Source organism: Pseudophryne corroboree, unplaced genomic scaffold, assembly GCF_028390025.1.
Source record: "Pseudophryne corroboree isolate aPseCor3 unplaced genomic scaffold, aPseCor3.hap2 scaffold_345, whole genome shotgun sequence".
NCBI classification, from domain to species: domain Eukaryota; kingdom Metazoa; phylum Chordata; class Amphibia; order Anura; family Myobatrachidae; genus Pseudophryne; species Pseudophryne corroboree.
Genome location: NW_026970008.1, coordinates 193,024 through 265,112, shown reverse-complemented (window position 1 = coordinate 265,112; position 72,089 = coordinate 193,024). Strand labels below are relative to the sequence as shown.

At 37.4% G+C, this 72,089-nt stretch overlaps 5 non-coding genes across 5 annotated transcripts; all 5 read left to right on the top strand.

The window, feature by feature from the left end:
• Positions 1-18,326: 18,326 nt before the first annotated feature.
• On the top strand, positions 18,327-18,400 carry TRNAN-AUU (transfer RNA asparagine (anticodon AUU)). The gene has a single exon. It is a non-coding gene; the product is annotated as a tRNA-Asn (tRNA).
• A 3,428-nt stretch (positions 18,401-21,828) lies between these two features.
• On the top strand, positions 21,829-21,902 carry TRNAN-AUU (transfer RNA asparagine (anticodon AUU)). Its single transcript has one exon. It is a non-coding gene; the product is annotated as a tRNA-Asn (tRNA).
• Positions 21,903-28,829: 6,927 nt separating this feature from the next.
• TRNAN-AUU (transfer RNA asparagine (anticodon AUU)) lies at positions 28,830-28,903 on the top strand. Its single transcript has one exon. It is a non-coding gene; the product is annotated as a tRNA-Asn (tRNA).
• Positions 28,904-31,172: 2,269 nt separating this feature from the next.
• Positions 31,173-31,246, top strand: TRNAN-AUU (transfer RNA asparagine (anticodon AUU)). The gene has a single exon. It is a non-coding gene; the product is annotated as a tRNA-Asn (tRNA).
• A 3,431-nt stretch (positions 31,247-34,677) lies between these two features.
• Positions 34,678-34,751, top strand: TRNAN-AUU (transfer RNA asparagine (anticodon AUU)). The gene has a single exon. It is a non-coding gene; the product is annotated as a tRNA-Asn (tRNA).
• Positions 34,752-72,089: the final 37,338 nt, after the last annotated feature.

Below are 72,089 nucleotides of genomic sequence, written 5' to 3'. Positions count from 1 at the left end.
GAATTAAGAAAATCTTTATTTAAGGGTGAAGATGTTTCTCACAAAATCGTTGCCCCAATGCATCATTGAAATTCAAGCTTGAAAGATGATTTTAATATATCACTTGTACATTTTGTATTGCTCTTCTGGTGACAATGTAGTTTGTTTTTGTCAATTACCATTTTAATAATAGGGTAAAGAAAATTAAGTGGATTTTTGAAAGAAAACAATACTGTCAATATACTATTAAAACAAATTAAAATGGTAAAAGTTATTGTACTTTAAGTAAAAATAAAAGAGCAAAAATATCAATCCCAGTTTTGGATTACTTTAATTAACAAAAAAAATGCATATAGCAAAGGATAGTTTCAATCTGCCTATCTCTGGGTTATGAGCCCAGCATGCTTCCATTGCAGTACTCTGCTGCACATGTAAGTGCAAGAGATCCTGAAGCACTCACTCATCATGGGAAAGTACCAATGTGTTTCTTCGTTGGTTGATGGAAGAAACATCTTACAAAAACTCTCCAGATTATTGACTTTTTAAAGTTTTTCTAGGAAACGTTTTAGATGAATGCTTATTAGCCTTTGTCAGTACGCACTTTCACAAAGTGTCTCTGTGGCGCAATCAGTTAGTGTGTACGGCTATTAACTAAAAGGTTGGTGGTTCAATCCTACCCAGGGATGTAATTGACCTTGTTATCAGATTTTGGTGATCTTTAAGTAGACAAGTCAAAATTTCAAACCCCTTCTTATGGTGTAGGGTACCTGGCCTTATCTGATGTAATCAGAGTTAGATTTGATTCATTGATTTTATAAAAACAGCTAGGAAGCACAATTTAGCAGTGGTTTGCAGATAAAAAAAATATGCTGGCAGAAAAATCCAATTGAGTGATTAAACAGCTCTTCATTTTCTGGCTTTATTTTTATGCTAACAAATTTGTTCTCTGAAAAGTGTCCACAAAGCCAAGTCTCTGATTAACACCTTTGTAAGGATGGTTTTTCACCTATTACTAAATTAAACTTGCTTCATTGGAAAGGCAGCAAGATGCATCCTCATTTCAATGTCTACTGAAATAATACAAGTTGACACCAGGAAACATTAACGCCACTGCATCCTTGCTGCTTTCTCATGTGGAAGTCTGTTTAATGCGAAAACAAGGTGATATCTAATTATCACACAGGTAAGGAATTAAGAAAATCTTTATTTAAGGGTGAAGATGTTTCTCACAAAATCGTTGCCCCAATGCATCATTGAAATTCAAGCTGGAAAGATGATTTTAATATATCACTTGTACATTTTGTATTGCTCTTCTGGTGACAATGTAGTTTGTTTTTGTCAATTACCATTTTAATAATAGGGTAAAGAAAATTAAGTGGATTTTTGAAAGAAAACAATACTGTCAATATACTATTAAAACAAATTAAAATGGTAAAAGTTATTGTACTTTAAGTAAAAATAAAAGAGCCAAAATATCAATCCCAGTTTTGGATTACTTTAATTAACAAAAAAAAAGCATATAGCAGAGGATAGTTTCAATCTGCCTACCTCTGGGTTATGGGCCCAGCATGCTTCCATTGCTGTACTCTGCTGCACATGTAAGTGCAAGAGATCCTGAAGCACTCAGTCATCATGGGAAAGTAGCAATGTGTTTCTTCGTTGGTTGATGGAAGAAACATCTTACAAAAACTCTCCAGATTATTGACTTTTTAAAGTTTTTCTAGGAAACGTTTTAGATGAATGCTTATTAGCCCTTGTCAGTATACACTTTTGCATTGTGTCTCTGTGGCGCAATCAGTTAGTGTGTACGGCTATTAACCAAAAGGTTGGTGGTTCAATCCCACCCAGGTACGTAATTGACCTTGTTATCAGATTTTGGTGATCTTTAAGTAGACAAGTCAAAATTTCAAACCCCCTGTTATGGTGTAGGGTACCTGGCCTTCTCTGATGTAATCAGAGTTAGATTTGATTCAGTGATTTTATAAAAACAGCTAGGAAGCACAATTTAGCAGTGGGTTGCAGAGAAAAAGAAATATGCTGGCAAAAAAATCCAATTGAGTGATTAAACAGCTCTTCATTTTCTGGCTTTATTTTTATGCTAACAAATTTGTTCTCTGAAAAGTGTCCACAAAGCAAAGTCTCTGATTAACACCTTTGTAGGGATGGTTTTTCACCTATTACTAAATTAAACTTGCTTCATTGGAAAGGCAGCAAGATGCATCCTCATTTCAATGTCTACTGAAATAATACAGGTTGACACCAGGAAACATTAACTCCACTGCATCTTTGCTGCTTTCTCATGTGGAAGTCTGTTTAATGTGAAAACAAGGTGATATCTAATTAGCACACAGGTAAGGAATTAAGAAAATCTTTATTTAAGGGTGAAGATGTTTCTCACAAAATCGTTGCCCCAATGCATCATTAAAATTCAAGCTGGAAAGATGATTTTAATATATCACTTGTACATTTTGTATTGCTCTTCTGGTGACAATGTAGTTTGTTTTTGTCAATTACCATTTTAATAATAGGGTAAAGAAAATGAAGTGGATTTTTGAAAGAAAACAATACTGTCAATATACTATTAAAACAAATTAAAATGGTAAAAGTTATTGTACTTTAAGTAAAAATAAAAGAGCCAAAATATCAATCCCAGTTTTGGATTACTTTAATTAACAAAAAAAAATGCATATAGCAGAGGATAGTTTCAATCTGCCTACCTCTGGGTTATGGGCCCAGCATGCTTCCATTGCTGTACTCTGCTGCACATGTAAGTGCAAGAGATCCTGAAGCACTCACTCATCATGGGAAAGTACCAATGTGTTTCTTCGTTGGTTGATAGAAGAAACATCTTACAAAAACTCTTCAGATTATTGACTTTTTTAAGTTTTTCTAGGAAACGTTTTAGATGAATGCTTATTAGCATTTGTCAGTATGTACTTTTGCAAAGTGTCTCTGTGGCGCAATCAGTTAGTGTGTACGGCTATTAACCAAAAGGTTGGTGGTTCAATCCCACCCAGGGATGTAATTGACCTTGTTATCAGATTTTGGTGATCTTTAAGTAGACAAGTCAAATTTCATACCCCCTGTTATTGTGTAGGGTACCTGGCCTTCTCTGATGTAATCAGAGTTAGATTTGATTCAGTGATTTTATAAAAACATCTAGGAAGCACAATTTAGCAGTGGGTTGCAGAGAAAAAGAAATATGCCTGCAAAAAATCAAATTGCGTGATTAAACAGCTCTTCATTTTCTGGCTTTATTTTTATGCTAACAAATTTGTTCTCTGAAAAGTGTCCACAAAGCCAAGTCTCTGATTAACACCTTTGTAGGGATGGTTTTTCACCTATTACTAAATTAAACTTGCTCCATTGGAAAGGCAGCAAGATGCATCCTCATTTCAATGTCTACTGAAATAATACAGGTTGAAACCAGGAAACATTAACGCCACTGCACCCTTGCTGCTTTCTCATGTGGAAGTCTGTTTAATGTGAAAACAAGGTGTTATCTAATTAGCACACAGGTAAGGAATTACGAAAATCTTTATTTAAGGGTGAAGATGTTTCTCACAAAATTGTTGCCCCAATGCATCATTGAAATTCAAGCTGGAAAGATGATTTTAATATATCACTTGTACATTTTGTATTTCTCTTCTGGTGACAATGTAGTTTTTTTTGTCAATTACCATTTTAATAATAGGGTAAAGAAAATTAAGTGGATTTTTGAAAGAAAACTATACTGTCAATATACTATTAAAACAAATTAAAATGGTAAAAGTTATTGTACTTTAAGTAAAAATAAAAGAGCCAAAATATCAATCCCAGTTTTGGATTACTTTAATTAACAAACAAAAAAATGCATATAGCAGAGGATAGTTTCAATCTGCCTACCTCTGGGTTATGGGCCCAGCATGCTTCCATTGCTGTACTCTGCTGCACATGTAAGTGCAAGAGATCCTGAAGCACTCACTCATCATGGGAAAGTACCAATGTGTTTATTCGTTGGTTGATGGAAGAAACATCTTACAAAAACTCTCCAGATTATTGATTTTTTAATGTTTTTCTAGGAAACGTTCTAGATGTATGCTTATTAGCCTTTGTCAGTATGCACTTTTTGCAAAGTGTCTCTGTGGCGCAATCGGTTAGTGTGTTCGGCTATTAACCAAAAGGTTGGTGGTTCAATCCCACCCAGGGTCGTAATTAAACTTGTGATCAGATTTTGGTGATATTTAAGTAGACAAGTCAAAATTTCAAACCCCCTCTTATGGTGTAGGGTACATGGCCTTCTCTGATGTAATCAGAGTTAGATTTGATTCAGTGATTTTATAAAAAACAGCTAGGAAGCACAATTTAGCAGTGGGTTGCAGAGAAAAAAAATATGCTGGCAGAAAAATCCAATCGAGTGATTAAACAGCTCTTCATTTTCTGGCTTTATTTTTATGCTAACAAATTTGTTCTCTGAAAAGTGTCCACAAAGCCAAGTGTCTGATTAACACCTTTGTAAGGATGGTTTTTCACCTATTACTAAATTAAACTTGCTTCATTGGAAAGGCAGCAAGATGCATCCTCATTTCAATGTCTACTGAAATAATACAGGTTGACACCAGGAAACATTAACGCCACTGCATCCTTGCTGCTTTCTCATGTGGAAGTCTGTTTAATGTGAAAACAAGGTGATATCTAATTAACACACAGGTAAGGAATTAAGAAAATCTTTATTTAAGGGTGAAGATGTTTCTCACAAAATCGTTGCCCCAATGCATCATTGAAATTCAAGCTGGAAAGATGATTTTAATATATCACTTGTACATTTTGTATTGCTCTTCTGGTGACAATGTAGTTTGTTTTTGTCAATTACCATTTTAATAATAGGGTAAAGAAAATTAAGTGGATTTTTGAAAGAAAACAATACTGTCAATATACTATTAAAACAAATTAAAATGGTAAAAGTTATTGTACTTTAAGTAAAAATAAAAGAGCCAAAATATCAATCCCAGTTTTGGATTACTTTAATTAACAAACAAAAAAATGCATTTAGCAGAGGATAGTTTCAATCTGCCTACCTCTGGGTTATGGGCCCAGCATGCTTCCATTGCAGTACTCTGCTGCACATGTAAGTGCAAGAGATCCTGAAGCACTCACTCATCATGGGAAAGTACCAATGTGTTTCTTCGTTGGTTGATAGAAGAAACATCTTACAAAAACTCTCCAGATTATTGACTTTTTAAAGTTTTTCTAGGAAACGTTTTAGATGAATGCTTATTAGCCTTTGTCAGTATGTACTTTTGCAAAGTGTCTCTGTGGCGCAATCAGTTAGTGTGTACGGCTATTAACCAAAAGGTTGGTGGTTCAATCCCACCCAGGGACGTAATTGACCTTGTTATCAGATTTTGGTGATCTTTAAGTAGACAAGTCAAATTTCATACCCCCTGTTATGGTGTAGGGTACCTGGCCTTCTCTGATGTAATCAGAGTTAGATTTGATTCAGTGATTTTATAAAAACATCTAGGAAGCACAATTTAGCAGTGGGTTGCAGAGAAAAAGAAATATGCTGGCAAAAAAATCAAATTGCGTGATTAAACAGCTCTTAATTTTCTTGCTTTATTTTTATGCTAACAAATTTGTTCTCTGAAAAGTGTCCACAAAGCCAAGTCTCTGATTAACACCTTTGTAGGGATGGTTTTTCACCTATTACTAAATTAAACTTGCTTCATTGGAAAGGCAGCAAGATGCATCCTCATTTCAATGTCTACTGAAATAATACAGGTTGACACCAGGAAACATTAACGCCACTGCATCCTTGCTGCTTTCTCATGTGGAAGTCTGTTTAATGTGAAAACAAGGTGATATCTAATTAGCACACAGGTAAGGAATTAAGAAAATCTTTATTTAAGGGTGAAGATGTTTCTCACAAATTTGTTGACCCAATGCATCATTGAAATTCAAGCTGGAAAGATGATTTTAATATATCACTTGTACATTTTGTATTGCTCTTCTGGTGACAATGTAGTTTGTTTTTGTCAATTACCATTTTAATTATAGGGTAAAGAAAATGAAGTGGATTTTTGAAAGAAAACAATACTGTCAATATACTATTAAAACAAATTAAAATGGTAAAAGTTATTGTACTTTAAGTAAAAATAAAAGAGACAAAATATCAATCCCAGTTTTGGATTACTTTAATTAACAAAAAAAAATGCATATAGCAGAGGATAGTTTCAATCTGCCTACCTCTGGGTTATGGGCCCAGCATGCTTCCATTGCAGTACTCTGCTGCACATGTAAGTGCAAGAGATCCTGAAGCACTCACTCATCATGGGAAAGTACCAATGTGTTTCTTCGTTGGTTGATGGAAGAAACATCTTACAAAAACTCTCCAGATTATTGACTTTTTAATGTTTTTCTAGGAAACGTTCTAGATGTATGCTTATTAGCCTTTGTCAGTATGCACTTTTTGCAAAGTGTCTCTGTGGCGCAATAGGTTAGTGTGTTCGGCTATTAACCAAAAGGTTGGTGGTTCAATCCCACCCAGGGACGTAATTAAACTTGTGATCAGATTTTGGTGATATTTAAGTAGACAAGTCAAAATTTCAAACCCCCTCTTATGGTGTAGGGTACATGGCCTTCTCTGATGTAATCAGAGTTAGATTTGATTCAGTGATTTTATAAAAAAACAGCTAGGAAGCACAATTTAGCAGTGGGTTGCAGAGAAAAAAAATATGCTGGCAGAAAAATCCAATCGAGTGATTAAACAGCTCTTCATTTTCTGGCTTTATTTTTATGCTAACAAATTTGTTCTCTGAAAAGTGTCCACAAAGCCAAGTCTCTGATTAACACCTTTGTAAGGATGGTTTTTCACCTATTACTAAATTAAACTTGCTTCATTGGAAAGGCAGCAAGATGCATCCTCATTTCAATGTCTACTGAAATAATACAAGTTGACACCAGGAAACATTAACGCCACTGCTTCCTTGCTGCTTTCTCATGTGGAAGTCTGTTTAATGTGAAAACAAGGTGATATCTAATTAGCACACAGGTAAGGAATTAAGAAAATCTTTATTTAAGGGTGAAGATGTTTCTCACAAATTTGTTGACCCAATGCATCATTGAAATTCAAGCTGGAAAGATGATTTTAATATATCACTTGTACATTTTGTATTGCTCTTCTGGTGACAATGTAGTTTGTTTTTGTCAATTACCATTTTAATAATAGGGTAAAGAAAATGAAGTGGATTTTTGAAAGAAAACAATACTGTCAATATACTATTAAAACAAATTAAAATGGTAAAAGTTATTGTACTTTAAGTAAAAGTAAAAGAGACAAAATATCAATCCCAGTTTTGGATTACTTTAATTAACAAAAAAAAATGCATATAGCAGAGGATAGTTTCAATCTGCCTACCTCTGGGTTATGGGCCCAGCATGCTTCCATTGCAGTACTCTGCTGCACATGTAAGTGCAAGAGATCCTGAAGCACTCACTCATCATGGGAAAGTACCAATGTGTTTCTTCGTTGGTTGATGGAAGAAACATCTTACAAAAACTCTCCAGATTATTGACTTTTTAAAGTTTTTCTAGGAAACGTTTTAGATGAATGCTTATTAGCCTTTGTCAGTACGGACTTTTGCAAAGTGTCTCTGTGGCGCAATCAGTTAGTATGTACGGCTATTAACCAAAAGGTTGGTGGTTCAATCCTACCCAGGGACCTAATTGACCTTGTTATCAGATTTTGGTGATCTTTAAGTAGACAAGTCAAAATTTCAAACCCCCTGTTATGGTGTAGGGTACCTGCCCTTCTCTGATGTAATCAGATTTGATTCAGTGATTTTATAAAAACAGCTAGGAAGCACAATTTAGCAGTGGGTTGCAGAGAAAAAAAATATGCTGGCAGAAAAATCCAATTGAGTGATTAAACAGCTCTTTATTTTCTGGCTTTATTTTTATGCTAACAAATTTGTTCTCTGAAAAGTGTCCACAAAGCCAAGTCTCTGATTAACACCTTTGTAGGGATGGTTTTTCACCTATTACTAAATTAAACTTGCTTCATTGGAAAGGCAGCAAGATGCATCCTCATTTCAATGTCTACTGAAATAATACAGGTTGACACCAGGAAACATTAACGCCACTGCATCCTTGCTGCTTTCTCATGTGGAAGTCTGTTTAATGTGAAAACAAGGTGATATCTAATTAACACACAGGTAAGGAATTAAGAAAATCTTTTTTTAAGGGTGAAGATGTTTCTCACAAAATCGTTGCCCCAATGCATCATTGAAATTCAAGCTGGAAAGATGATTTTAATATATCACTTGTACATTTTGTATTGCTCTTCTGGTGACAATGTAGTTTGTTTTTGTCAATTACCATTTTAATAATAGGGTAAAGAAAATTAAGTGGATTTTTGAAAGAAAACAATACTGTCAATATACTATTAAAACAAATTAAAATGGTAAAAGTTATTGTACTTTAAGTAAAAATAAAAGAGCCAAAATATCAATCCCAGTTTTGGATTACTTTAATTAACAAACAAAAAAATGCATATAGCAGAGGATAGTTTCAATCTGCCTACCTCTGGGTTATGGGCCCAGCATGCTTCCATTGCTGTACTCTGCTGCACATGTAAGTGCAAGAGATCCTGAAGCACTCACTCATCATGGGAAAGTACCAATGTGTTTATTCGTTGGTTGATTGAAGAAACATCTTACAAAAACTCTCCAGATTATTGATTTTTTAATGTTTTTCTAGGAAACATTCTAGATGTATGCTTATTAGCATTTGTCAGTATGCACTTTTTGCAAAGTGTCTCTGTGGCGCAATCGGTTAGTGTGTTCGGCTATTAACCAAAAGGTTGGTGGTTCAATCCCACCCAGGGACGTAATTAAACTTGTGATTAGATTTTGGTGATATTTAAGTATACAAGTCAAAATTTCAATCCCCCTCAAATGGTGTAGGGTACATGGCCTTCTCTGATGTAATCAGAGTTAGATTTGATTCAGTGATTTTATAAAAAACAGCTAGGAAGCACAATTTAGCAGTGGGTTGCAGAGAAAAAAAATATGCTGGCAGAAAAATCCAATCGAATGATTAAACAGCTCTTCATTTTCTGGCTTTATTTTTATGCTAACAAATTTGTTCTCTGAAAAGTGTCCACAAAGCCAAGTCTGATTAACACCTTTGTAAGGATGGTTTTTCACCTATTACTAAATTAAACTTGCCTCATTGGAAAGGCAGCAAGATGCATCCTCATTTCAATGTCTACTGAAATAATACAAGTTGACACCAGGAAACATTAACGCCACTGCTTCCTTGCTGCTTTCTCATGTGGAAGTCTGTTTAATGTGAAAACAAGGTGATATCTAATTAACACACAGGTAAGGAATTAAGAAAATCTTTATTTAAGGGTGAAGATGTTTCTCACAAATTTGTTGACCCAATGCATCATTGAAATTCAAGCTGGAAAGATGATTTTAATATATCACTTGTACATTTTGTATTGCTCTTCTGGTGACAATGTAGTTTGTTTTTGTCAATTACCATTTTAATAATAGGGTAAAGAAAATGAAGTGGATTTTTGAAAGAAAACAATACTGTCAATATACTATTAAAACAAATTAAAATGGTAAAAGTTATTGTACTTTAAGTAAAAATAAAAGAGACAAAATATCAATCCCAGTTTTTGATTACTTTAATTAACAAAAAAAAATGTATATAGCAGAGGATAGTTTCAATCTGCCTACCTCTGGGTTATGGGCCCAGCATGCTTCCATTGCAGTACTCTGCTGCACATGTAAGTGCAAGAGATCCTGAAGCACTCACTCATCATGGGAAAGTACCAATGTGTTTATTCGTTGGTTGATGGAAGAAACATCTTACAAAAACTCTCCAGATTATTGATTTTTTAATGTTTTTCTAGGAAACGTTCTAGATGTATGCTTATTAGCCTTTGTCAGTATGCACTTTTTGCAAAGTGTCTCTGTGGCGCAATCGGTTAGTGTGTTCGGCTATTAACCAAAAGGTTGGTGGTTCAATCCCACCCAGGGACGTAATTAAACTTGTGATCATATTTTGGTGATATTTAAGTAGACAAGTCAAAATTTCAAACCCCCTCTTATGGTGTAGGGTACATGGCCTTCTCTGATGTAATCAGAGTTAGATTTGATTCAGTGATTTTATAAAAAAACAGCTAGGAAGCACAATTTAGCAGTGGGTTGCAGAGAAAAAAAATATGCTGGCAGAAAAATCCAATCGAGTGATTAAACAGCTCTTCATTTTCTGGCTTTATTTTTATGCTAACAAATTTGTTCTCTGAAAAGTGTCCACAAAGCCAAGTCTCTGATTAACACCTTTGTAAGGATGGTTTTTCACCTATTACTAAATTAAACTTGCTTCATTGGAAAGGCAGCAAGATGCATCCTCATTTCAATGTCTACTGAAATAATACAAGTTGACACCAGGAAACATTAACGCCACTGCTTCCTTGCTGCTTTCTCATGTGGAAGTCTGTTTAATGTGAAAACAAGGTGATATCTAATTAGCACACAGGTAAGGAATTAAGAAAATCTTTATTTAAGGGTGAAGATGTTTCTCACAAATTTGTTGACCCAATGCATCATTGAAATTCAAGCTGGAAAGATGATTTTAATATATCACTTGTACATTTTGTATTGCTCTTCTGGTGACAATGTAGTTTGTTTTTGTCAATTACCATTTTAATAATAGGGTAAAGAAAATGAAGTGGATTTTTGAAAGAAAACAATACTGTCAATATACTATTAAAACAAATTAAAATGGTAAAAGTTATTGTACTTTAAGTAAAAGTAAAAGAGACAAAATATCAATCCCAGTTTTGGATTACTTTAATTAACAAAAAAAAAATGCATATAGCAGAGGATAGTTTCAATCTGCCTACCTCTGGGTTATGGGCCCAGCATGCTTCCATTGCAGTACTCTGCTGCACATGTAAGTGCAAGAGATCCTGAAGCACTCACTCATCATGGGAAACTACCAATGTGTTTCTTCGTTGGTTGATGGAAGAAACATCTTACAAAAACTCTCCAGATTATTGACTTTTTAAAGTTTTTCTAGGAAACGTTTTAGATGAATGCTTATTAGCCTTTGTCAGTACTGACTTTTGCAAAGTGTCTCTGTGGCGCAATCAGTTAGTATGTACGGCTATTAACCAAAAGGTTGGTGGTTCAATTCCACCCAGGGACCTAATTGACCTTGTTATCAGATTTTGGTGATCTTTAAGTAGACAAGTCAAAATTTCAAACCCCCTGTTATGGTGTAGGGTACCTGGCCTTCTCTGATGTAATCAGATTTGATTCAGTGATTTTATAAAAACAGCTAGGAAGCACAATTTAGCAGTGGGTTGCAGAGAAAAAAAATATGCTGGCAGAAAAATCCAATTGAGTGATTAAACAGCTCTTTATTTTCTGGCTTTATTTTTATGCTAACAAATTTGTTCTCTGAAAAGTGTCCACAAAGCCAAGTCTCTGATTAACACCTTTGTAGGGATGGTTTTTCACCTATTACTAAATTAAACTTGCTTCATTGGAAAGGCAGCAAGATGCATCCTCATTTCAATGTCTACTGAAATAATACAGGTTGACACCAGGAAACATTAACGCCACTGCATCCTTGCTGCTTTCTCATGTGGAAGTCTGTTTAATGTGAAAACAAGGTGATATCTAATTAGCACACAGGTAAGGAATTAAGAAAATCTTTTTTTTAAGGGTGAAGATGTTTCTCACAAAATCGTTGCCCCTATGCATCATTGAAATTCAAGCTGGAAAGATGATTTTAATATATCACTTGTACATTTTGTATTGCTCTTCTGGTGACAATGTAGTTTGTTTTTGTCAATTACCATTTTAATAATAGGGTAAAGAAAATTAAGTGGATTTTTGAAAGAAAACAATACTGTCAATATACTATTAAAACAAATTAAAATGGTAAAAGTTATTGTACTTTAAGTAAAAATAAAAGAGCCAAAATATCAATCCCAGTTTTGGATTACTTTAATTAACAAACAAAAAAATGCATATAGCAGAGGATAGTTTCAATCTGCCTACCTCTGGGTTATGGGCCCAGCATGCTTCCATTGCTGTACTCTGCTGCACATGTAAGTGCAAGAGATCCTGAAGCACTCACTCATCATGGGAAAGTACCAATGTGTTTATTCGTTGGTTGATGGAAGAAACATCTTACAAAAACTCTCCAGATTATTGATTTTTTAATGTTTTTCTAGGAAACGTTCTAGATGTATGCTTATTAGCATTTGTCAGTATGCACTTTTTGCAAAGTGTCTCTGTGGCGCAATCGGTTAGTGTGTTCGGCTATTAACCAAAAGGTTGGTGGTTCAATCCCACCCAGGGACGTAATTAAACTTGTGATCAGATTTTGGTGATATTTAAGTAGACAAGTCAAAATTTCAAACCCCCTCTTATGGTGTAGGGTACATGGCCTTCTCTGATGTAATCAGAGTTAGATTTGATTCAGTGATTTTATAAAAAACAGCTAGGAAGCACAATTTAGCAGTGGGTTGCAGAGAAAAAAAATATGCTGGCAGAAAAATCCAATCGAGTGATTAAACAGCTCTTCATTATCTGGCTTTATTTTTATGCTAACAAATTTGTTCTCTGAAAAGTGTCCACAAAGCCAAGTCTGATTAACACCTTTGTAAGGATGGTTTTTCACCTATTACTAAATTAAACTTGCCTCATTGGAAAGGCAGCAAGATGCATCCTCATTTCAATGTCTACTGAAATAATACAGGTTGACACCAGGAAACATTAACGCCACTGCTTCCTTGCTGCTTTCTCATGTGGAAGTCTGTTTAATGTGAAAACAAGGTGATATCTAATTAGCACACAGGTAAGGAATTAAGAAAATCTTTATTTAAGGGTGAAGATGTTTCTCACAAATTTGTTGACCCAATGCATCATTGAAATTCAAGCTGGAAAGATGATTTTAATATATCACTTGTACATTTTGTATTGCTCTTCTGGTGACAATGTAGTTTGTTTTTGTCAATTACCATTTTAATAATAGGGTAAAGAAAATGAAGTGGATTTTTGAAAGAAAACAATACTGTCAATATACTATTAAACAAATTAAAATGGTAAAAGTTATTGTACTTTAAGTAAAAATAAAAGAGACAAAATATCAATCCCAGTTTTGGATTACTTTAATTAACAAAAAAAAAATGCATATAGCAGAGGATAGTTTCAATCTGCCTACCTCTGGGTTATGGGCCCAGCATGCTTCCATTGCAGTACTCTGCTGCACATGTAAGTGCAAGAGATCCTGAAGCATTCACTCATCATGGGAAACTACCAATGTGTTTCTTCGTTGGTTGATGGAAGAAACATCTTACAAAAACTCTCCAGATTATTGACTTTTTAAAGTTTTTCTAGGAAACGTTTTAGATGAATGCTTATTAGCCTTTGTCAGTATGGACTTTTGCAAAGTGTCTCTGTGGCGCAATCAGTTAGTATGTACGGCTGTTAACCAAAAGGTTGGTGGTTCAATCCCACCCAGGGACCTAATTGACCTTGTTATCAGATTTTGGTGATCTTTAAGTAGACAAGTCAAAATTTCAAACCCCCTGTTATGGTGTAGGGTACCTGGCCTTCTCTGATGTAATCAGAGTTAGATTTGATTCAGTGATTTTATAAAAACAGCTAGGAAGCACAATTTAGCAGTGGGTTGCAGAGAAAACAAATATGCTGGCAGAAAAATCCAATTGAGTGATTAAACAGCTCTTTATTTTCTGGCTTTATTTTTATGCTAACAAATTTGTTCTCTGAAAAGTGTCCACAAAGCCAAGTCTCTGATTAACACCTTTGTAAGGATGGTTTTTCACCTATTACTAAATTAAACTTGCTTCATTGGAAAGGCAGCAAGATGCATCCTCATTTCAATGTCTACTGAAATAATACAGGTTGACACCAGGAAACATTAACGCCACTGCATCCTTGCTGCTTTCTCATGTGGAAGTCTGTTTAATGTGAAAACAAGGTGATATCTAATTAACACACAGGTAAGGAATTAAGAAAATCTTTATTTAAGGGTGAAGATGTTTCTCACAAAATCGTTGCCCCAATGCATCATTGAAATTCAAGCTGGAAAGATGATTTTAATATATCACTTGTACATTTTGTATTGCTCTTCTGGTGACAATGTAGTTTGTTTTTGTCAATTACCATTTTAATAATAGGGTAAAGAAAATTAAGTGGATTTTTGAAAGAAAACAATACTGTCAATATACTATTAAAACAAATTAAAATGGTAAAAGTTATTGTACTTTAAGTAAAAATAAAAGAGCCAAAATATCAATCCCAGTTTTGGATTACTTTAATTAACAAACAAAAAAATGCATATAGCAGAGGATAGTTTCAATCTGCCTACCTCTGGGTTATGGGCCCAGCATGCTTCCATTGCAGTACTCCAGTGGTTCTCAAACTCGGTCCTCAGGACCCCACACAGTGCATGTTTTGCAGGTAACCCAGCAGGAGCACAGGTGTATTAATTACTCACTGACACATTTTAAAAGGTCCACAGGTGGAGCTAATTATTTCACTTGTGATTCTGTGAGGAGACCTGCAAAACATGCACTGTGTGGGGTCCTGAGGACCGAGTTTGAGATCCTGTGCAGTACTCTGCTGCACATGTAAGTGCAAGAGATCCTGAAGCACTCACTCATCATGGGAAAGTACCAATGTGTTTCTTCGTTGGTTGATAGAAGAAACATCTTACAAAAACTCTCCAGATTATTGACTTTTTAAAGTTTTTCTAGGAAACGTTTTAGATGAATGCTTATTAGCCTTTGTCAGTATGTACTTTTGCAAAGTGTCTCTGTGGCGCAATCAGTTAGTGTGTACGGCTATTAACCAAAAGGTTGGTGGTTCAATCCCACCCAGGGACGTAATTGACCTTGTTATCAGATTTTGGTGATCTTTAAGTAGACAAGTCAAATTTCATACCCCCTGTTATGGTGTAGGGTACCTGGCCTTCTCTGATGTAATCAGAGTTAGATTTGATTCAGTGATTTTATAAAAACATCTAGGAAGCACAATTTAGCAGTGGGTTGCAGAGAAAAAGAAATATGCTGGCAAAAAAATCAAATTGCGTGATTAAACAGCTCTTAATTTTCTAGCTTTATTTTTATGCTAACAAATTTGTTCTCTGAAAAGTGTCCACAAAGCCAAGTCTCTGATTAACACCTTTGTAGGGATGGTTTTTCACCTATTACTAAATTAAACTTGCTTCATTGGAAAGGCAGCAAGATGCATCCTCATTTCAATGTCTACTGAAATAATACAGGTTGACACCAGGAAACATTAACGCCACTGCATCCTTGCTGCTTTCTCATGTGGAAGTCTGTTTAATGTGAAAACAAGGTGATATCTAATTAGCACACAGGTAAGGAATTAAGAAAATCTTTATTTAAGGGTGAAGATGTTTCTCACAAAATTGTTGCCCCAATGCATCATTGAAATTCAAGCTGGAAAGATGATTTTAATATATCACTTGTACATTTTGTATTGCTCTTCTGGTGACAATGTAGTTTTTTTTGTCAATTACCATTTTAATAACAGGGTAAAGAAAATTAAGTGGATTTTTGAAAGAAAACTATACTGTCAATATACTATTAAAACAAATTAAAATGGTAAAAGTTATTGTACTTTAAGTAAAAATAAAAGAGCAAAAATATCAATCCCAGTTTTGATTACTTAAATTAACAAAAAAAATGCATATAGCAAAGGATAGTTTCAATCTGCCTACCTCTGGGTTATGGGTCCAGCATGCTTCCATTGCAGTACTCTGCTGCACATGTAAGTGCAAGAGATCCTGAAGCACTCACTCATCATGGGAAAGTACCAATGTGTTTATTCGTTGGTTGATGGAAGAAACATCTTACAAAAACTCTCCAGATTATTGATTTTTTAATGTTTTTCTAGGAAACGTTCTAGATGTATGCTTATTAGCCTTTGTCAGTATGCACTTTTTGCAAAGTGTCTCTGTGGCGCAATCGGTTAGTGTGTTCGGCTATTAACCAAAAGGTTGGTGGTTCAATCCCACCCAGGGACGTAATTAAACTTGTGATCATATTTTGGTGATATTTAAGTAGACAAGTCAAAATTTCAAACCCCCTCTTATGGTGTAGGGTACATGGCCTTCTCTGATGTAATCAGAGTTAGATTTGATTCAGTGATTTTATAAAAAAAACAGCTAGGAAGCACAATTTAGCAGTGGGTTGCAGAGAAAAAAAATATGCTGGCAGAAAAATCCAATCGAGTGATTAAACAGCTCTTCATTTTCTGGCTTTATTTTTATGCTAACAAATTTGTTCTCTGAAAAGTGTCCACAAAGCCAAGTCTCTGATTAACACCTTTGTAAGGATGGTTTTTCACATATTACTAAATTAAACTTGCTTCATTGGAAAGGCAGCATATGCATCCTCATTTCAATGTCTACTGAAATAATACAAGTTGACACCAGGAAACATTAACGCCACTGCTTCCTTGCTGCTTTCTCATGTGGAAGTCTGTTTAATGTGAAAACAAGGTGATATCTAATTAGCACACAGGTAAGGAATTAAGAAAATCTTTATTTAAGGGTGAAGATGTTTCTCACAAATTTGTTGACCCAATGCATCATTGAAATTCAAGCTGGAAAGATGATTTTAATATATCACTTGTCCATTTTGTATTGCTCTTCTGGTGACAATGTAGTTTGTTTTTGTCAATTACCATTTTAATAATAGGGTAAAGAAAATGAAGTGGATTTTTGAAAGAAAACAATACTGTCAATATACTATTAAAACAAATTAAAATGGTAAAAGTTATTGTACTTTAAGTAAAAATAAAAGAGACAAAATATCAATCCCAGTTTTGGATTACTTTAATTAACAAAAAAAATGCATATAGCAGAGGATAGTTTCAATCTGCCTACCTCTGGGTTATGGGCCCAGCATGCTTCCATTGCAGTACTCTGCTGCACATGTAAGTGCAAGAGATCCTGAAGCACTCACTCATCATGGGAAAGTACCAATGTGTTTATTCGTTGGTTGATGGAAGAAACATCTTACAAAAACTCTCCAGATTATTGATTTTTTAATGTTTTTCTAGGAAACGTTCTAGATGTATGCTTATTAGCCTTTGTCAGTATGCACTTTTTGCAAAGTGTCTCTGTGGCGCAATCGGTTAGTGTGTTCGGCTATTAACCAAAAGGTTGGTGGTTCAATCCCACCCAGGGACGTAATTAAACTTGTGATCAGATTTTGGTGATATTTAAGTAGACAAGTCAAAATTTCAAACCCCCTGTTATGGTGTAGGGTACCTGGCCTTCTCTGATGTAATCAGATTTGATTCAGTGATTTTATAAAAACAGCTAGGAAGCACAATTTAGCAGTGGGTTGCAGAGAAAAAAAATATGCTGGCAGAAAAATCCAATTGAGTGATTAAACAGCTCTTTATTTTCTGGCTTTATTTTTATGCTAACAAATTTGTTCTCTGAAAAGTGTCCACAAAGCCAAGTCTCTGATTAACACCTTTGTAGGGATGGTTTTTCACCTATTACTAAATTAAACTTGCTTCATTGGAAAGGCAGCAAGATGCATCCTCATTTCAATGTCTACTGAAATAATACAGGTTGACACCAGGAAACATTAACGCCACTGCATCCTTGCTGCTTTCTCATGTGGAAGTCTGTTTAATGTGAAAACAAGGTGATATCTAATTAGCACACAGGTAAGGAATTAAGAAAATCTTTTTTTAAGGGTGAAGATGTTTCTCACAAAATCGTTGCCCCAATGCATCATTGAAATTCAAGCTGGAAAGATGATTTTAATATATCACTTGTACATTTTGTATTGCTCTTCTGGTGACAATGTAGTTTGTTTTTGTCAATTACCATTTTAATAATAGGGTAAAGAAATTTAAGTGGATTTTTGAAAGAAAACAATACTGTCAATATACTATTAAAACAAATTAAAATGGTAAAAGTTATTGTACTTTAAGTAAAAATAAAAGAGCCAAAATATCAATCCCAGTTTTGGATTACTTTAATTAACAAACAAAAAAATGCATATAGCAGAGGATAGTTTCAATCTGCCTACCTCTGGGTTATGGGCCCAGCATGCTTCCATTGCTGTACTCTGCTGCACATGTAAGTGCAAGAGATCCTGAAGCACTCACTCATCATGGGAAAGTACCAATGTGTTTATTCGTTGGTTGATGGAAGAAACATCTTACAAAAACTCTCCAGATTATTGATTTTTTAATGTTTTTCTAGGAAACGTTCTAGATGTATGCTTATTAGCCTTTGTCAGTATGCACTTTTTGCAAAGTGTCTCTGTGGCGCAATCGGTTAGTGTGTTTGGCTATTAACCAAAAGGTTGGTGGTTCAATCCCACCCAGGGACGTAATTAAACTTGTGATCAGATTTTGGTGATATTTAAGTAGACAAGTCAAAATTTCAAACCCCCTCTTATGGTGTAGGGTACATGGCCTTCTCTGATGTAATCAGAGTTAGATTTGATTCAGTGATTTTATAAAAAACAGCTAGGAAGCACAATTTAGCAGTGGGTTGCAGAGAAAAAAAATATGCTGGCAGAAAAATCCAATCGAGTGATTAAACAGCTCTTTATTTTCTGGCTTTATTTTTATGCTAACAAATTTGTTCTCTGAAAAGTGTCCACAAAGCCAAGTCTCATATTAACACCTTTGTAAGGATGGTTTTTCACCTATTACTAAATTAAACTTGCTTCATTGGAAAGGCAGCAAGATGCATCCTCATTTCAATGTCTACTGAAATAATACAGGTTGACACCAGGAAACATTAACGCCACTGCTTCCTTGCTGCTTTCTCATGTGGAAGTCTGTTTAATGTGAAAACAAGGTGATATCTAATTAGCACACAGGTAAGGAATTAAGAAAATCTTTATTTAAGGGTGAAGATGTTTCTCACAAATTTGTTGACCCAATGCATCATTGAAATTCAAGCTGGAAAGATGATTTTAATATATCACTTGTCCATTTTGTATTGCTCTTCTGGTGACAATGTAGTTTGTTTTTGTCAATTACCATTTTAATAATAGGGTAAAGAAAATGAAGTGGATTTTTGAAAGAAAACAATACTGTCAATATACTATTAAAACAAATTAAAATGGTAAAAGTTATTGTACTTTAAGTAAAAATAAAAGAGACAAAATATCAATCCCAGTTTTGGATTACTTTAATTAACAAAAAAAAATGCATATAGCAGAGGATAGTTTCAATCTGCCTACCTCTGGGTTATGGGCCCAGCATGCTTCCATTGCAGTACTCTGCTGCACATGTAAGTGCAAGAGATCCTGAAGCACTCACTCATCATGGGAAAGTACCAATGTGTTTATTCGTTGGTTGATTGAAGAAACATCTTACAAAAACTCTCCAGATTATTGATTTTTTAATGTTTTTCTAGGAAACGTTCTAGATGTATGCTTATTAGCATTTGTCAGTATGCCCTTTTTGCAAAGTGTCTCTGTGGCGCAATCGGTTAGTGTGTTCGGCTATTAACCAAAAGGTTGGTGGTTCAATCCCACCCAGGGACGTAATTAAACTTGTGATCAGATTTTGGTGATATTTAAGTAGACAAGTCAAAATTTCAAACCCCCTCTTATGGTGTAGGGTACTTGGCCTTCTCTGATGTAATCAGAGTTAAATTTGATTCAGTGATTTTATAAAAAACAGCTAGGAAGCACAATTTAGCAGTGGGTTGCAGAGAAAAAAAATATGCTGGCAGAAAAATCCAATCGAGTGATTAAACAGCTCTTCATTTTCTGGCTTTATTTTTATGCTAACAAATTTGTTCTCTGAAAAGTGTCCACAAAGCCAAGTCTGATTAACACCTTTGTAAGGATGGTTTTTCACCTATTACTAAATTAAACTTGCCTCATTGGAAAGGCAGCAAGATGCATCCTCATTTCAATGTCTACTGAAATAATACAAGTTGACACCAGGAATCATTAACGCCACTGCTTCCTTGCTGCTTTCTCATGTGGAAGTCTGTTTAATGTGAAAACAAGGTGATATCTAATTAGCACACAGGTAAGGAATTAAGAAAATCTTTATTTAAGGGTGAAGATGTTTCTCACAAATTTGTTGACCCAATGCATCATTGAAATTCAAGCTGGAAAGATGATTTTAATATATCACTTGTACATTTTGTATTGCTCTTCTGGTGACAATGTAGTTTGTTTTTGTCAATTACCATTTTAATAATAGGGTAAAGAAAATGAAGTGGATTTTTGAAAGAAAACAATACTGTCAATATACTATTAAAACAAATTAAAATGGTAAAAGTTATTGTACTTTAAGTAAAATTAAAAGAGACAAAATATCAATCCCAGTTTTGGATTACTTTAATTAACAAAAAAAAATGCATATAGCAGAGGATAGTTTCAATCTGCCTACCTCTGGGTTATGGGCCCAGCATGCTTCCATTGCAGTACTCTGCTGCACATGTAAGTGCAAGAGATCCTGAAGCACTCACTCATCATGGGAAACTACCAATGTGTTTCTTCGTTGGCTGATGGAAGAAACATCTTACAAAAACTCTCCAGATTATTGACTTTTTAAAGTTTTTCTAGGAAACGTTTTAGATGAATGCTTATTAGCCTTTGTCAGTATGGACTTTTGCAAAGTGTCTCTGTGGCGCAATCGGTTAGTATGTACGGCTATTAACCAAAAGGTTGGTGGTTCAATCCCACCCAGGGACCTAATTGACCTTGTTATCAGATTTTGGTGATCTTTAAGTAGACAAGTCAAAATTTCAAACCCCCTGTTATGGTGTAGGGTACCTGGCCTTCTCTGATGTAATCAGATTTGATTCAGTGATTTTATAAAAACAGCTAGGAAGCACAATTTAGCAGTGGGTTGCAGAGAAAAAAAATATGCTGGCAGAAAAATCCAATTGAGTGATTAAACAGCTCTTTATTTTCTGGCTTTATTTTTATGCTAACAAATTTGTTCTCTGAAAAGTGTCCACAAAGCCAAGTCTCTGATTAACACCTTTGTAGGGATGGTTTTTCACCTATTACTAAATTAAACTTGCTTCATTGGAAAGGCAGCAAGATGCATCCTCATTTCAATGTCTACTGAAATAATACAGGTTGACACCAGGAAACATTAACGCCACTGCATCCTTGCTGCTTTCTCATGTGGAAGTCTGTTTAATGTGAAAACAAGGTGATATCTAATTAGCACACAGGTAAGGAATTAAGAAAATCTTTTTTTAAGGGTGAAGATGTTTCTCACAAAATCGTTGCCCCAATGCATCATTGAAATTCAAGCTGGAAAGATGATTTTAATATATCACTTGTACATTTTGTATTGCTCTTCTGGTGACAATGTAGTTTGTTTTTGTCAATTACCATTTTAATAATAGGGTAAAGAAAATTAAGTGGATTTTTGAAAGAAAACAATACTGTCAATATACTATTAAAACAAATTAAAATGGTAAAAGTTATTGTACTTTAAGTAAAAATAAAAGAGCCAAAATATCAATCCCAGTTTTGGATTACTTTAATTAACAAACAAAAAAATGCATATAGCAGAGGATAGTTTCAATCTGCCTACCTCTGGGTTATGGGCCCAGCATGCTTCCATTGCTGTACTCTGCTGCACATGTAAGTGCAAGAGATCCTGAAGCACTCACTCATCATGGGAAAGTACCAATGTGTTTATTCGTTGGTTGATGGAAGAAACATCTTACAAAAACTCTCCAGATTATTGATTTTTTAATGTTTTTCTAGGAAACGTTCTAGATGTATGCTTATTAGCCTTTGTCAGTATGCACTTTTTGCAAAGTGTCTCTGTGGCGCAATCGGTTAGTGTGTTTGGCTATTAACCAAAAGGTTGGTGGTTCAATCCCACCCAGGGATGTAATTAAACTTGTGATCAGATTTTGGTGATATTTAAGTAGACAAGTCAAAATTTCAAACCCCCTCTTATGGTGTAGGGTACATGGCCTTCTCTGATGTAATCAGAGTTAGATTTGATTCAGTGATTTTATAAAAAACAGCTAGGAAGCACAATTTAGCAGTGGGTTGCAGAGAAAAAAAATATGCTGGCAGAAAAATCCAATCGAGTGATTAAACAGCTCTTTATTTTCTGGCTTTATTTTTATGCTAACAAATTTGTTCTCTGAAAAGTGTCCACAAAGCCAAGTCTCTGATTAACACCTTTGTAAGGATGGTTTTTCACCTATTACTAAATTAAACTTGCTTCATTGGAAAGGCAGCAAGATGCATCCTCATTTCAATGTCTACTGAAATAATACAGGTTGACACCAGGAAACATTAACGCCACTGCATCCTTGCTGCTTTCTCATGTGGAAGTCTGTTTAATGTGAAAACAAGGTGATATCTAATTAGCACACAGGTAAGGAATTAAGAAAATCTTTATTTAAGGGTGAAGATGTTTCTCACAAAATTGTTGCCCCAATGCATCATTGAAATTCAAGCTGGAAAGATGATTTTAATATATCACTTGTACATTTTGTATTGCTCTTCTGGTGACAATGTAGTTTTTTTTGTCAATTACCATTTTAATAACAGGGTAAAGAAAATTAAGTGGATTTTTGAAAGAAAACTATACTGTCAATATACTATTAAAACAAATTAAAATGGTAAAAGTTATTGTACTTTAAGTAAAAATAAAAGAGCAAAAATATCAATCCCAGTTTTGATTACTTAAATTAACAAAAAAAATGCATATAGCAAAGGATAGTTTCAATCTGCCTACCTCTGGGTTATGGGTCCAGCATGCTTCCATTGCAGTACTCTGCTGCACATGTAAGTGCAAGAGATCCTGAAGCACTCACTCATCATGGGAAAGTACCAATGTGTTTCTTCGTTGGTTGATGGAAGAAACATCTTACAAAAACTCTCCAGATTATTGACTTTTTAAAGTTTTTCTAGGAAACGTTTTAGATGAATGCTTATTAGCCTTTGTCAGTACGGACTTTTGCAAAGTGTCTATGTGGCGCAATCAGTTAGTATGTACGGCTATTAACCAAAAGGTTGGTGGTTCAATCCCACCCAGGGACCTAATTGACCTTGTTATCAGATTTTGGTGATCTTTAAGTAGACAAGTCAAAATTTCAAACCCCCTGTTATGGTGTAGGGTACCTGGCCTTCTCTGATGTAATCAGATTTGATTCAGTGATTTTATAAAAACAGCTAGGAAGCACAATTTAGCAGTGGGTTGCAGAGAAAAAAAATATGCTGGCAGAAAAATCCAATTGAGTGATTAAACAGCTCTTTATTTTCTGGCTATATTTTTATGCTAACAAATTTGTTCTCTGAAAAGTGTCCACAAAGCCAAGTCTCTGATTAACACCTTTGTAGGGATGGTTTTTCACCTATTACTAAATTAAACTTGCTTCATTGGAAAGGCAGCAAGATGCATCCTCATTTCAATGTCTACTGAAATAATACAGGTTGACACCAGGAAACATTAACGCCACTGCATCCTTGCTGCTTTCTCATGTGGAAGTCTGTTTTATGTGAAAACAAGGTGATATCTAATTAGCACACAGGTAAGGAATTAAGAAAATCTTTTTTTAAGGGTGAAGATGTTTCTCACAAAATCGTTGCCCCAATGCATCATTGAAATTCAAGCTGGAAAGATGATTTTAATATATCACTTGTACATTTTGTATTGCTCTTCAGGTGACAATGTAGTTTGTTTTTGTCAATTACCATTTTAATAATAGGGTAAAGAAAATTAAGTGGATTTTTGAAAGAAAACAATACTGTCAATATACTATTAAAACAAATTAAAATGGTAAAAGTTATTGTACTTTAAGTAAAAATAAAAGAGCCAAAATATCAATCCCAGTTTTGGATTACTTTAATTAACAAACAAAAAAATGCATATAGCAGAGGATAGTTTCAATCTGCCTACCTCTGGGTTATGGGCCCAGCATGCTTCCATTGCTGTACTCTGCTGCACATGTAAGTGCAAGAGATCCTGAAGCACTCACTCATCATGGGAAAGTACCAATGTGTTTATTCGTTGGTTGATTGAAGAAACATCTTACAAAAACTCTCCAGATTATTGATTTTTTAATGTTTTTCTAGGAAACGTTCTAGATGTATGCTTATTAGCATTTGTCAGTATGCACTTTTTGCAAAGTGTCTCTGTGGCGCAATCGGTTAGTGTGTTCGGCTATTAACCAAAAGGTTGGTGGTTCAATCCCACCCAGGGACGTAATTAAACTTGTGATCAGATTTTGGTGATATTTAAGTAGACAAGTCAAAATTTCAAACCCCCTCTTATGGTGTAGGGTACATGGCCTTCTCTGATGTAATCAGAGTTAGATTTGATTCAGTGATTTTATAAAAAACAGCTAGGAAGCACAATTTAGCAGTGGGTTGCAGAGAAAAAAAATATGCTGGCAGAAAAATCCAATCGAGTGATTAAACAGCTCTTCATTTTCTGGCTTTATTTTTATGCTAACAAATTTGTTCTCTGAAAAGTGTCCACAAAGCCAAGTCTGATTAACACCTTTGTAAGGATGGTTTTTCACCTATTACTAAATTAAACTTGCCTCATTGGAAAGGCAGCAAGATGCATCCTCATTTCAATGTCTACTGAAATAATACAAGTTGACACCAGGAAACATTAACGCCACTGCTTCCTTGCTGCTTTCTCATGTGGAAGTCTGTTTAATGTGAAAACAAGGTGATATCTAATTAGCACACAGGTAAGGAATTAAGAAAATCTTTATTTAAGGGTGAAGATGTTTCTCACAAATTTGTTGACCCAATGCATCATTGAAATTCAAGCTGGAAAGATGATTTTAATATATCACTTGTACATTTTGTATTGCTCTTCTGGTGACAATGTAGTTTGTTTTTGTCAATTACCATTTTAATAATAGGGTAAAGAAAATGAAGTGGATTTTTGAAAGAAAACAATACTGTCAATATACTATTAAAACAAATTAAAATGGTAAAAGTTATTGTACTTTAAGTAAAAATAAAAGAGACAAAATATCAATCCCAGTTTTGGATTACTTTAATTAACAAAAAAAAATGCATATAGCAGAGGATAGTTTCAATCTGCCTACCTCTGGGTTATGGGCCCAGCATGCTTCCATTGCAGTACTCTGCTGCACATGTAAGTGCAAGAGATCCTGAAGCATTCACTCATCATGGGAAACTACCAATGTGTTTCTTCGTTGGTTGATGGAAGAAACATCTTACAAAAACTCTCCAGATTATTGACTTTTTAAAGTTTTTCTAGGAAACGTTTTAGATGAATGCTTATTAGCCTTTGTCAGTATGGACTTTTGCAAAGTGTCTCTGTGGCGCAATCAGTTAGTATGTACGGCTATTAACCAAAAGGTTGGTGGTTCAATCCCACCCAGGGACCTAATTGACCTTGTTATCAGATTTTGGTGATCTTTAAGTAGACAAGTCAAAATTTCAAACCCCCTGTTATGGTGTAGGGTACCTGGCCTTCTCTGATGTAATCAGAGTTAGATTTGATTCAGTGATTTTATAAAAAAACAGCCAGGAAGCACAATTTAGCAGTGGGTTGCAGAGAAAAAAAATATGCTGGCAGAAAAATCCAATCGAGTGATTAAACAGCTCTTCATTTTCTGGCTTTATTTTTATGCTAACAAATTTGTTCTCTGAAAAGTGTCCACAAAGCCAAGTCTCTGATTAACACCTTTGTAAGGATGGTTTTTCACCTATTACTAAATTAAACTTGCTTCATTGGAAAGGCAGCAAGATGCATCCTCATTTCAATGTCTACTGAAATAATACAAGTTGACATCAGGAAACATTAACGCCACTGCTTCCTTGCTGCTTTCTCATGTGGAAGTCTGTTTAATGTGAAAACAAGGTGATATCTAATTAGCACACAGGTAAGGAATTAAGAAAATCTTTATTTAAGGGTGAAGATGTTTCTCACAAATTTGTTGACCCAATGCATCATTGAAATTCAAGCTGGAAAGATGATTTTAATATATCACTTGTACATTTTGTATTGCTCTTCTGGTGACAATGTAGTTTGTTTTTGTCAATTACCATTTTAATAATAGGGTAAAGAAAATGAAGTGGATTTTTGAAAGAAAACAATACTGTCAATATACTATTAAAACAAATTAAAATGGTAAAAGTTATTGTACTTTAAGTAAAAATAAAAGAGACAAAATATCAATCCCAGTTTTGGATTACTTTAATTAACAAAAAAAAATGCATATAGCAGAGGATAGTTTCAATCTGCCTACCTCTGGGTTATGGGCCCAGCGTGCTTCCATTGCAGTACTCTGCTGCACATGTAAGTGCAAGAGATCCTGAAGCATTCACTCATCATGGGAAACTACCAATGTGTTTCTTCGTTGGTTGATGGAAGAAACATCTTACAAAAACTCTCCAGATTATTGACTTTTTAAAGTTTTTCTAGGAAACGTTTTAGATGAATGCTTATTAGCCTTTGTCAGTATGGACTTTTGCAAAGTGTCTCTGTGGCGCAATCAGTTAGTATGTACGGCTATTAACCAAAAGGTTGGTGGTTCAATCCCACCCAGGGACCTAATTGACCTTGTTATCAGATTTTGGTGATCTTTAAGTAGACAAGTCAAAATTTCAAACCCCCTGTTATGGTGTAGGGTACCTGGCCTTCTCTGATGTAATCAGAGTTAGATTTGATTCAGTGATTTTATAAAAAAACAGCCAGGAAGCACAATTTAGCAGTGGGTTGCAGAGAAAAAAAATATGCTGGCAGAAAAATCCAATCGAGTGATTAAACAGCTCTTCATTTTCTGGCTTTATTTTTATGCTAACAAATTTGTTCTCTGAAAAGTGTCCACAAAGCCAAGTCTCTGATTAACACCTTTGTAAGGATGGTTTTTCACCTATTACTAAATTAAACTTGCTTCATTGGAAAGGCAGCAAGATGCATCCTCATTTCAATGTCTACTGAAATAATACAAGTTGACACCAGGAAACATTAACGCCACTGCTTCCTTGCTGCTTTCTCATGTGGAAGTCTGTTTAATGTGAAAACAAGGTGATATCTAATTAGCACACAGGTAAGGAATTAAGAAAATCTTTATTTAAGGGTGAAGATGTTTCTCACAAATTTGTTGACCCAATGCATCATTGAAATTCAAGCTGGAAAGATGATTTTAATATATCACTTGTACATTTTGTATTGCTCTTCTGGTGACAATGTAGTTTGTTTTTGTCAATTACCATTTTAATAATAGGGTAAAGAAAATGAAGTGGATTTTTGAAAGAAAACAATACTGTCAATATACTATTAAAACAAATTAAAATGGTAAAAGTTATTGTACTTTAAGTAAAAATAAAAGAGACAAAATATCAATCCCAGTTTTGGATTACTTTAATTAACAAAAAAAAATGCATATAGCAGAGGATAGTTTCAATCTGCCTACCTCTGGGTTATGGGCCCAGCATGCTTCCATTGCAGTACTCTGCTGCACATGTAAGTGCAAGAGATCCTGAAGCACTCACTCATCATGGGAAACTACCAATGTGTTTCTTCGTTGGCTGATGGAAGAAACATCTTACAAAAACTCTCCAGATTATTGACTTTTTAAAGTTTTTCTAGGAAACGTTTTAGATGAATGCTTATTAGCCTTTGTCAGTATGGACTTTTGCAAAGTGTCTCTGTGGCGCAATCGGTTAGTATGTACGGCTATTAACCAAAAGGTTGGTGGTTCAATCCCACCCAGGGACCTAATTGACCTTGTTATCAGATTTTGGTGATCTTTAAGTAGACAAGTCAAAATTTCAAACCCCCTGTTATGGTGTAGGGTACCTGGCCTTCTCTGATGTAATCAGATTTGATTCAGTGATTTTATAAAAACAGCTAGGAAGCACAATTTAGCAGTGGGTTGCAGAGAAAAAAAATATGCTGGCAGAAAAATCCAATTGAGTGATTAAACAGCTCTTTATTTTCTGGCTTTATTTTTATGCTAACAAATTTGTTCTCTGAAAAGTGTCCACAAAGCCAAGTCTGATTAACACCTTTGTAAGGATGGTTTTTCACCTATTACTAAATTAAACTTGCCTCATTGGAAAGGCAGCAAGATGCATCCTCATTTCAATGTCTACTGAAATAATACAGGTTGACACCAGGAAACATTAACGCCACTGCATCCTTGCTGCTTTCTCATGTGGAAGTCTGTTTAATGTGAAAACAAGGTGATATCTAATTAGCACACAGGTAAGGAATTAAGAAAATCTTTTTTTAAGGGTGAAGATGTTTCTCACAAAATCGTTGCCCCAATGCATCATTGAAATTCAAGCTGGAAAGATGATTTTAATATATCACTTGTACATTTTGTATTGCTCTTCTGGTGACAATGTAGTTTGTTTTTGTCAATTACCATTTTAATAATAGGGTAAAGAAAATTAAGTGGATTTTTGAAAGAAAACAATACTGTCAATATACTATTAAAACAAATTAAAATGGTAAAAGTTATTGTACTTTAAGTAAAAATAAAAGAGCCAAAATATCAATCCCAGTTTTGGATTACTTTAATTAACAAACAAAAAAATGCATATAGCAGAGGATAGTTTCAATCTGCCTACCTCTGGGTTATGGGCCCAGCATGCTTCCATTGCTGTACTCTGCTGCACATGTAAGTGCAAGAGATCCTGAAGCACTCACTCATCATGGGAAAGTACCAATGTGTTTATTCGTTGGTTGATGGAAGAAACATCTTACAAAAACTCTCCAGATTATTGACTTTTTAATGTTTTTCTAGGAAACGTTCTAGATGTATGCTTATTAGCCTTTGTCAGTATGCACTTTTTGCAAAGTGTCTCTGTGGCGCAATCGGTTAGTGTGTTTGGCTATTAACCAAAAGGTTGGTGGTTCAATCCCACCCAGGGACGTAATTAAACTTGTGATCAGATTTTGGTGATATTTAAGTAGACAAGTCAAAATTTCAAACCCCCTCTTATGGTGTAGGGTACATGGCCTTCTCTGATGTAATCAGAGTTAGATTTGATTCAGTGATTTTATAAAAAACAGCTAGGAAGCACAATTTAGCAGTGGGTTGCAGAGAAAAAAAATATGCTGGCAGAAAAATCCAATCGAGTGATTAAACAGCTCTTTATTTTCTGGCTTTATTTTTATGCTAACAAATTTGTTCTCTGAAAAGTGTCCACAAAGCCAAGTCTCATATTAACACCTTTGTAAGGATGGTTTTTCACCTATTACTAAATTAAACTTGCTTCATTGGAAAGGCAGCAAGATGCATCCTCATTTCAATGTCTACTGAAATAATACAGGTTGACACCAGGAAACATTAACGCCACTGCTTCCTTGCTGCTTTCTCATGTGGAAGTCTGTTTAATGTGAAAACAAGGTGATATCTAATTAGCACACAGGTAAGGAATTAAGAAAATCTTTATTTAAGGGTGAAGATGTTTCTCACAAATTTGTTGACCCAATGCATCATTGAAATTCAAGCTGGAAAGATGATTTTAATATATCACTTGTCCATTTTGTATTGCTCTTCTGGTGACAATGTAGTTTGTTTTTGTCAATTACCATTTTAATAATAGGGTAAAGAAAATGAAGTGGATTTTTGAAAGAAAACAATACTGTCAATATACTATTAAAACAAATTAAAATGGTAAAAGTTATTGTACTTTAAGTAAAAATAAAAGAGACAAAATATCAATCCCAGTTTTGGATTACTTTAATTAACAAAAAAAAATGCATATAGCAGAGGATAGTTTCAATCTGCCTACCTCTGGGTTATGGGCCCAGCATGCTTCCATTGCTGTACTCTGCTGCACATGTAAGTGCAAGAGATCCTGAAGCACTCACTCATCATGGGAAAGTACCAATGTGTTTATTCGTTGGTTGATGGAAGAAACATCTTACAAAAACTCTCCAGATTATTGATTTTTTAATGTTTTTCTAGGAAACGTTCTAGATGTATGCTTATTAGCCTTTGTCAGTATGCACTTTTTGCAAAGTGTCTCTGTGGCGCAATCGGTTAGTGTGTTCGGCTATTAACCAAAAGGTTGGTGGTTCAATCCCACCCAGGGACGTAATTAAACTTGTGATCAGATTTTGGTGATATTTAAGTAGACAAGTCAAAATTTCAAACCCCCTCTTATGGTGTAGGGTACATGGCCTTCTCTGATGTAATCAGAGTTAGATTTGATTCAGTGATTTTATAAAAAAACAGCCAGGAAGCACAATTTAGCAGTGGGTTGCAGAGAAAAAAAATATGCTGGCAGAAAAATCCAATCGAGTGATTAAACAGCTCTTCATTTTCTGGCTTTATTTTTATGCTAACAAATTTGTTCTCTGAAAAGTGTCCACAAAGCCAAGTCTCTGATTAACACCTTTGTAAGGATGGTTTTTCACCTATTACTAAATTAAACTTGCCTCATTGGAAAGGCAGCAAGATGCATCCTCATTTCAATGTCTACTGAAATAATACAGGTTGACACCTGGAAACATTAACGCCACTGCATCCTTGCTGCTTTCTCATGTGGAAGTCTGTTTAATGTGAAAACAAGGTGATATCTAATTAGCACACAGGTAAGGAATTAAGAAAATCTTTTTTTAAGGGTGAAGATGTTTCTCACAAAATCGTTGCCCCAATGCATCATTGAAATTCAAGCTGGAAAGATGATTTTAATATATCACTTGTACATTTTGTATTGCTCTTCTGGTGACAATGTAGTTTGTTTTTGTCAATTACCATTTTAATAATAGGGTAAAGAAAATTAAGTGGATTTTTGAAAGAAAACAATACTGTCAATATACTATTAAAACAAATTAAAATGGTAAAAGTTATTGTACTTTAAGTAAAAATAAAAGAGCCAAAATATCAATCCCAGTTTTGGATTACTTTAATTAACAAACAAAAAAATGCATATAGCAGAGGATAGTTTCAATCTGCCTACCTCTGGGTTATGGGCCCAGCATGCTTCCATTGCTGTACTCTGCTGCACATGTAAGTGCAAGAGATCCTGAAGCACTCACTCATCATGGGAAAGTACCAATGTGTTTATTCGTTGGTTGATGGAAGAAACATCTTACAAAAACTCTCCAGATTATTGACTTTTTAATGTTTTTCTAGGAAACGTTCTAGATGTATGCTTATTAGCCTTTGTCAGTATGCACTTTTTGCAAAGTGTCTCTGTGGCGCAATCGGTTAGTGTGTTTGGCTATTAACCAAAAGGTTGGTGGTTCAATCCCACCCAGGGACGTAATTAAACTTGTGATCAGATTTTGGTGATATTTAAGTAGACAAGTCAAAATTTCAAACCCCCTCTTATGGTGTAGGGTACATGGCCTTCTCTGATGTAATCAGAGTTAGATTTGATTCAGTGATTTTATAAAAAACAGCTAGGAAGCACAATTTAGCAGTGGGTTGCAGAGAAAAAAAATATGCTGGCAGAAAAATCCAATCGAGTGATTAAACAGCTCTTTATTTTCTGGCTTTATTTTTATGCTAACAAATTTGTTCTCTGAAAAGTGTCCACAAAGCCAAGTCTCATATTAACACCTTTGTAAGGATGGTTTTTCACCTATTACTAAATTAAACTTGCTTCATTGGAAAGGCAGCAAGATGCATCCTCATTTCAATGTCTACTGAAATAATACAGGTTGACACCAGGAAACATTAACGCCACTGCTTCCTTGCTGCTTTCTCATGTGGAAGTCTGTTTAATGTGAAAACAAGGTGATATCTAATTAGCACACAGGTAAGGAATTAAGAAAATCTTTATTTAAGGGTGAAGATGTTTCTCACAAATTTGTTGACCCAATGCATCATTGAAATTCAAGCTGGAAAGATGATTTTAATATATCACTTGTCCATTTTGTATTGCTCTTCTGGTGACAATGTAGTTTGTTTTTGTCAATTACCATTTTAATAATAGGGTAAAGAAAATGAAGTGGATTTTTGAAAGAAAACAATACTGTCAATATGCTATTAAAACAAATTAAAATGGTAAAAGTTATTGTACTTTAAGTAAAAATAAAAGAGACAAAATATCAATCCCAGTTTTGGATTACTTTAATTAACAAAAAAAAATGCATATAGCAGAGGATAGTTTCAATCTGCCTACCTCTGGGTTATGGGCCCAGCATGCTTCCATTGCTGTACTCTGCTGCACATGTAAGTGCAAGAGATCCTGAAGCACTCACTCATCATGGGAAAGTACCAATGTGTTTATTCGTTGGTTGATGGAAGAAACATCTTACAAAAACTCTCCAGATTATTGATTTTTTAATGTTTTTCTAGGAAACGTTCTAGATGTATGCTTATTAGCCTTTGTCAGTATGCACTTTTTGCAAAGTGTCTCTGTGGCGCAATCGGTTAGTGTGTTCGGCTATTAACCAAAAGGTTGGTGGTTCAATCCCACCCAGGGACGTAATTAAACTTGTGATCAGATTTTGGTGATATTTAAGTAGACAAGTCAAAATTTCAAACCCCCTCTTATGGTGTAGGGTACATGGCCTTCTCTGATGTAATCAGAGTTAGATTTGATTCAGTGATTTTATAAAAAAACAGCCAGGAAGCACAATTTAGCAGTGGGTTGCAGAGAAAAAAAATATGCTGGCAGAAAAATCCAATCGAGTGATTAAACAGCTCTTCATTTTCTGGCTTTATTTTTATGCTAACAAATTTGTTCTCTGAAAAGTGTCCACAAAGCCAAGTCTCTGATTAACACCTTTGTAAGGATGGTTTTTCACCTATTACTAAATTAAACTTGCTTCATTGGAAAGGCAGCAAGATGCATCCTCATTTCAATGTCTACTGAAATAATACAAGTTGACACCAGGAAACATTAACGCCACTGCTTCCTTGCTGCTTTCTCATGTGGAAGTCTGTTTAATGTGAAAACAAGGTGATATCTAATTAGCACACAGGTAAGGAATTAAGAAAATCTTTATTTAAGGGTGAAGATGTTTCTCACAAATTTGTTGACCCAATGCATCATTGAAATTCAAGCTGGAAAGATGATTTTAATATATCACTTGTACATTTTGTATTGCTCTTCTGGTGACAATGTAGTTTGTTTTTGTCAATTACCATTTTAATAATAGGGTAAAGAAAATGAAGTGGATTTTTGAAAGAAAACAATACTGTCAATATACTATTAAAACAAATTAAAATGGTAAAAGTTATTGTACTTTAAGTAAAAATAAAAGAGACAAAATATCAATCCCAGTTTTGGATTACTTTAATTAACAAAAAAAAATGCATATAGCAGAGGATAGTTTCAATCTGCCTACCTCTGGGTTATGGGCCCAGCATGCTTCCATTGCAGTACTCTGCTGCACATGTAAGTGCAAGAGATCCTGAAGCACTCACTCATCATGGGAAACTACCAATGTGTTTCTTCGTTGGCTGATGGAAGAAACATCTTACAAAAACTCTCCAGATTATTGACTTTTTAAAGTTTTTCTAGGAAACGTTTTAGATGAATGCTTATTAGCCTTTGTCAGTATGGACTTTTGCAAAGTGTCTCTGTGGCGCAATCGGTTAGTATGTACGGCTATTAACCAAAAGGTTGGTGGTTCAATCCCACCCAGGGACCTAATTGACCTTGTTATCAGATTTTGGTGATCTTTAAGTAGACAAGTCAAAATTTCAAACCCCCTGTTATGGTGTAGGGTACCTGGCCTTCTCTGATGTAATCAGATTTGATTCAGTGATTTTATAAAAACAGCTAGGAAGCACAATTTAGCAGTGGGTTGCAAAGAAAAAAAATAAGCTGGCAGAAAAATCCAATTGAGTGATTAAACAGCTCTTTATTTTCTGGCTTTATTTTTATGCTAACAAATTTGTTCTCTGAAAAGTGTCCACAAAGCCAAGTCTCTGATTAACACCTTTGTAGGGATGGTTTTTCACCTATTACTAAATTAAACTTGCTTCATTGGAAAGGCAGCAAGATGCATCCTCATTTCAATGTCTACTGAAATAATACAGGTTGACACCAGGAAACATTAACGCCACTGCATCCTTGCTGCTTTCTCATGTGGAAGTCTGTTTAATGTGAAAACAAGGTGATATCTAATTAGCACACAGGTAAGGAATTAAGAAAATCTTTTTTTAAGGGTGAAGATGTTTCTCACAAAATCGTTGCCCCAATGCATCATTGAAATTCAAGCTGGAAAGATGATTTTAATATATCACTTGTACATTTTGTATTGCTCTTCTGGTGACAATGTAGTTTGTTTTTGTCAATTACCATTTTAATAATAGGGTAAAGAAAATTAAGTGGATTTTTGAAAGAAAACAATACTGTCAATATACTATTAAAACAAATTAAAATGGTAAAAGTTATTGTACTTTAAGTAAAAATAAAAGAGCCAAAATATCAATCCCAGTTTTGGATTACTTTAATTAACAAACAAAAAAATGCATATAGCAGAGGATAGTTTCAATCTGCCTACCTCTGGGTTATGGGCCCAGCATGCTTCCATTGCTGTACTCTGCTGCACATGTAAGTGCAAGAGATCCTGAAGCACTCACTCATCATGGGAAAGTACCAATGTGTTTATTCGTTGGTTGATGGAAGAAACATCTTACAAAAACTCTCCAGATTATTGATTTTTTAATGTTTTTCTAGGAAACGTTCTAGATGTATGCTTATTAGCCTTTGTCAGTATGCACTTTTTGCAAAGTGTCTCTGTGGCGCAATCGGTTAGTGTGTTTGGCTATTAACCAAAAGGTTGGTGGTTCAATCCCACCCAGGGACGTAATTAAACTTGTGATCAGATTTTGGTGATATTTAAGTAGACAAGTCAAAATTTCAAACCCCCTCTTATGGTGTAGGGTACATGGCCTTCTCTGATGTAATCAGAGTTAGATTTGATTCAGTGATTTTATAAAAAACAGCTAGGAAGCACAATTTAGCAGTGGGTTGCAGAGAAAAAAAATATGCTGGCAGAAAAATCCAATCGAGTGATTAAACAGCTCTTTATTTTCTGGCTATATTTTTATGCTAACAAATTTGTTCTCTGAAAAGTGTCCACAAAGCCAAGTCTCTGATTAACACCTTTGTAAGGATGGTTTTTCACCTATTACTAAATTAAACTTGCTTCATTGGAAAGGCAGCAAGATGCATCCTCATTTCAATGTCTACTGAAATAATACAGGTTGACACCAGGAAACATTAACGCCACTGCATCCTTGCTGCTTTCTCATGTGGAAGTCTGTTTAATGTGAAAACAAGGTGATATCTAATTAGCACACAGGTAAGGAATTAAGAAAATCTTTATTTAAGGGTGAAGATGTTTCTCACAAAATTGTTGCCCCAATGCATCATTGAAATTCAAGCTGGAAAGATGATTTTAATATATCACTTGTACATTTTGTATTGCTCTTCTGGTGACAATGTAGTTTTTTTTGTCAATTACCATTTTAATAACAGGGTAAAGAAAATTAAGTGGATTTTTGAAAGAAAACTATACTGTCAATATACTATTAAAACAAATTAAAATGGTAAAAGTTATTGTACTTTAAGTAAAAATAAAAGAGCAAAAATATCAATCCCAGTTTTGATTACTTAAATTAACAAAAAAAATGCATATAGCAAAGGATAGTTTCAATCTGCCTACCTCTGGGTTATGGGTCCAGCATGCTTCCATTGCAGTACTCTGCTGCACATGTAAGTGCAAGAGATCCTGAAGCACTCACTCATCATGGGAAAGTACCAATGTGTTTCTTCGTTGGTTGATGGAAGAAACATCTTACAAAAACTCTCCAGATTATTGACTTTTTAAAGTTTTTCTAGGAAACGTTTTAGATGAATGCTTATTAGCCTTTGTCAGTACGGACTTTTGCAAAGTGTCTCTGTGGCGCAATCAGTTTGTATGTACGGCTATTAACCAAAAGGTTGGTGGTTCAATCCCACCCAGGGACCTAATTGACCTTGTTATCAGATTTTGGTGATCTTTAAGTAGACAAGTCAAAATTTCAAACCCCCTGTTATGGTGTAGGGTACCTGGCCTTCTCTGATGTAATCAGATTTGATTCAGTGATTTTATAAAAACAGCTAGGAAGCACAATTTAGCAGTGGGTTGCAGAGAAAAAAAATATGCTGGCAGAAAAATCCAATTGAGTGATTAAACAGCTCTTTATTTTCTGGCTATATTTTTATGCTAACAAATTTGTTCTCTGAAAAGTGTCCACAAAGCCAAGTCTCTGATTAACACCTTTGTAGGGATGGTTTTTCACCTATTACTAAATTAAACTTGCTTCATTGGAAAGGCAGCAAGATGCATCCTCATTTCAATGTCTACTGAAATAATACAGGTTGACACCAGGAAACATTAACGCCACTGCATCCTTGCTGCTTTCTCATGTGGAAGTCTGTTTAATGTGAAAACAAGGTGATATCTAATTAGCACACAGGTAAGGAATTAAGAAAATCTTTTTTTAAGGGTGAAGATGTTTCTCACAAAATCGTTGCCCCAATGCATCATTGAAATTCAAGCTGGAAAGATGATTTTAATATATCACTTGTACATTTTGTATTGCTCTTCAGGTGACAATGTAGTTTGTTTTTGTCAATTACCATTTTAATAATAGGGTAAAGAAAATTAAGTGGATTTTTGAAAGAAAACAATACTGTCAATATACTATTAAAACAAATTAAAATGGTAAAAGTTATTGTACTTTAAGTAAAAATAAAAGAGCCAAAATATCAATCCCAGTTTTGGATTACTTTAATTAACAAACAAAAAAATGCATATAGCAGAGGATAGTTTCAATCTGCCTACCTCTGGGTTATGGGCCCAGCATGCTTCCATTGCTGTACTCTGCTGCACATGTAAGTGCAAGAGATCCTGAAGCACTCACTCATCATGGGAAAGTACCAATGTGTTTATTCGTTGGTTGATTGAAGAAACATCTTACAAAAACTCTCCAGATTATTGATTTTTTAATGTTTTTCTAGGAAACGTTCTAGATGTATGCTTATTAGCATTTGTCAGTATGCACTTTTTGCAAAGTGTCTCTGTGGCGCAATCGGTTAGTGTGTTCGGCTATTAACCAAAAGGTTGGTGGTTCAATCCCACCCAGGGACGTAATTAAACTTGTGATCAGATTTTGGTGATATTTAAGTAGACAAGTCAAAATTTCAAACCCCCTCTTATGGTGTAGGGTACATGGCCTTCTCTGATGTAATCAGAGTTAAATTTGATTCAGTGATTTTATAAAAAACAGCTAGGAAGCACAATTTAGCAGTGGGTTGCAGAGAAAAAAAATATGCTGGCAGAAAAATCCAATCGAGTGATTAAACAGCTCTTCATTTTCTGGCTTTATTTTTATGCTAACAAATTTGTTCTCTGAAAAGTGTCCACAAAGCCAAGTCTGATTAACACCTTTGTAAGGATGGTTTTTCACCTATTACTAAATTAAACTTGCCTCATTGGAAAGGCAGCAAGATGCATCCTCATTTCAATGTCTACTGAAATAATACAAGTTGACACCAGGAATCATTAACGCCACTGCTTCCTTGCTGCTTTCTCATGTGGAAGTCTGTTTAATGTGAAAACAAGGTGATATCTAATTAGCACACAGGTAAGGAATTAAGAAAATCTTTATTTAAGGGTGAAGATGTTTCTCACAAATTTGTTGACCCAATGCATCATTGAAATTCAAGCTGGAAAGATGATTTTAATATATCACTTGTACATTTTGTATTGCTCTTCTGGTGACAATGTAGTTTGTTTTTGTCAATTACCATTTTAATAATAGGGTAAAGAAAATGAAGTGGATTTTTGAAAGAAAACAATACTGTCAATATACTATTAAAACAAATTAAAATGGTAAAAGTTATTGTACTTTAAGTAAAATTAAAAGAGACAAAATATCAATCCCAGTTTTGGATTACTTTAATTAACAAAAAAAAATGCATATAGCAGAGGATAGTTTCAATCTGCCTACCTCTGGGTTATGGGCCCAGCATGCTTCCATTGCAGTACTCTGCTGCACATGTAAGTGCAAGAGATCCTGAAGCATTCACTCATCATGGGAAACTACCAATGTGTTTCTTCGTTGGTTGATGGAAGAAACATCTTACAAAAACTCTCCAGATTATTGACTTTTTAAAGTTTTTCTAGGAAACGTTTTAGATGAATGCTTATTAGCCTTTGTCAGTATGGACTTTTGCAAAGTGTCTCTGTGGCGCAATCAGTTAGTATGTACGGCTATTAACCAAAAGGTTGGTGGTTCAATCCCACCCAGGGACCTAATTGACCTTGTTATCAGATTTTGGTGATCTTTAAGTAGACAAGTCAAAATTTCAAACCCCCTGTTATGGTGTAGGGTACCTGGCCTTCTCTGATGTAATCAGAGTTAGATTTGATTCAGTGATTTTATAAAAACAGCTAGGAAGCACAATTTAGCAGTGGGTTGCAGAGAAAACAAATATGCTGGCAGAAAAATCCAATTGAGTGATTAAACAGCTCTTTATTTTCTGGCTTTATTTTTATGCTAACAAATTTGTTCTCTGAAAAGTGTCCACAAAGCCAAGTCTCTGATTAACACCTTTGTAAGGATGGTTTTTCACCTATTACTAAATTAAACTTGCTTCATTGGAAAGGCAGCAAGATGCATCCTCATTTCAATGTCTACTGAAATAATACAGGTTGACACCAGGAAACATTAACGCCACTGCATCCTTGCTGCTTTCTCATGTGGAAGTCTGTTTAATGTGAAAACAAGGTGATATCTAATTAACACACAGGTAAGGAATTAAGAAAATCTTTATTTAAGGGTGAAGATGTTTCTCACAAAATCGTTGCCCCAATGCATCATTGAAATTCAAGCTGGAAAGATGATTTTAATATATCACTTGTACATTTTGTATTGCTCTTCTGGTGACAATGTAGTTTGTTTTTGTCAATTACCATTTTAATAATAGGGTAAAGAAAATTAAGTGGATTTTTGAAAGAAAACAATACTGTCAATATACTATTAAAACAAATTAAAATGGTAAAAGTTATTGTACTTTAAGTAAAAATAAAAGAGCCAAAATATCAATCCCAGTTTTGGATTACTTTAATTAACAAACAAAAAAATGCATATAGCAGAGGATAGTTTCAATCTGCCTACCTCTGGGTTATGGGCCCAGCATGCTTCCATTGCAGTACTCTGCTGCACATGTAAGTGCAAGAGATCCTGAAGCACTCACTCATCATGGGAAAGTACCAATGTGTTTCTTCGTTGGTTGATAGAAGAAACATCTTACAAAAACTCTCCAGATTATTGACTTTTTAAAGTTTTTCTAGGAAACGTTTTAGATGAATGCTTATTAGCCTTTGTCAGTATGTACTTTTGCAAAGTGTCTCTGTGGCGCAATCAGTTAGTGTGTACAGCTATTAACCAAAAGGTTGGTGGTTCAATCCCACCCAGGGACGTAATTGACCTTGTTATCAGATTTTGGTGATCTTTAAGTAGACAAGTCAAATTTCATACCCCCTGTTATGGTGTAGGGTACCTGGCCTTCTCTGATGTAATCAGAGTTAGATTTGATTCAGTGATTTTATAAAAACATCTAGGAAGCACAATTTAGCAGTGGGTTGCAGAGAAAAAGAAATATGCTGGCAAAAAAATCAAATTGCGTGATTAAACAGCTCTTAATTTTCTTGCTTTATTTTTATGCTAACAAATTTGTTCTCTGAAAAGTGTCCACAAAGCCAAGTCTCTGATTAACACCTTTGTAGGGATGGTTTTTCACCTATTACTAAATTAAACTTGCTTCATTGGAAAGGCAGCAAGATGCATCCTCATTTCAATGTCTACTGAAATAATACAGGTTGACACCAGGAAACATTAACGCCACTGCATCCTTGCTGCTTTCTCATGTGGAAGTCTGTTTAATGTGAAAACAAGGTGATATCTAATTAGCACACAGGTAAGGAATTAAGAAAATCTTTATTTAAGGGTGAAGATGTTTCTCACAAAATTGTTGCCCCAATGCATCATTGAAATTCAAGCTGGAAAGATGATTTTAATATATCACTTGTACATTTTGTATTGCTCTTCTGGTGACAATGTAGTTTTTTTTGTCAATTACCATTTTAATAACAGGGTAAAGAAAATTAAGTGGATTTTTGAAAGAAAACTATACTGTCAATATACTATTAAAACAAATTAAAATGGTAAAAGTTATTGTACTTTAAGTAAAAATAAAAGAGCAAAAATATCAATCCCAGTTTTGATTACTTAAATTAACAAAAAAAATGCATATAGCAAAGGATAGTTTCAATCTGCCTACCTCTGGGTTATGGGTCCAGCATGCTTCCATTGCAGTACTCTGCTGCACATGTAAGTGCAAGAGATCCTGAAGCACTCACTCATCATGGGAAAGTACCAATGTGTTTATTCGTTGGTTGATGGAAGAAACATCTTACAAAAACTCTCCAGATTATTGATTTTTTAATGTTTTTCTAGGAAACGTTCTAGATGTATGCTTATTAGCCTTTGTCAGTATGCACTTTTTGCAAAGTGTCTCTGTGGCGCAATCGGTTAGTGTGTTCGGCTATTAACCAAAAGGTTGGTGGTTCAATCCCACCCAGGGACGTAATTAAACTTGTGATCATATTTTGGTGATATTTAAGTAGACAAGTCAAAATTTCAAACCCCCTCTTATGGTGTAGGGTACATGGCCTTCTCTGATGTAATCAGAGTTAGATTTGATTCAGTGATTTTATAAAAAAACAGCTAGGAAGCACAATTTAGCAGTGGGTTGCAGAGAAAAAAAATATGCTGGCAGAAAAATCCAATCGAGTGATTAAACAGCTCTTCATTTTCTGGCTTTATTTTTATGCTAACAAATTTGTTCTCTGAAAAGTGTCCACAAAGCCAAGTCTCTGATTAACACCTTTGTAAGGATGGTTTTTCACCTATTACTAAATTAAACTTGCTTCATTGGAAAGGCAGCAAGATGCATCCTCATTTCAATGTCTACTGAAATAATACAAGTTGACACCAGGAAACATTAACGCCACTGCTTCCTTGCTGCTTTCTCATGTGGAAGTCTGTTTAATGTGAAAACAAGGTGATATCTAATTAGCACACAGGTAAGGAATTAAGAAAATCTTTATTTAAGGGTGAAGATGTTTCTCACAAATTTGTTGACCCAATGCATCATTGAAATTCAAGCTGGAAAGATGATTTTAATATATCACTTGTACATTTTGTATTGCTCTTCTGGTGACAATGTAGTTTGTTTTTGTCAATTACCATTTTAATAATAGGGTAAAGACAATGAAGTGGATTTTTGAAAGAAAACAATACTGTCAATATACTATTAAAACAAATTAAAATGGTAAAAGTTATTGTACTTTAAGTAAAAGTAAAAGAGACAAAATATCAATCCCAGTTTTGGATTACTTTAATTAACAAAAAAAAATGCATATAGCAGAGGATAGTTTCAATCTGCCTACCTCTGGGTTATGGGCCCAGCATGCTTCCATTGCAGTACTCTGCTGCACATGTAAGTGCAAGAGATCCTGAAGCACTCACTCATCATGGGAAAGTACCAATGTGTTTCTTCGTTGGTTGATGGAAGAAACATCTTACAAAAACTCTCCAGATTATTGACTTTTTAAAGTTTTTCTAGGAAACGTTTTAGATGAATGCTTATTAGCCTTTGTCAGTACGGACTTTTGCAAAGTGTCTCTGTGGCGCAATCAGTTAGTATGTGCGGCTATTAACCAAAAGGTTGGTGGTTCAATTCCACCCAGGGACCTAATTGACCTTGTTATCAGATTTTGGTGATCTTTAAGTAGACAAGTCAAAATTTCAAACCCCCTGTTATGGTGTAGGGTACCTGGCCTTCTCTGATGTAATCAGATTTGATTCAGTGATTTTATAAAAACAGCTAGGAAGCACAATTTAGCAGTGGGTTGCAGAGAAAAAAAATATGCTGGCAGAAAAATCCAATTGAGTGATTAAACAGCTCTTTATTTTCTGGCTTTATTTTTATGCTAACAAATTTGTTCTCTGAAAAGTGTCCACAAAGCCAAGTCTCTGATTAACACCTTTGTAGGGATGGTTTTTCACCTATTACTAAATTAAACTTGCTTCATTGGAAAGGCAGCAAGATGCATCCTCATTTCAATGTCTACTGAAATAATACAGGTTGACACCAGGAAACATTAACGCCACTGCATCCTTGCTGCTTTCTCATGTGGAAGTCTGTTTAATGTGAAAACAAGGTGATATCTAATTAGCACACAGGTAAGGAATTAAGAAAATCTTTATTTAAGGGTGAAGATGTTTCTCACAAAATCGTTGCCCCAATGCATCATTGAAATTCAAGCTGGAAAGATGATTTTAATATATCACTTGTACATTTTGTATTGCTCTTCTGGTGACAATGTAGTTTGTTTTTGTCAATTACCATTTTAATAATAGGGTAAAGAAAATTAAGTGGATTTTTGAAAGAAAACAATACTGTCAATATACTATTAAAACAAATTAAAATGGTAAAAGTTATTGTACTTTAAGTAAAAATAAAAGAGACAAAATATCAATCCCAGTTTTGGATTACTTTAATTAACAAACAAAAAAATGCATATAGCAGAGGATAGTTTCAATCTGCCTACCTCTGGGTTATGGGCCCAGCATGCTTCCATTGCAGTACTCTGCTGCACATGTAAGTGCAAGAGATCCTGAAGCACTCACTCATCATGGGAAAGTACCAATGTGTTTATTCGTTGGTTGATGGAAGAAACATCTTACAAAAACTCTCCAGATTATTGATTTTTTAATGTTTTTCTAGGAAACGTTCTAGATGTATGCTTATTAGCATTTGTCAGTATGCACTTTTTGCAAAGTGTCTCTGTGGCGCAATCGGTTAGTGTGTTCGGCTATTAACCAAAAGGTTGGTGGTTCAATCCCACCCAGGGACGTAATTAAACTTGTGATCAGATTTTGGTGATATTTAAGTAGACAAGTCAAAATTTCAAACCCCCTCTTATGGTGTAGGGTACATGGCCTTCTCTGATGTAATCAGAGTTAGATTTGATTCAGTGATTTTATAAAAAACAGCTAGGAAGCACAATTTAGCAGTGGGTTGCAGAGAAAAAAAATATGCTGGCAGAAAAATCCAATCGAGTGATTAAACAGCTCTTCATTATCTGGCTTTATTTTTATGCTAACAAATTTGTTCTCTGAAAAGTGTCCACAAAGCCAAGTCTGATTAACACCTTTGTAAGGATGGTTTTTCACCTATTACTAAATTAAACTTGCCTCATTGGAAAGGCAGCAAGATGCATCCTCATTTCAATGTCTACTGAAATAATACAGGTTGACACCAGGAAACATTAACGCCACTGCTTCCTTGCTGCTTTCTCATGTGGAAGTCTGTTTAATGTGAAAACAAGGTGATATCTAATTAGCACACAGGTAAGGAATTAAGAAAATCTTTATTTAAGGGTGAAGATGTTTCTCACAAATTTGTTGACCCAATGCATCATTGAAATTCAAGCTGGAAAGATGATTTTAATATATCACTTGTACATTTTGTATTGCTCTTCTGGTGACAATGTAGTTTGTTTTTGTCAATTACCATTTTAATAATAGGGTAAAGAAAATGAAGTGGATTTTTGAAAGAAAACAATACTGTCAATATACTATTAAAACAAATTAAAATGGTAAAAGTTATTGTACTTTAAGTAAAAATAAAAGAGACAAAATATCAATCCCAGTTTTGGATTACTTTAATTAACAAAAAAAAATGCATATAGCAGAGGATAGTTTCAATCTGCCTACCTCTGGGTTATGGGCCCAGCATGCTTCCATTGCAGTACTCTGCTGCACATGTAAGTGCAAGAGATCCTGAAGCATTCACTCATCATGGGAAACTACCAATGTGTTTCTTCGTTGGTTGATGGAAGAAACATCTTACAAAAACTCTCCAGATTATTGACTTTTTAAAGTTTTTCTAGGAAACGTTTTAGATGAATGCTTATTAGCCTTTGTCAGTATGGACTTTTGCAAAGTGTCTCTGTGGCGCAATCAGTTAGTATGTACGGCTATTAACCAAAAGGTTGGTGGTTCAATCCCACCCAGGGACCTAATTGACCTTGTTATCAGATTTTGGTGATCTTTAAGTAGTCAAGTCAAAATTTCAAACCCCCTGTTATGGTGTAGGGTACCTGGCCTTCTCTGATGTAATCAGAGTTAGATTTGATTCAGTGATTTTATAAAAACAGCTAGGAAGCACAATTTAGCAGTGGGTTGCAGAGAAAACAAATATGCTGGCAGAAAAATCCAATTGAGTGATTAAACAGCTCTTTATTTTCTGGCTTTAGTTTTTATGCTAACAAATTTGTTCTCTGAAAAGTGTCCACAAAGCCAAGTCTCTGATTAACACCTTTGTAAGGATGGTTTTTCACCTATTACTAAATTAAACTTGCTTCATTGGAAAGGCAGCAAGATGCATCCTCATTTCAATGTCTACTGAAATAATACAGGTTGACACCAGGAAACATTAACGCCACTGCATCCTTGCTGCTTTCTCATGTGGAAGTCTGTTTAATGTGAAAACAAGGTGATATCTAATTAACACACAGGTAAGGAATTAAGAAAATCTTTATTTAAGGGTGAAGATGTTTCTCACAAAATCGTTGCCCCAATGCATCATTGAAATTCAAGCTGGAAAGATGATTTTAATATATCACTTGTACATTTTGTATTGCTCTTCTGGTGACAATGTAGTTTGTTTTTGTCAATTACCATTTTAATAATAGGGTAAAGAAAATTAAGTGGATTTTTGAAAGAAAACAATACTGTCAATATACTATTAAAACAAATTAAAATGGTAAAAGTTATTGTACTTTAAGTAAAAATAAAAGAGCCAAAATATCAATCCCAGTTTTGGATTACTTTAATTAACAAACAAAAAAATGCATATAGCAGAGGATAGTTTCAATCTGCCTACCTCTGGGTTATGGGCCCAGCATGCTTCCATTGCAGTACTCTGCTGCACATGTAAGTGCAAGAGATCCTGAAGCACTCACTCATCATGGGAAAGTACCAATGTGTTTCTTCGTTGGTTGATAGAAGAAACATCTTACAAAAACTCTCCAGATTATTGACTTTTTAAAGTTTTTCTAGGAAACGTTTTAGATGAATGCTTATTAGCCTTTGTCAGTATGTACTTTTGCAAAGTGTCTCTGTGGCGCAATCAGTTAGTGTGAACGGCTATTAACCAAAAGGTTGGTGGTTCAATCCCACCCAGGGACGTAATTGACCTTGTTATCAGATTTTGGTGATCTTTAAGTAGACAAGTCAAATTTCATACCCCCTGTTATGGTGTAGGGTACCTGGCCTTCTCTGATGTAATCAGAGTTAGATTTGATTCAGTGATTTTATAAAAACATCTAGGAAGCACAATTTAGCAGTGGGTTGCAGAGAAAAAGAAATATGCTGGCAAAAAAATCAAATTGCGTGATTAAACAGCTCTTAAATTTCTTGCTTTATTTTTATGCTAACAAATTTGTTCTCTGAAAAGTGTCCACAAAGCCAAGTCTCTGATTAACACCTTTGTAGGGATGGTTTTTCACCTATTACTAAATTAAACTTGCTTCATTGGAAAGGCAGCAAGATGCATCCTCATTTCAATGTCTACTGAAATAATACAGGTTGACACCAGGAAACATTAACGCCACTGCATCCTTGCTGCTTTCTCATGTGGAAGTCTGTTTAATGTGAAAACAAGGTGATATCTAATTAGCACACAGGTAAGGAATTAAGAAAATCTTTATTTAAGGGTGAAGATGTTTCTCACAAAATTGTTGCCCCAATGCATCATTGAAATTCAAGCTGGAAAGATGATTTTAATATATCACTTGTACATTTTGTATTGCTCTTCTGGTGACAATGTAGTTTTTTTTGTCAATTACCATTTTAATAACAGGGTAAAGAAAATTAAGTGGATTTTTGAAAGAAAACTATACTGTCAATATACTATTAAAACAAATTAAAATGGTAAAAGTTATTGTACTTTAAGTAAAAATAAAAGAGCAAAAATATCAATCCCAGTTTTGATTACTTAAATTAACAAAAAAAATGCATATAGCAAAGGATAGTTTCAATCTGCCTACCTCTGGGTTATGGGTCCAGCATGCTTCCATTGCAGTACTCTGCTGCACATGTAAGTGCAAGAGATCCTGAAGCACTCACTCATCATGGGAAAGTACCAATGTGTTTATTCGTTGGTTGATGGAAGAAACATCTTACAAAAACTCTCCAGATTATTGATTTTTTTATGTTTTTCTAGGAAACGTTCTAGATGTATGCTTATTAGCCTTTGTCAGTATGCACTTTTTGCAAAGTGTCTCTGTGGCGCAATCGGTTAGTGTGTTCGGCTATTAACCAAAAGGTTGGTGGTTCAATCCCACCCAGGGACGTAATTAAACTTGTGATCAGATTTTGGTGATATTTAAGTAGACAAGTCAAAATTTCAAACCCCCTCTTATGGTGTAGGGTACATGGCCTTCTCTGATGTAATCAGAGTTAGATTTGATTCAGTGATTTTATAAAAAAACAGCCAGGAAGCACAATTTAGCAGTGGGTTGCAGAGAAAAAAAATATGCTGGCAGAAAAATCCAATCGAGTGATTAAACAGCTCTTCATTTTCTGGCTTTATTTTTATGCTAACAAATTTGTTCTCTGAAAAGTGTCCACAAAGCCAAGTCTCTGATTAACACCTTTGTAAGGATGGTTTTTCACCTATTACTAAATTAAACTTGCTTCATTGGAAAGGCAGCAAGATGCATCCTCATTTCAATGTCTACTGAAATAATACAAGTTGACACCAGGAAACATTAACGCCACTGCTTCCTTGCTGCTTTCTCATGTGGAAGTCTGTTTAATGTGAAAACAAGGTGATATCTAATTAGCACACAGGTAAGGAATTAAGAAAATCTTTATTTAAGGGTGAAGATGTTTCTCACAAATTTGTTGACCCAATGCATCATTGAAATTCAAGCTGGAAAGATGATTTTAATATATCACTTGTACATTTTGTATTGCTCTTCTGGTGACAATGTAGTTTGTTTTTGTCAATTACCATTTTAATAATAGGGTAAAGAAAATGAAGTGGATTTTTGAAAGAAAACAATACTGTCAATATACTATTAAAACAAATTAAAATGGTAAAAGTTATTGTACTTTAAGTAAAAATAAAAGAGACAAAATATCAATCCCAGTTTTGGATTACTTTAATTAACAAAAAAAAATGCATATAGCAGAGGATAGTTTCAATCTGCCTACCTCTGGGTTATGGGCCCAGCATGCTTCCATTGCAGTACTCTGCTGCACATGAAAGTGCAAGAGATCCTGAAGCACTCACTCATCATGGGAAACTACCAATGTGTTTCTTCGTTGGTTGATGGAAGAAACATCTTACAAAAACTCTCCAGATTATTGACTTTTTAAAGTTTTTCTAGGAAACGTTTTAGATGAATGCTTATTAGCCTTTGTCAGTATGGACTTTTGCAAAGTGTCTCTGTGGCGCAATCAGTTAGTATGTACGGCTATTAACCAAAAGGTTGGTGGTTCAATCCCACCCAGGGACCTAATTGACCTTGTTATCAGATTTTGGTGATCTTTAAGTAGACAAGTCAAAATTTCAAACCCCCTGTTATGGTGTAGGGTACCTGGCCTTCTCTGATGTAATCAGATTTGATTCAGTGATTTTATAAAAACAGCTAGGAAGCACAATTTAGCAGTGGGTTGCAGAGAAAAAAAATATGCTGGCAGAAAAATCCAATTGAGTGATTAAACAGCTCTTTATTTTCTGGCTTTATTTTTATGCTAACAAATTTGTTCTCTGAAAAGTGTCCACAAAGCCAAGTCTGATTAACACCTTTGTAAGGATGGTTTTTCACCTATTACTAAATTAAACTTGCTTCATTGGAAAGGCAGCAAGATGCATCCTCATTTCAATGTCTACTGAAATAATACAAGTTGACACCAGGAAACATTAACGCCACTGCTTCCTTGCTGCTTTCTCATGTGGAAGTCTGTTTAATGTGAAAACAAGGTGATATCTAATTAGCACACAGGTAAGGAATTAAGAAAATCTTTATTTAAGGGTGAAGATGTTTCTCACAAAATCGTTGCAACAATGCATCATTGAAATTCAAGCTGGAAAGATGATTTTAATATATCACTTGTACATTTTGTATTGCTCTTCTGGTGACAATGTAGTTTGTTTTTGTCAATTACCATTTTAATAATAGGGTAAAGAAAATTAAGTGGATTTTTGAAAGAAAACAATACTGTCAATATACTATTAAAACAAATTAAAATGGTAAAAGTTATTGTACTTTAAGTAAAAATAAAAGAGCCAAAATATCAATCCCAGTTTTGGATTACTTTAATTAACAAACAAAAAAATGTATATAGCAGAGGATAGTTTCAATCTGCCTACCTCTGGGTTATGGGCCCAGCATGCTTCCATTGCTGTACTCTGCTGCACATGTAAGTGCAAGAGATCCTGAAGCACTCACTCATCATGGGAAAGTACCAATGTGTTTATTCGTTGGTTGATGGAAGAAACATCTTACAAAAACTCTCCAGATTATTGATTTTTTAATGTTTTTCTAGGAAACGTTCTAGATGTATGCTTATTAGCCTTTGTCAGTATGCACTTTTTGCAAAGTGTCTCTGTGGCGCAATCGGTTAGTGTGTTCGGCTATTAACCAAAAGGTTGGTGGTTCAATCCCACCCAGGGACGTAATTAAACTTGTGATCATATTTTGGTGATATTTAAGTAGACAAGTCAAAATTTCAAACCCCCTCTTATGGTGTAGGGTACATGGACTTCTCTGATGTAATCAGAGTTAGATTTGATTCAGTGATTTTATAAAAAAACAGCTAGGAAGCACAATTTAGCAGTGGGTTGCAGAGAAAAAAAATATGCTGGCAGAAAAATCCAATCGAGTGATTAAACAGCTCTTCATTTTCTGGCTTTATTTTTATGCTAACAAATTTGTTCTCTGAAAAGTGTCCACAAAGCCAAGTCTCTGATTAACACCTTTGTAAGGATGGTTTTTCACCTATTACTAAATTAAACTTGCTTCATTGGAAAGGCAGCAAGATGCATCCTCATTTCAATGTCTACTGAAATAATACAAGTTGACACCAGGAAACATTAACGCCACTGCTTCCTTGCTGCTTTCTCATGTGGAAGTCTGTTTAATGTGAAAACAAGGTGATATCTAATTAGCACACAGGTAAGGAATTAAGAAAATCTTTATTTAAGGGTGAAGATGTTTCTCACAAATTTGTTGACCCAATGCATCATTGAAATTCAAGCTGGAAAGATGATTTTAATATATCACTTGTACATTTTGTATTGCTCTTCTGGTGACAATGTAGTTTGTTTTTGTCAATTACCATTTTAATAATAGGGTAAAGAAAATGAAGTGGATTTTTGAAAGAAAACAATACTGTCAATATACTATTAAAACAAATTAAAATGGTAAAAGTTATTGTACTTTAAGTAAAAATAAAAGAGACAAAATATCAATCCCAGTTTTGGATTACTTTAATTAACAAAAAAAAATGCATATAGCAGAGGATAGTTTCAATCTGCCTACCTCTGGGTTATGGGCCCAGCATGCTTCCATTGCAGTACTCTGCTGCACATGTAAGTGCAAGAGATCCTGAAGCACTCACTCATCATGGGAAAGTACCAATGTGTTTATTCGTTGGTTGATGGAAGAAACATCTTACAAAAACTCTCCAGATTATTGATTTTTTAATGTTTTTCTAGGAAACGTTCTAGATGTATGCTTATTAGCCTTTGTCAGTATGCACTTTTTGCAAAGTGTCTCTGTGGCGCAATCGGTTAGTGTGTTCGGCTATTAACCAAAAGGTTGGTGGTTCAATCCCACCCAGGGACGTAATTAAACTTGTGATCAGATTTTGGTGATATTTAAGTAGACAAGTCAAAATTTCAAACCCCCTCTTATGGTGTAGGGTACATGGCCTTCTCTGATGTAATCAGAGTTAGATTTGATTCAGTGATTTTATAAAAAAAACAGCTAGGAAGCACAATTTAGCAGTGGGTTGCAGAGAAAAAAAATATGCTGGCAGAAGAATCCAATCGAGTGATTAAACAGCTCTTCATTTTCTGGCTTTATTTTTATGCTAACAAATTTGTTCTCTGAAAAGTGTCCACAAAGCCAAGTCTCTGATTAACACCTTTGTAAGGATGGTTTTTCACCTATTACTAAATTAAACTTGCTTCATTGGAAAGGCAGCAAGATGCATCCTCATTTCAATGTCTACTGAAATAATACAAGTTGACACCAGGAAACATTAACGCCACTGCTTCCTTGCTGCTTTCTCATGTGGAAGTCTGTTTAATGTGAAAACAAGGTGATATCTAATTAGCACACAGGTAAGGAATTAAGAAAATCTTTATTTAAGGGTGAAGATGTTTCTCACAAATTTGTTGACCCAATGCATCATTGAAATTCAAGCTGGAAAGATGATTTTAATATATCACTTGTACATTTTGTATTGCTCTTCTGGTGACAATGTAGTTTGTTTTTGTCAATTACCATTTTAATAATAGGGTAAAGAAAATGAAGTGGATTTTTGAAAGAAAACAATACTGTCAATATACTATTAAAACAAATTAAAATGGTAAAAGTTATTGTACTTTAAGTAAAAATAAAAGAGCCAAAATATCAATCCCAGTTTTGGATTACTTTAATTAACAAACAAAAAAATGCATATAGCAGAGGATAGTTTCAATCTGCCTACCTCTGGGTTATGGGCCCAGCATGCTTCCATTGCAGTACTCTGCTGCACATGTAAGTGCAAGAGATCCTGAAGCACTCACTCATCATGGGAAAGTACCAATGTGTTTCTTCGTTGGTTGATAGAAGAAACATCTTACAAAAACTCTCCAGATTATTGACTTTTTAAAGTTTTTCTAGGAAACGTTTTAGATGAATGCTTATTAGCCTTTGTCAGTATGTACTTTTGCAAAGTGTCTCTGTGGCGCAATCAGTTAGTGTGTACGGCTATTAACCAAAAGGTTGGTGGTTCAATCCCACCCAGGGACGTAATTGACCTTGTTATCAGATTTTGGTGATCTTTAAGTAGACAAGTCAAATTTCATACCCCCTGTTATGGTGTAGGGTACCTGGCCTTCTCTGATGTAATCAGAGTTAGATTTGATTCAGTGATTTTATAAAAACATCTAGGAAGCACAATTTAGCAGTGGGTTGCAGAGAAAAAGAAATATGCTGGCAAAAAAATCAAATTGCGTGATTAAACAGCTCTTAATTTTCTTGCTTTATTTTTATGCTAACAAATTTGTTCTCTGAAAAGTGTCCACAAAGCCAAGTCTCTGATTAACACCTTTGTAAGGATGGTTTTTCACCTATTACTAAATTAAACTTGCTTCATTGGAAAGGCAGCAAGATGCATCCTCATTTCAATGTCTACTGAAATAATACAAGTTGACACCAGGAAACATTAACGCCACTGCTTCCTTGCTGCTTTCTCATGTGGAAGTCTGTTTAATGTGAAAACAAGGTGATATCTAATTAGCACATAGGTAAGGAATTAAGAAAATCTTTATTTAAGGGTGAAGATGTTTCTCACAAATATGTTGACCCAATGCATCATTGAAATTCAAGCTGGAAAGATGATTTTAATATATCACTTGTACATTTTGTATTGCTCTTCTGGTGACAATGTAGTTTGTTTTTGTCAATTACCATTTTAATAATAGGGTAAAGAAAATGAAGTGGATTTTTGAAAGAAAACAATACTGTCAATATACTATTAAAACAAATTAAAATGGTAAAAGTTATTGTACTTTAAGTAAAAATAAAAGAGACAAAATATCAATCCCAGTTTTGGATTACTTTAATTAACAAAAAAAAATGCATATAGCAGAGGATAGTTTCAATCTGCCTACCTCTGGGTTATGGGCCCAGCATGCTTCCATTGCAGTACTCTGCTGCACATGTAAGTGCAAGAGATCCTGAAGCACTCACTCATCATGGGAAAGTACCAATGTGTTTCTTCGTTGGTTGATGGAAGAAACATCTTACAAAAACTCTCCAGATTATTGACTTTTTAAAGTTTTTCTAGGAAACGTTTTAGATGAATGCTTATTAGCCTTTGTCAGTATGGACTTTTGCAAAGTGTCTCTGTGGCGCAATCAGTTAGTATGTACGGCTATTAACCAAAAGGTTGGTGGTTCAATCCCACCCAGGGACCTAATTGACCTTGTTATCAGATTTTGGTGATCTTTAAGTAGACAAGTCAAAATTTCAAACCCCCTGTTATGGTGTAGGGTACCTGGCCTTCTCTGATGTAATCAGATTTGATTCAGTGATTTTATAAAAACAGCTAGGAAGCACAATTTAGCAGTGGGTTGCAGAGAAAAAAAATATGCTGGCAGAAAAATCCAATTGAGTGATTAAACAGCTCTTTATTTTCTGGCTTTATTTTTATGCTAACAAATTTGTTCTCTGAAAAGTGTCCACAAAGCCAAGTCTGATTAACACCTTTGTAAGGATGGTTTTTCACCTATTACTAAATTAAACTTGCTTCATTGGAAAGGCAGCAAGATGCATCCTCATTTCAATGTCTACTGAAATAATACAAGTTGACACCAGGAAACATTAACGCCACTGCTTCCTTGCTGCTTTCTCATGTGGAAGTCTGTTTAATGTGAAAACAAGGTGATATCTAATTAGCACACAGGTAAGGAATTAAGAAAATCTTTATTTAAGGGTGAAGATGTTTCTCACAAAATCGTTGCCCCAATGCATCATTGAAATTCAAGCTGGAAAGATGATTTTAATATATCACTTGTACATTTTGTATTGCTCTTCTGGTGACAATGTAGTTTGTTTTTGTCAATTACCATTTTAATAATAGGTTAAAGAAAATTAAGTGGATTTTTGAAAGAAAACAATACTGTCAATATACTATTAAAACAAATTAAAATGGTAAAAGTTATTGTACTTTAAGTAAAAATAAAAGAGCCAAAATATCAATCCCAGTTTTGGATTACTTTAATTAACAAACAAAAAAATGCATATAGCAGAGGATAGTTTCAATCTGCCTACCTCTGGGTTATGGGCCCAGCATGCTTCCATTGCTGTACTCTGCTGCACATGTAAGTGCAAGAGATCCTGAAGCACTCACTCATCATGGGAAAGTACCAATGTGTTTATTCGTTGGTTGATTGAAGAAACATCTTACAAAAACTCTCCAGATTATTGATTTTTTAATGTTTTTCTAGGAAACGTTCTAGATGTATGCTTATTAGCCTTTGTCAGTATGCACTTTTTGCAAAGTGTCTCTGTGGCGCAATCGGTTAGTATGTTTGGCTATTAACCAAAAGGTTGGTGGTTCAATCCCACCCAGGGACGTAATTAAACTTGTGATCAGATTTTGGTGATATTTAAGTAGACAAGTCAAAATTTCAAACCCCCTCTTATGGTGTAGGGTACATGGCCTTCTCTGATGTAATCAGAGTTAGATTTGATTCAGTGATTTTATAAAAAACAGCTAGGAAGCACAATTTAGCAGTGGGTTGCAGAGAAAAAAAATATGCTGGCAGAAAAATCCAATCGAGTGATTAAACAGCTCTTCATTTTCTGGCTTTATTTTTATGCTAACAAATTTGTTCTCTGAAAAGTGTCCACAAAGCCAAGTCTGATTAACACCTTTGTAAGGATGGTTTTTCACCTATTACTAAATTAAACTTGCTTCATTGGAAAGGCAGCAAGATGCATCCTCATTTCAATGTCTACTGAAATAATACAAGTTGACACCAGGAAACATTAACGCCACTGCTTCCTTGCTGCTTTCTCATGTGGAAGTCTGTTTAATGTGAAAACAAGGTGATATCTAATTAGCACACAGGTAAGGAATTAAGAAAATCTTTATTTAAGGGTGAAGATGTTTCTCACAAAATCGTTGCCCCAATGCATCATTGAAATTCAAGCTGGAAAGATGATTTTAATATATCACTTGTACATTTTGTATTGCTCTTCTGGTGACAATGTAGTTTGTTTTTGTCAATTACCATTTTAATAATAGGGTAAAGAAAATTAAGTGGATTTTTGAAAGAAAACAATACTGTCAATATACTATTAAAACAAATTAAAATGGTAAAAGTTATTGTACTTTAAGTAAAAATAAAAGAGCCAAAATATCAATCCCAGTTTTGGATTACTTTAATTAACAAACAAAAAAATGTATATAGCAGAGGATAGTTTCAATCTGCCTACCTCTGGGTTATGGGCCCAGCATGCTTCCATTGCTGTACTCTGTTGCACATGTAAGTGCAAGAGATCCTGAAGCACTCACTCATCATGGGAAAGTACCAATGTGTTTATTCGTTGGTTGATGGAAGAAACATCTTACAAAAACTCTCCAGATTATTGATTTTTTAATGTTTTTCTAGGAAACGTTCTAGATGTATGCTTATTAGCCTTTGTCAGTATGCACTTTTTGCAAAGTGTCTCTGTGGCGCAATCGGTTAGTGTGTTCGGCTATTAACCAAAAGGTTGGTGGTTCAATCCCACCCAGGGACGTAATTAAACTTGTGATCAGATTTTGGTGATATTTAAGTAGACAAGTCAAAATTTCAAACCCCCTCTTATGGTGTAGGGTACATGGCCTTCTCTGATGTAATCAGAGTTAGATTTGATTCAGTGATTTTATAAAAAAAACAGCTAGGAAGCACAATTTAGCAGTGGGTTGCAGAGAAAAAAAATATGCTGGCAGAAGAATCCAATCGAGTGATTAAACAGCTCTTCATTTTCTGGCTTTATTTTTATGCTAACAAATTTGTTCTCTGAAAAGTGTCCACAAAGCCAAGTCTCTGATTAACACCTTTGTAAGGATGGTTTTTCACCTATTACTAAATTAAACTTGCTTCATTGGAAAGGCAGCAAGATGCATCCTCATTTCAATGTCTACTGAAATAATACAAGTTGACACCAGGAAACATTAACGCCACTGCTTCCTTGCTGCTTTCTCATGTGGAAGTCTGTTTAATGTGAAAACAAGGTGATATCTAATTAGCACACAGGTAAGGAATTAAGAAAATCTTTATTTAAGGGTGAAGATGTTTCTCACAAAATCGTTGCCCCAATGCATCATTGAAATTCAAGCTGGAAAGATGATTTTAATATATCACTTGTACATTTTGTATTGCTCTTCTGGTGACAATGTAGTTTGTTTTTGTCAATTACCATTTTAATAATAGGGTAAAGAAAATTAAGTGGATTTTTGAAAGAAAACAATACTGTCAATATACTATTAAAACAAATTAAAATGGTAAAAGTTATTGTACTTTAAGTAAAAATAAAAGAGCCAAAATATCAATCCCAGTTTTGGATTACTTTAATTAACAAACAAAAAAATGTATATAGCAGAGGATAGTTTCAATCTGCCTACCTCTGGGTTATGGGCCCAGCATGCTTCCATTGCTGTACTCTGCTGCACATGTAAGTGCAAGAGATCCTGAAGCACTCACTCATCATGGGAAAGTACCAATGTGTTTATTCGTTGGTTGATGGAAGAAACATCTTACAAAAACTCTCCAGATTATTGACTTTTTAAAGTTTTTCTAGGAAACGTTTTAGATGAATGCTTATTAGCCTTTGTCAGTATGGACTTTTGCAAAGTGTCTCTGTGGCGCAATCAGTTAGTATGTACGGCTATTAACCAAAAGGTTGGTGGTTCAATCCCACCCAGGGACCTAATTGACGTTGTTATCAGATTTTGGTGATCTTTAAGTAGACAAGTCAAAATTTCAAACCCCCTGTTATGGTGTAGGGTACCTGGCCTTCTCTGATGTAATCAGAGTTAGATTTGATTCAGTGATTTTATAAAAACAGCTAGGAAGCACAATTTAGCAGTGGGTTGCAGAGAAAAAAAATATGCTGGCAGAAAAATCCAATTGAGTGATTAAACAGCTCTTTATTTTCTGGCTTTATTTTTATGCTAACAAATTTGTTCTCTGAAAAGTGTCCACAAAGCCAAGTCTCTGATTAACACCTTTGTAAGGATGGTTTTTCACCTATTACTAAATTAAACTTGCTTCATTGGAAAGGCAGCAAGATGCATCCTCATTTCAATGTCTACTGAAATAATACAGGTTGACACCAGGAAACATTAACGCCACTGCATCCTTGCTGCTTTCTCATGTGGAAGTCTGTTTAATGTGAAAACAAGGTGATATCTAATTAGCACACAGGTAAGGAATTAAGAAAATCTTTATTTAAGGGTGAAGATGTTTCTCACAAAATCGTTGCCCCAATGCATCATTGAAATTCAAGCTGGAAAGATGATTTTAATATATCACTTGTACATTTTGTATTGCTCTTCTGGTGACAATGTAGTTTGTTTTTGTCAATTACCATTTTAATAATAGGGTAAAGAAAATTAAGTGGATTTTTGAAAGAAAACAATACTGTCAATATACTATTAAAACAAATTAAAATGGTAAAAGTTATTGTACTTTAAGTAAAAATAAAAGAGCCAAAATATCAATCCCAGTTTTGGATTACTTTAATTAACAAACAAAAAAATGCATATAGCAGAGGATAGTTTCAATCTGCCTACCTCTGGGTTATGGGCCCAGCATGCTTCCATTGCTGTACTCTGCTGCACATGTAAGTGCAAGAGATCCTGAAGCACTCACTCATCATGGGAAAGTACCAATGTGTTTCTTCGTTGGTTGATAGAAGAAACATCTTACAAAAACGCTCCAGATTATTGACTTTTTTAAGTTTTTCTAGGAAACGTTTTAGATGAATGCTTATTAGCATTTGTCAGTATGTACTTTTGCAAAGTGTCTCTGTGGCGCAATCAGTTAGTATGTACGGCTATTAACCAAAAGGTTGGTGGTTCAATCCCACCCAGGGACGTAATTGACCTTGTTATCAGATTTTGGTGATCTTTAAGTAGACAAGTCAAAATTTCAAACCCCCTGTTATGGTGTAGGGTACCTGGCCTTCTCTGATGTAATCAGATTTGATTCAGTGATTTTATAAAAACATCTAGGAAGCACAATTTAGCAGTGGGTTGCAGAGAAAAAGAAATATGCTGGCAAAAAAATCAAATTGCGTGATTAAACAGCTCTTCATTTTCTGGCTTTATTTTTATGCTAACAAATTTGTTCTCTGAAAAGTGTCCACAAAGCCAAGTCTCTGATTAACACCTTTGTAGGGATGGTTTTTCACCTATTACTAAATTAAACTTGCTTCATTGGAAAGGCAGCAGGATGTATCCTCATTTCAATGTCTACTGAAATAATACAGGTTGACACCAGGAAACATTAACGCCACTGCATCCTTGCTGCTTTCTCATGTGGAAGTCTGTTTAATGTGAAAACAAGGTGATATCTAATTAGCACACAGGTAAGGAATTAAGAAAATCTTTATTTAAGGGTGAAGATATTTCTCACAAAATTGTTGACCCAATGCATCATTGAAATTCAAGCTGGAAAGATGATTTTAATATATCACTTGTACATTTTGTATTGCTCTTCTGGTGACAATGTAGTTTGTTTTTGTCAATTACCATTTTAATAATAGGGTAAAGAAAATGAAGTGGATTTTTGAAAGAAAACAATACTGTCAATATACTATTAAAACAAATTAAAATGGTAAAAGTTATTGTACTTTAAGTAAAAATAAAAGAGACAAAATATCAATCCCAGTTTTGGATTACTTTAATTAACGAAAAAAAAATGCATATAGCAGAGGATAGTTTCAATCTGCCTACCTCTGGGTTATGGGCCCAGCATGCTTCCATTGCAGTACTCTGCTGCACATGTAAGTGCAAGAGATCCTGAAGCACTCACTCATCATGGGAAAGTACCAATGTGTTTCTTCGTTGGTTGATGGAAGAAACATCTTACAAAAACTCTCCAGATTATTGACTTTTTAAAGTTTTTCTAGGAAACGTTTTAGATGAATGCTTATTAGCCTTTGTCAGTATGGACTTTTGCAAAGTGTCTCTGTGGCGCAATCAGTTAGTATGTACGGCTATTAACCATAAGGTTGGTGGTTCAATCCCACCCAGGGACCTAATTGACCTTGTTATCAGATTTTGGTGATCTTTAAGTAGACAAGTCAAAATTTCAAACCCCCTGTTATGGTGTAGGGTACCTGGCCTTCTCTGATGTAATCAGAGTTAGATTTGATTCATTGATTTTATAAAAACAGCTAGGAAGCACAATTTAGCAGTGGGTTGCAGAGAAAAAAAATATGCTGGCAGAAAAATCCAATTGAGTGATTAAACAGCTCTTCATTTTCTGGCTTTATTTTTATGCTAACAAATTTGTTCTCAGAAAAGTGTCCACAAAGCCAAGTCTCTGATTAACACCTTTGTAAGGATGGTTTTTCACCTATTACTAAATTAAACTTGCTTCATTGGAAAGGCAGCAAGATGCATCCTCATTTCAATGGTAAGTCAACCTTCTTGCCCTATGTTCCCTCTCAACGGATGAAGACGCATCATTATCTACCGCAGTCATTTTGGCCCAATAGATATGCAAGAAGTTAAGATTCCCCTTTCTTTGCAGGTAGAGGAAGGAAAAGGAAGAGGTCTGTAGCCTCTTCAAGATCGCAGGACCAGAGATTGTCCTCTGCTTCTGCCAAATCCACTGCATGACACTGGGGCTTTCTTGCAGGAGCCCACACCAGTGGGGGCACGTCTAAAACTCTTCAGTCAGTTCTGGATTCATTCGGACCTGGACTCGTGGGTTTTACAAATAGTGTTCCAAGGGTACAAACTGGGGTTTCAAGACGTTCCCCCTCACCGATTGTTCAAATTGGCCTTAGTCAGCAGGGAGAAGGTTTTTATTCAAGCCTCTTCGTGGTCCCGAAGCCGGACGGCTCAGTCAGACCAATCTTAAATCTAAAATCCCTCAATTTCTTCCTAAAGAAATTCAATTTCAAGATGGAATTTCTCAGGGCAGTGATCTCCAGTCCGGAGGATGGAGATTTCATGGTTTTGGTAGACATAAAGGATGCCTACTTACATGTTCCCATTTAGCCACTGCCTCAAGCTACCTAAGGTTTGCAATTCAGGATTGTCATTACCAATTTCAGACATTGCCGTTTGGTCTGTCCACGGCTCCGAGGATTTTCACCAGGGTGATGGCGGAAATTATGGTTCTCCTTCGCAAGCAAGGAGTCACAATTATCCCGTACTTGGATGATCTCCTGATAAAGGCGAGATCCAGGGACCAGTTGGTGCAAAACATTGCACTCTCCCTGACAGTTCTTCAACAACATGGTTGGCTCCTAAACTTGCCAAAATCGCAGTTGGTCCCAATGACGCGGTTGTTGTTTTTGGGAGTCATACTGTTAGGCGCCGGGGTCCGCTTGATGGTCTGCACGGCCCGGTGCCTAGCAACTAGAGACCCCGTGCACGTACAGCCGCCGGCTCCCTAGCAACGCTAGACGCCGGGCGCGCTGAGCCGCACGGACCCTAGCAACGGGGACGCCACTGGCGGACCGCGTTCCCCGTTGCTAGGCTTTAGGAAATTAAGATATTCACCTGCTCTCTGGCCGTGCAGCAAGGCAGCTGCACAGCATTTATTCTAATCAGCCTTTAGCAGCTGATTGGAGGACTCCTTGTTAAATACACTCCCAGGGCTTCTCACAGACGCCGGTAAAAGCTTCCTGCATGCTGCCTTTGTTTGCTGAGAGTCTGTTTCCAGTCCTGCTGTATCCGGTCATTCCAGTCCGCAGAAGTCCGGTATTCGGGAGTTGTCATCTCATCCCAAGAGGTCGTTTGGTTCCCTGGAGTCCTGACTGATCACCGTTTTATATCCAGTGGTGTTCGTGAGTTGCGGCTCTGCCGTGTGTTGCGGCTCAGCCGCTTTACCTTTTATATTTTGTGTTTGGAGCATTTGCGGAGGGTTCCGCTTCCACAAGTCCTCTCTGGTACTTGGCGGTGCCGGGTAGGAGAATTGGACAAGTGGATATTTTGGTTGTCCTTTTTCCTGGCGGTTTCTCCGCACATATTATAGTTTTGAGTTTGCTTAGCCCCTGGCCTGGTTGTTTAGTTAGAGGGCCTCTTGTTATCACCCTGTCTCGGGTTTCCCTTTGTCTCTCATTAAGACCGGGGGGCATCGAAGTTGGGCAGACATAATCCGCCCTTCAAACGCGGCTGCCAAGGGCTCAAGAAACCATAGTCTCGCAGGGGATTTCTGACAACACGGGTGAGACAACAGAGTTAGGGCGCCAGGGGCTATTTTCCTGTCCTGCTCCCTTCCCCAGCATTCCGTTCCAGTGCTCCAGTCCTTGCCATAAGATCTTCTCTGACCAGAGTGCTGGAATCATAACATTATTACCGGCCATACCAAAACTTAAAATTAAACGGGGTTTAATTTTTTCTCATTCAGTTTTGTGAGAGTTTATCGGCCTCATGAATCCAACAGGTTTAGGGCCAAATCCTGGTCAGCTCTTAGTCAGCCAGATTCAAGAACTTACTCAGATGGTTCAGGATCTTTCTCTTCGGGTGAAGTCGCAGGAAGATCTTTTGCGAGCTTCCCCAAGGGTAGTCCCTGAACCAAAGATGCATTTGCCTGACCGTTTTTCTGGTGATAGAAAATAGTTTTTTAATTTTAAAGAATCCTGTAAACTTTATTTTCGTTTAAGACCGACTTCCTCGGGTACTGAATCTCAGCGGGTCGGGTTTATTATTTCTTTGCTCCAGGGGGATCCTCAGACCTGGGCATTTGGTTTAAGAGCAGAGGATCCGGCATTGTTGTCAGTTGACGCTTTTTTTGAGTCTTTAGGGCTCTTGTATGATGACCCTGATAGAGAGGCGTCCGCTGAAAGTCAGTTGCGCGCTCTCAGACAGGGTAGAAATCCTGCAGAGGTTTATTGTACGGAGTTTTGCCGTTGGTCGAACGACTGTGGCTGGAATGACCCAGCCCTGCGCAGTCAGTTTCGCCTCGGCTTATCAGAGTCTATAAAAGACAGTCTCCTTCGGTACCCCGCTCCTGAGACTCTCGATAAACTCATGGAGCTTTCTATTAAGATTGATCGTCGTCTCAGAGAGCGGAGGGCTGAAAAAGGAGCACCTGTAAGGTCAAGTCCGTGTGTATATTCCATTCCTGAAGACGTAGAGGAGACCATGCAGATGGGTCTCTCCCGGCTGTCTCCTGAAGAAAGAGCCAGAAGGCAAAATTCTGGTCTTTGTCTGTACTGTGGGGGTAAGGGACATTTTGCTCGTAATTGTCCGAACAAGTCGGGAAACGCTTTGACCAGGTGAATTGTGAGGGGGTTCACCTAGGTCTGCAGCTTATCTCCTCGAATAACTCCCTTTTAGTCCCAGTTAAAGTTTCCTTTGGCAGCCTCAGTTCTTCGGTGTCGGCTTTTGTTGACAGTGGAGCTGCAGGAAACTTTATGGATTTAACTTGGGCTAAGGCCTTAGGCATTCCTCAGTTACCTTTGGGTAGGTGTGTCACCATGCATGGCTTAGATGGGAGTCCGCTGTCTAATGGGATTATTTCTCTCCGTACACCCCCTGTACTACTTACAGTAGGAGCTCTACATTCTGAGAAAATCGAGTTCTTTCTTACACATTGCCCAGCAGTTCCAGTTGTTCTGGGTCACCCTTGGCTGGCCTTTCATAATCCCACCATTGATTGGCGGTCGGGGGAGATTTCACATTGGGGTACTTTTTGTGATAAGGAATGTATCACGTTTCCAGTCAGAGTAGCAGCTATCATTCCAGAACTCATTCCGGTGGAATACCAGGAGTTTGCTGATGTTTTCTCCAAAGGCAATGTGGACATTCTGCCTCCCCATCGGCCTTATGATTGTGCTATTGAGTTAATTCCTGGTGCCGCATTGCCAAAGGGAAGATTATATGCATTATCCGGGCCAGAAACTGCGGCTATGAATGATTATGTAAAGGAGAGCCTTGAGAAAGGATTTATTAGACCATCAAAATCTCCTTTAAGTGCAGGCTTCTTCTTTGTGGAGAAAAAGGATGGCTCGCTTAGACCTTGCATTGATTTTAGAGCCCTGAATAAGATCTCAGTTAAAAACACCTATCCTTTGCCGTTGATTTCTGTACTCTTTGATCAGTTACGTTCTGCTGTGATTTTTTCTAAAATTGACCTTAGAGGAGCGTACAACCTCATCCGAATTAAATCTGGAGATGAGTGGAAAACGGCCTTCAGTACTCAGTCGAGTTACTACGAATACCTGGTGATGCCGTTCGGCCTGTCCAATGCTCCGGCAGTTTTTCAAGACCTCATTAACGATGTGCTCCGTGACTTCCTAGGGAAATTTGTGGTCGTTTACTTAGACGACATCCTGATTTTTTCTAAATCAATGGAACAACATGTTACCCAGGTGCGTCTGGTTCTTCAAAAGTTATGTGAGAATCATTTATATGCCAAGCTGGAGAAGTGTGAGTTTCATGTCATGGAAGTATCTTTTTTAGGGTACATAATTTCCCCTCAGGGATTTTCCATGGAACCAAAGAAACTCCAGGCCATCCTTAGTTGGGCGCAACCCACCAATTTAAAAGCAATTAATCGTTTTTTAGGGTTTGCGAATTATTATAGGAGGTTCATTCATTCTTTTTCTGACCTGGTTGCTCCCATTGTAGCTCTGACAAAGAAAGGAGCGGATCCTACCAACTGGTCGCGTGAAGCTGAGTTGTCCTTCCGGGCCTTGAAACAAGCCTTTGTCTCGGCTCCAGTCCTCAGACATCCTAATCCGGAATTGCCCTTTGTGGTGGAGGTTGATGCCTCGGAGGTTGGAGTGGGGGCTATCCTTTCTCAAAAGGATCCGGAGTCTCTGGAGTTACATCCTTGTGCCTTTATGTCCAGGAAATTCTCCTCCGCTGAATCCAACTATGACGTTGGTAATCGGGAGTTACTGGCGGTAAAATGGGCTTTCGAGGAGTGGAGGCATTGGCTGGAGGGAGCAAAACATACTATTTCGGTATTGACTGACCATAAGAACCTGCAATACATTGAATCGGCTAAGCGGCTTAATGCCCGGCAGGCACGTTGGGCATTATTTTTTACGCGTTTCAAATTTATAATCACTTTCAGGCCTGGTTCCAAGAATACTAAGGCTGATGCCCTGTCACATAGCTTTCTTCCGGTTCACAATAACAATCCTGTTACCCCCATACTTCCATCTTCGGTCATCTGGGCGGGCCTCACACAAGATTTATTTACCCAGTTAAAACAGCTTCAACACCAAGCTCCTAGAATTACTCCTGCCGGTCGTCTTTACGTCCCTGAGTTTTTGAGAGTTACTGTTTTAACGGAATTCCATGATAACAAAGTTTCAGGGCATCCAGGAGTCTCTAAGACATTGGAGTTAGTTTCTCGCTCAGTATGGTGGCCTGGTCTTTCTAAAGACGTCAAGGAATTTGTTTATTCATGTCAGGTTTGTGCACAGCATAAGGTTCCCCGTTCCTTGCCCATCGGGCAACTTATGCCCTTAAATGTTCCTCTCAGGCCGTGGTCTCATATTTCCATGGATTTTGTGGTTGACCTTCCCCTTTCAGCCGGATTCAGAGTCATATGGGTGGTAGTGGACCGTTTTAGTAAAATGGCTCATTTTATTGCTCTTCCCCGATTGCCTTCTGCCCAAGGGTTGGCAGTTTTGTTTCTCCGCCATGTATTCAGGCTTCATGGGTTGCCTACTGATATTGTTTCTGATCGGGGTCCACAATTCATCGCACAATTCTGGAAATGTTTTTGTGCCTCATTGAAGATGAAATTGTCGTTAACATCCGGTTACCACCCACAATCCAACGGGCAAACCGAACGAGTTAACCAATCATTGAAACAATATTTGCGCTTGTATTCAGCCAAACTCCAGAATGATTGGTCCGAGTTTCTTCCGTTGGCTGAATTTGCTTACAATAATTCTTGTCATTCCTCCACTAAAGAGTCTCCATTCTTTTCAGTTTTTGGTTTTCACCCCAGAGCTAATTCTTTTTTTCATCATTCCTCAGTCTCCTCGCTTACCTTAACCTCCCATCTCAGAGCCATTTGGAAAAAGGTGCACCTTGCTCTCAGAAAAGCAGCCTTTCGAGAGAAGAAATTTTCTGACAGGCTCCGACGTCCTTGCACTTTTAAGGTGGGAGATAGGGTGTGGTTGTCGACTCGCAACATCAGGCTTTGACAATCCTCAGCTAGACTGGGACCCAAATTTATTGGGCCATTTCTTATTATTAAAAGAGTCAACCCAGTTGCCTTTCGGTTACGTTTACCAAGATCTCTCAGGATTGGAAATACGTTTCATTGTTCCCTGTTGAAACAATATGTTTCTTCCAGTAGATTTCCTCGGAAGATCTCTCAGGGTAGATCTCCAGTGGATGTAAAGGGACAACAGGAGTTCTTGGTAGAGAAGGTTCTCGATTCCAAATTGTCCCGGGATCGGCTGTATTTTCTGGTTCACTGGAAAGGCTATGGTCCGGAGGAAAGGTCTTGGGTCCTGGATAAGGATCTTCATGCCCCGAGGCTCAAGAGGGCATTTTTTCGGGAATTTCCTCAGAAACCTGGCTTTAGGGGTTCCTTGACCCCTCCTCAAGGGGGGGGTACTGTTAGGCGCCGGGGTCCGCTTGATGGTCTGCGCGGCCCGGCGCCTAGCAACTAGAGATGCCGTGCACGTACACCCGCCGGCTCCCTAGCAACGCTAGACGCCGGGCGCGCTGAGCCGCACGGACCCTAGCAACGGACCGCGTTCCCCGTTGCTAGGCTTTAGGAAATTAAGATATTCACCTGCTCTCTGGCCGTGCAGCAAGGCAGCTGCACGGCATTTATTCTAATCAGCCATTAGCAGCTGATAGGAGGACTCCTTGTTAAATACACTCCCAGGGCTTCTCACAGATGCCGGTAATAGCTTCCTGCAAGCTGCCTTTGTTTGCTGAGAGTCTGTTTCCAGTCCTGCTGTATCCGGTCATTCCAGTCCGCAGAAGTCCGGTTTACGGGAGTTGTCATCTCATCCCAAGAGGTCGTTTGGTTCCCTGGAGTCCTGACTGATCACCGTTTTATATCCAGTGGTGTTCGTGAGTTACGGCTCTGCCGTGTGTTGCGGCTCAGCCACTTTACCTTTTATATTTTGTGTTTGGAGCATTTGCGGAGGGTTCCGCTTCCACAAGTCCTCTCTGGTACTCGGCGGTGCCGGGTAGGAGAATTGGACAAGTGGATATTTTGGTTGTCCTTTTTCCTGGCGGTTTCTCCGCACATATTATAGTTTTGAGTTTGCTTATCCCCTTGCCTGGTTGTTTAGTTAGAGGGCCTCTTGTTATCACCCTGTCTCGGGTTTCCCTTTGTCTCGCATTAAGACCGGGGGGCATCGAAGTTGGGCAGACATAATCCGCCCTTCAAACGCAGCTGCCAAGGGCTCAAGAAACCATAGTCTCGCAGGGGATTTCTGACAACACGGGTGAGACAACAGAGTTAGGGCGCGAGGGTCTATTTTCCTGTCCTGCTCCCTTCCCCAGCATTCCGTTCCAGTGCTCCGGTCCATGCCATAAGATCTTCTCTGACCAGAGTGCTGGAATAATAACACATACTGGACACAGAAGAGGTTTTCTTCCAGTGGAAAGGCTATGGAGATCCAGAGTCTGGTCAAACAAATTCTGAAACCAGCAAGAGTGTTAATCCATCAATGCATTCAGTTGCTGGGGAAGATGGTTGTGGCCTACGAGGCCATTCAGTTTGGCAGGTTCCATGCCAGAGTGTTCCAGTGGGACCTGTTGGACAATTGGTCCGGATCCCACCTACACATGCACCGGAGGATAATCCTGTCTTCCAAGACCAGAATCTCACTCCATTGGTGGCTGCACAGTTCTCACCTCCTAGAGGGGCGATGGTTCGGGATCCAGGACTGGATCCTAGGGACCACAGATGCAACCCTCCGAGGCTGGGGAGCAGTCAAACAGGGGGAAAACGTCCAAGGAAGATGGTCAAGTCAGGAAAGTTGTCTCCACATAAATGTTCTGGAGTTAAGGGCCATTTAATAACTGCAGACACAGTACACACTGGGACGGGTGCCCAGCATCCTCAACAGACTAAGAGAAAAGGATTTACCGGTAGGTATTAAAATCCTAGTTTCTCTAATGTCCTAGAGGATGCTGGGGACTCCGTAAGGACCATGGGGATAGACGGGCTCCACAGAGTTCATGATCTTCACTGAGGTAGCGTACAGCACTGCAGCTGTGCGCCATTGCTCCCATACACCTCACATACTCCGGTCACTGTAAGGGTGCAGGGCGCAGGGGGGGCGCCCTGGGCAGCAATATAAACCTCTTTTTGGCAAAAATATAACATATATACAGCTGGGCACTGTATATATGTATGAGCCCCCACCAATTTTACAGTTTAAGCGGGACAGAAGCCCGCCGCCGAGGGGGCGGGGCTTCTCCCTCAGCACTCACCAGCGCCATTTTTTCTCCACAGCACCGCTGAGAGGAAGCTCCCCGGACTCTCCCCTGCTTATACCACGGTAGAGAAGAGGGTTGAAAAGAGAGGGGGGGGGCACATAATTCGGCGCAAATTACATACAGCAGCGCTACTGGACAAACATTAAGTTACTGTGTTATTCCTGGGTTATATAGCGCTGGGGAGTGTGCTGGCATACTCTCTCTCTGTCTCTCCAAAGGGCCTTGTGGGGAAACTGTCTTCAGAAAAAGTATTCCCTGTGTGTGTGGTGTGTCGGTACACGTGTGTCGACATGTCTGAGGAAGAAGGCTATATTAGAGAGGAGCGGGAGCAAATGAATGTGGTGTCTCCGCTGACACCTGATTGGATGGATATGTGGAATGTTTTAAATGCTAGTGTAAACTCATTGTACAAAAGATTAGACAAGGCTGAAGCTTTGGGACAGTCAGGGACTCAACCCATGCCTGATCCTATGTTGCAGGGACTGTCAGGGTCTCATAAGCGCCCACTATCCCAGATTGTTGACACAGATACCGACACGGATTCTGACTCCAGTGTCGATTACGATGATGCAAAGTTACAGCCAAAATTGGCAAAATCCATTCGATATATGATTATGGCAATAAAAGATGTTTTGCACATCACAGAGGAACCCCCTGTCCCTGACAAGAGGGTACAAAGAGGGTACATATGTACAAGGGAAAGAAGCCTGAGGTAACCTTTGAGGGGGTCACACGAGCTGAACGAGTTATGTGAAAAAGCTTGGGAATCTCCAGATAAAAGACTGCAGATTTCCAAAAGGATTCTTATGGCGTATCCTATTCCATCAACGGATAGGTTACGATGGAAATCCTCCCGTAGGATGGACAAAGCATTAACACGCACAGCTACAGTTGGAAAATCACATTTTTTACCTTATGTTCCCTCACAGCATAAGAAAGCTCCGCATTATCAAATGCAGTCCTTTCGGTCACAAAGAAACAAGAAAGTGCGAGGTGCGTCCTTTCTTGCCAGAGGTAGGGGCAGAGGAATAAAGCTGCACAACACAGCTAGTTCCCAGGAACAGAAGTCCTCCCCGGCCTCTACAAAATCTACCTCATGACGCTGGGGCTCCACTGGCAGAGTCCGGCCCATGTGATGTCATGCAGCTGCTCTGACCACGCCTCCTGTTTCTCCGTTGCCGACCCCATTTTGAAACCGTGCCCCCGCACCGCTCCATCTCCGACTTGGAAATGGAGTGTTGTTGACCCCCCCCCTTCACCGATTCACAGGCAGAGGTGATCGCATTATCTGCGGGGTGCCGCAGAAAATGCAGGCGTATGCTCTTAGCAGTTTTTGCAGTTGGATTGCGATCCAACCTGAATCAGGCCCCATTACCTATCACAATGCACTGCGGGTAGTACAAAATGGGGTTAATATAGGAGAAAAAACCCCAGAGCTGTGCTCCTTAACTGTCCCTTTTTGGCTAGTGGAGCGGCTGCCCAGTAATCAGTGTCCACGCCAGTGCGCACACGGCCCGCCCCCATCAGCGGCCTCGTGATCCCAGAGGGCGGTGTGTGTGTGTGACTGACCTTAGGAAGAAACCGGAGCCTCCGCTGCAGTGACCCAGCAACCGGGGCACGGGAGTATACTGCGCCACTGGGAGTGATGGAGCTGCAGTAAAGAGGTCTATTAGACCTAGCCTGCTGCAGCCCTTGTAGATTCTTATAAAAAAAGTTCTTCTTTTCTTGCCAAAATTAATAGCTAAGAATAGGCTGCCTGAGGCAGCCCCCTGTTAAGTGGCCTGCTACTGAAGGCACCAACTACAAACTGAGCTCCCTGTTCATAGAAGCGAGGTTATAGAGGAGGGGGCGCTGAGCATCTTGGGAACAGTCAAAAGCTTTGAGCCTGTTGGTGCCTCAGATCAAGATCCTACTCTGGTGTACATATACAATGTGAATCCTTGTAGAGTCCAGTGTACCCCACAGAAGAAATGAATGCGTCACACCCATTGGCAGCAACATTAGAATAGCTGCTGATGGGCACAATTGAGAAAGGAAGGGGGGAAAACATTTGAATCCAGCACATATATGTAATTTGAATATGTAATTTGTACCTTCCTACTTTAAAATGTAATGGATGAACCTCACCCTGTGAGAACTATCTTCATGATCAAGAGATCTCATATGCAAGATAAGTATGTGTTGGGATAGGGCTGTGGAGGGCGGCAGCTCGGGCACACCCCTGTCAAGTTAAGGAGATTCAACTGAGGAAGCACAAGGGAACTCTCATCTGGGAACAACAACTGCAGGGAGAACACATTTTCAGACGAATGTGGGAGGGCAGAAGGCTGCCTAATACTGAAGCACCCCCAAACAACAAACCAAATGCAACAACTACTGCAAGCATTCCTGGGGGAAGGCCTGCAGCAGATGGATTTGCATATAGTGATGTCATCCAAGCAGTGGGCATAGTTGGCTGCAACCCTCGTCTGCATATGAAAAGAGAAAAGGGTCACGCAGGGCATGGCGGCCTTTGTGGGGTTGCGCTTGGATGACCCCTAAATCGCTTTATACACCCCCACCCCCCATCAGTGTGGGCTCATGTTGGCCATGCCCCAGCCCCTGAAGCATTCAAGCTGATTTCTTGCAGCAGCTGGACCCAGAAACAGCTCCAGAGTTGCTCTACAAGACAAGTAAAAGGGTGTGAGCCCTGCAGCACCACCTGTAGTTTGCATACACACATATATAGGACAGCATCTCTTATATGCCCCAGGGTCAATAAAATAGTATCCTTATCTAGGGTATCCATCCCCTCAGATAAGGTATCCGTCCATGCCGCTACAGCACTACACACCCAGGCCGACGCAATTGCCGGTCTGAGTAAGGTACCTGAATGTGTATAAATGGACTTCAGGGTAATCTCCTGTTTGCGGTCAGCAGACTCTTTGAGGGTAGCCGTATACTGGGACGGGAGGGCTACCTTCTTGGATAAGCGTGTTAATGCTTTGTCCACCCTAGGGGAGGATTCCCATCGTAACCTATCCATTGATGGGAAAGGATACGCCATAAGAATCCTTTTGGAAATCTGCAGTCTTTTATCTGGAGATTCCCAAGCTTTTTCACATAACTCGTTCAGCTCGTGTGACCCCCTCAAAGGTTACCTCAGGCTTTTTCACCTTGTACATATGTACCCTCTTGTCAGGGACAGGGGGTTCCTCTCTGATGTGCAAAACATCTTTTATTGCCATAATCATGTATCGAATGGATTTTGCCAATTTTGGCTGTAACTTTGCATCATCGTAATCGACACTGGAGTCAGAATCCGTGTCTGTATCTGTGTCAACAATCTGGGATAGTGGGCGCTTATGAGACCCTGACAGTCCCTGCAACATAGGATCAGGGATGGGTTGAGACCCTGACTGTCCCAAAGCTTCAGCCTTGTCTAATCTTTTGTGCAATGAGTTTACACTAGCATTTAAAACATTCCACATATCCATCCAATCAGCTGTCGGCGGAGACACCACATTCATTTGCTCCTGCTCCTCTCTAATATAGCCTTCTTCCTCAGACATGTCGACACACGTGTACCGACACACCACACACACAGGGAATGCTTTTTCTGAAGACAGTTTCCCCACAAGGCCCTTTGGAGAGACAGAGAGAGAGTATGCCAGCACACACCCCAGCGCTATATAACCCAGGAATACACAGTAACTTAATGTTTGCCCAGTAGTACTGCTGTATGTAATTTGCGCCAAATTATGTGCCCCCCACCCCCCCTCTTTTCAACTCTCTTGTCTACCGTGGTATAAGCAGGGGAGAGTCCGGGGAGCTTCCTCTCAGCGGTGCTGTGAAGAAAAAATGGCGCTGGTGAGTGCTGAGGGAGAAGCCCCGCACCCTCGGCGGCAGGCTTCTGTCCCGCTTAAACTGTAAAATTGGTGGGGGCTCATACATATATACAGTGCCCCGCTGTATATGTGTTATATTTTTGCCAAAAAGAGGTTTATATTGCTGCCCAGGGTGCCCCCCCCCCCCCCTGCGCCCTGCACCCTTACAGTGACCGGAGTGTGTGAGGTGTATGGGAGCAATGGCGCACAGCTGCTGTGCTGTGCGTTACTTCAGTGAAGATCATGAAGTCTTCTGCCGCCTCTGAAGTCTTCTTTTCTTCTCATACTCACCCGGCTTCTATCTTCCGGCTCTGCAAGGGGGACGGAGGCGCAGCTCTGGGACGGACGGCGAGGGTGAGATCCTGCGTACCAATCCCTCTGGAGCTAATGGTGTCCAGTAGCCTAAGAAGCTGGACCTTGCAACTCAGAGAGTAGGGCTGCTTCTCTCCCCTCAGTCCCTCGATGAGGGAGTCTGTTGCCAGCAGTGCTCCCTGAAAATTATAAACCTAACAAAATACTTTCTGTCAGAAAGCTCAGGAGAGCTCCTGAAAAGCACCCAGTCTCCACTGGGCACAGTATCAAACTGAGGTCTGGAGGAGGGGCATAGAGGGAGGAGCCAGTGCACACCCAGAACTAAAGTCTTTCTTAAAGTACCCATGTCTCCTGCGGAGCCTATCTATCCCCATGGTCCTTACGGAGTCCCCAGCATCCTCTAGGACGTTAGAGAAAATAGGATTTTAATACCTACCGGTAAATCCTTTTCTCTTAGTCCGTAGAGGATGCTGGGCACCCGTCCCAGTGCGTACTGTGTCTGCAGTTATTAAATGGCCCTTAACTCCAGAACATTTATGTGGAGAAAACTTTCCTGACTTGACCATCTTCCTTGGATGTTTTCCCCCTGTGTGACTGCTCCCCAGCCTCGGAGGGTTGCATCCATGGTCCCTAGGATCCAGTCCTGGATCCCGAACCATCGCCCCTCTAGGAGGTGAGAACTGTGCAGCCACCAATGGAGTAAGATTCTGGTCTTGGAAGACAGGATTATCCTCCGGTGCATGTGTAGGTGGGATCCGGACCACTTGTCCAACAGGTCCCACTGGAACACTCTGGCATGGAACCTGCCAAACTGAATGGCCTCGTAGGCCGCAACCATCTTCCCCAGCAACAGAATGCATTGATGGATTAACACTCTTGCTGGTTTCAGAATTTGTTTGACCAGACTCTGGATCTCCAGAGCCTTTCCACTGGAAGAAAGCCTCTTCTGTGTCCAGTATGACTCCCAGAAACAACAACCGCGTCATTGGGACCAACTGCGATTTTGGCAAGTTTAGGAGCCAACCATGTTGTTGAAGAACTGTCAGGGAGAGTAGATGTTTTGCACCAACTGGTCCCTGGATCTCGCCTTTATCAGGAGATCATCCAAGTACGGCATAATTGTGACTCCTTGCTTGCGAAGGAGAACCATCATTTCCACCATCACCCTGGTGAAAATCCTCGGAGCCGTGGACAGACCAAACGGCAACGTCTGAAATTGGTAATGACAATCCTGAATTGCAAACCTCAGGTAGCTTGATGCAGTGGCTAAACGGGAACATGTAATTAGGCATCCTTATGTCTACGAAAACCATGAAATCTCCTTCCTCCGGACTGGAGATCCCTACCCTGAGAGATTCCATCTTGAAATTGAATTTCTTTAGGTAGAAATTGAGGGATTTCAGATTTAAGATTGGTCTGACTGAGCCGTCCGGCTTCGGGAGCACG